Source organism: Phragmites australis, chromosome 22 (assembly GCF_958298935.1).
Source record: "Phragmites australis chromosome 22, lpPhrAust1.1, whole genome shotgun sequence".
In the NCBI taxonomy this organism is placed as follows: domain Eukaryota; kingdom Viridiplantae; phylum Streptophyta; class Magnoliopsida; order Poales; family Poaceae; genus Phragmites; species Phragmites australis.
Window position 1 is genome coordinate 20,400,393 of NC_084942.1, and position 69,200 is coordinate 20,469,592.

Sequence of the window (69,200 nt, forward strand, 5' to 3'; positions counted from 1 at the left end):
GAGTAAAAGGGTTAAGGTGGAGGCGAGATGTATGGATCATGAGTCTTTGTATGCTAGTACAACCCAACTTTAAACGCCCAGTCTGGGACTATCCTAGTGCCACAACACACCACTTGGGCGACATGCGCCAACTCCAAACAGGCCACGTATTACATATAACTACTGTACACATTAAACTGTCACTACTTCCTACAAACTGAGAGGAAAAAAAACACAAAGATCCAACAATTTCCTACTCTAGCTGCATTCGTTCAAAACAGTCTAACTATTTTATCCATACTGTTTTACATAGCATTTTTTCACTCAAATGCATTAGTTTCTAACTAGAAGAACCGTCCAATAATCCCAACCTCAGAAGATTTTCGACATTTTCCACGCTAAAATTAACATTCACCATGTTTCCACCCCACCTCTCTATTTGTCACCATGTTGCATCGGAAATTTGTTTGTGTGGTTCTTGTTGGGGTTCATCTCCTTTTCTATAAGGCCAACTCCAACGGAATCCTCAAATTTGCAGATTCCAGTGCTACAGTACTTTGCGGTCTACTGTAACATCTCCAACAAATCCCCTATACAGTGATAGGGAATGCTGTCGGGTCCAGTCACAGAGGCTGACAGTGGGTCCGGAGGCAGGAAAACACTGTCAGGTTACTGTAACAGTACTGTAGACAGAGGCTGACAGTGTATCCGAAGGGAAGAAAAGAGTAGTAGAAGGTAAAAATAAGATAGCTGTTGGAGATGAAAAAATAAGGAATACTATAATAGTGATATAGAATACTGTAATAATATTTTTTAGGATGAAAATTTGAGGTTACTGTTGAAGATGGCCTAAACAGCATTTCGTTCTTAGTCCCATTTAGCCAAGAGTAGCCATCTTTCTACTACCCAAGAACAGTTCAATAGCTCATAGGAGTAACCTGCAGGTAGGAGATGTCAAGGCTGCGGAGCTCGCGGCACTTCTTGGCGAGCAGATCGACGCCAATGTCGGAGATCTCACGGCACCACTTGACGCTCAGCTTCTCCAGCCTGGGGCACCCAACAGCTACCTTGGCGAGCCCCATGTCCGTGACGCCGAGGCACTTGTCCAACCTCAACTCCCTCAGCCCAGCCGCTGCCGCCAGCGCCGCTGCCTCGCGGTCCCCAGCGCCCACGCAGTGCGAAAGGTCGACCGCCTCCAGCCTGGGGCATGCGGCCACGAGCGCCTCCAGCCCGCGCCACCCCACGCCGCTGGCGCGCGCCAGGCACACGCGCCGGATGCCGAGGTCCGCGCCGGCCACGGCCGCCGCAAGGGAGGCGTCGTCGAGTGAGGCGCAGGCGGAGAGGTCGAGCTGCTCTAGCGCCGGGAACGCGCGGAGCAGGCGAGGGAGCGGCTCCCTGCGGAGCGCCCGCAGCGCGCGGCGGTGCGCGGCCTCAGCGCGCTCTAAGGCGTGGCTGACGAGGCGGCACGCCTTGTGGTCCCGCGGCTCCCGCAGGCGATCGAGCACCTGGCCCAGCATGTCCAGCGACAGCACACCAATTCCGATACCTCCGGCGCCGCCACAGCCAAGCCTCTGCCCCTCCCGGCTCATCCCGTCGGTCGAACAAGCGGCGATCCGTTCAGCTCAGCGCCAAGAAAGCCCCAGAAAACCGTGGCAAAGAACTCAATCTAGGTGGGGATGAAGAGGAAGGAGAAGACGGCGACGAGGGGGTGGTCCTCAGGGAGAGGGAGGCGCGGTGCGGCGGGCCGGCGCGGTCGGGCGAGGCCGCAGCGCCGCAGCATGTTAGGAGCAGGATCCCGCGAGGTCGGAGGCGGCGGCGGTTGCGCAGCACGATCCCGACCGATCCGGCCCGGCGGCGGAGGTGGTGGATAAGCCGTGGTGGGAGAGGGGGAGGCGGGCGGGTTGGGACTGGGGGGAGGTGGGTACGGGCGGTGTGTAGCTCGACAGGTGATGAGAGAGAAGAGAGACCTGGAGCTGTGGAGCAGAGAGAGGGAGAGAGAGAGAGATGTGGATAGGTGATGCCGGTCGGAATACCGCCTGCCTCAGGTGAGGGACGAAGATAGCACCTCATCAGGGACGCGCATCTCTAACATTGCTTCAAAGGCACCGAAATGCACAGTAAATGAGTCTGAGTAAACAGTATCCTAATATTATTCTACTGTAGCAATTTACTGTAGCTAAATACGGTAGCAACTCTGCTGTTCAGGGTTACTTACCTCCATTCCAGATCTAACAGTTAAAAAAACCAATGTCACGGTACTGTTCATTCTCTGACTTTGCAGAAACAAAATCAGAGGATACGATTCCCCTCATCAGATCGGGAGTGCGATGGAGAAGATGACCAAAATACCCCGGATCATATAGTTGTGCATTATGGATAATGTAATTCTCTCTTTGTTAAATAGAATTTCATAAATTATTTTTTCCAAAAGGCAATGCAGAACCACAAAATAAAAGAGTAGTTTATAAAATTTGAACAACACATAAAAGAGCAGTAATGTGTCTGCACAGGGAAAATTGCAATGATTGAGTAGAAATTTGACAATGCATAGAAAAACCTTGTGCTATTTTTGTTAATTTTGACATTTTACTAGCTATAGTAATTGACCGGCTGGTATTGATCGTGTGGCCCGAGCATGCTCGTAGTCACATGTTCATAAGAAGCTTTTCGTCGAGAATAGGAATAGCTTAGATAGTTAGTGGAGATGGTTATAGTTTCTATTCATTAATGCTCAAATGTTAGATTTCCTCTTATGTGTTTTATTAAGGTAAAAAAAAATTAATGATAAATGATGTATTTTTCAAGTTCTATATCTCTAAGTCTTCGTGTGAGTATATTTGTATGGTGATACGAGTGTGTGCGCGCGTGTTTACTTGTTGTAATTGTGTTGTGATGATCAATGAATGAACCACATTCCGGTTCCAAATGGAATTCATTTTAGTTTTTTCAGATTTTTCTTAAGATATACTATTGTTCTACACATTAACAAACTTTTTCCTTTTCTTTCTTCATGTTATATGATTGCTTAATGAATTCACATATTAATTTTATTAGGTGGGGAGTTGAGAAGTAAGTAACATGTAAGGACGAAGCTCAAGCTGAAATGATACCGATGCTACTTCATTACACATCTAATAGAGGAGCAATATGCAAGGGCGAAGCTCAAGCCGAAATGCCCTTGATGCTACTTTACTATACATCTAACAACAACACAAATTCATATGATCATATGATCAGAATATTAGTAAAGTTTTTCTTCATCCTAATGCCAATGCACCACCCTATAATCCTATATCAACATAGCTTCACCCATGGCAATATGGTCCCTTGGTCTATTACGATAAATCATGAGTGCTCGTCTGGAACAACTTATATTCGGAATAGATATACCCTAGTACATTCTCGTGATACCATATATTTATTGAATATCACTCAAGTTTGTTAGCATCTGAGCCCCCAAAAAATTGGTGACCAAGGCAAGATTTGCCGTAAGAATCGTCACTAACCAAACAGTCCCCCCATGCTTTGGACCAAGGTAAGGTTCTTCGAAGATAAGAATCATCGCTGCTTGCATGTGCCGACTTCCTATTTACGTAATCCAAATAAAACAAATATATTAGAAATCAGTATTGACAAAATGGGGTAGAACGCATCTTTCTAAGAAAGAAATCAACAACGAGCAACAACCGAGTAGCAGCACACGTGCTGTTTTAATCAGAAATAATCAAAGATGACGAGCGAGATAGACAATCAGCGGCGAGCGGACGTCACATGTGTAGTTGCAGTAAAAAACAATGAAAGAAAACGAGGCGAGACAGATGAGAAAAATGCGCAAAGAGCCACCACTCCCTCATGTTAGCATAGCAATTTACACTAAATTTTAGCTCAGTTTTGACGTGAATGTCTCCAAACTAAATGATTGTCACGGTCCGACGGCCGGAGAGAACCCGGAGGTGATCGGAATCGGAGAAGAAATACAGAGCAGAGGAGCAACGGCTAATTGCTGTGAGGAGGAAGAAAAATCTACAGGTCATAACAGCCTGTTCAAACCAAGATGTTGGGATGATCTCTGCCCCCCTCGGAGGATAGCTCGAAGTTTGCTAGAGGCTTCGTACTCTTGTCACTGTATGTTTGTTTCAAGGACTGTAGGTGAATATAGCGAAGATCGTGAAGTACTCTCGGTCGAAGATTGTAGCCGTGCCCGTAGTCCCGGCTTCCCGCGTCGGCGAAGGCGGTGGCTACATCAACGGTTTTGTTGACTGGAGTGGGCGAAGATAGCAGTGTGCCTTCGACCTGAAGCCGAAGACCAGCTCGTGGCGCCGGAGTGGAGAACCCTTCGGCGGATTTCGGGGGACCGAAGACCATGACTGGATAGCGGGGCCTGCTTTAACTGCCCGGGGCAGAGTTGTGATTATGTAAATATGCTTGATTGTACCATAATGCTCTCGAATATTCCAAAAATGTAATAGGTAAGGGGATAGAAACTGTCAACCACGCGTTGAAAGGTTAAGTACGGACTATAAATAGGGTCATATTGTATCCAAACGAGGGATCGAAGAATAGTTTTACCTCAAGTACATGTCACCCCAAGAACCCTTTGACATTCTTCATAAGCGAAGGTCCACCTTGTCTGGAACTTCGGTCCTAACAGTTGGCGCCGTCCGGGGGATCGAACCCATCGAAGCCATGCCACCTAAGAAGAAGACGAAGCCAACTGGTGCAGTAGAGGCGTTACCGGAACCTTCGGCTGCGGTCGGGGCTTCGGTCGAAAGACCCCCTTCGGTGCTGCCAGGGTCGAGCAATGCTTCGGCCGAAGGAGCTTCGGGCGGGCGCGAGCAATGCTACGGCGTTGAAGTAGCACCACTAGGAAGCAATGATGACAGACACAGAGAGGTCGTCTAGATAAATGTGGCACTGGTGCGGGTCACAGAAACAAGCGATCGCGCACGCTTCGAGCCTTCGGCACAAGAAGGATGGAAGGTGCGAGACGAAGAGTGGGAAGATCTGGATGACTTTGCAGAATATGAAAACGAAGATGAAACACAGGAGGAAAGGACAGCCAGGCTAGAGGCCGAAGAGCTGGAAAGGCAGATTGCGCAGAAGAAGCGCACGTTAGATAGCCTGGCAGCGAGCCGAAAAGCTGCAGAATATCGCAGACGAGTAGAGGAAGCTAGAAAAACATTGGAAAAAAATGCAAGAGGAAATTGATATGCTACATCGTACGGAGGAAACAACTCGCCAAGTGATGTCATCCGAAGACACGACACGACCTTCGCAGGACCTTCGGCGGCGATCATTCGCGGGAGACCCAGAATCTCCTCTATCCATGGGTCTGCAGAACCAACCATGGCCAGCGGGCTTCAAGATGCCCAGAGTAGTAATGTTTGACGGAGAGTCAGACCCAAGGAAATTCGTAATGAGCTTCGAAGCGGCAGTCGAGTCTGTGGGAGGAGACGGTGTAACACTGGCGAAGGCCTTCGTTTAGCTGTAAAAGGGATAGCAAGATCTTGGTACTCTGTGTTACCCCTGGGATCCATATACTCATGGGAGCAATTGCGTAATGCCCTATACAGCAACTTTCAGGGAAATCGGGCAGACAAGATCACCACGAGTGACCTCTTCGCACTGAAGTAACAGCCAACAGAAACATTGCAGAGCTATATGCGCCGCTTCGTGCACATACGTTGCCAAGCGAAGGGGCTGAACGAAGACACAATCATTGATGCGGCAATACAAGGCATCAGAGGGGGACTCTTAGCAGGAAAGCTTACAAGAAAAAGACCCGGGAGTGTACAAGAGCTGCTCAATAAGATGGAAGAATATACGAGATCTGAGCTTGATCATCTTCGAAGGAAAAATGAAATGATAGCATCAAAAATAGTAAAAATAAATACACTAGCTAGGGAGGCAGGCGCTGGCCACCCAAGAGATAGATTGCGGCACGCGAGGAAAGCTGTAGCATCCGACTATACAACAAGGCAAAAAGAGGTCAATCAGATAAACTCTGGCCCATTTGAAGTTGCTCAAGTGGCAGGCGAAGCTCAGAGTGCGGCTACTCGAGGAGGCCAAACCAGTAGAGGAGGGGTCGTGGGGGCGAGGTGGACGAGTCTCGCAGGACCCGGCCACGTTTTACTGTGAGCTACATGGCGAAGGAGCTGGCCATAGGACCAAGCAGTGTCCGCAGGTCATGACCATGAAAGAGAGCTTGGCAAAGCAATCCTTCGATCAAGCAAGAACCATACACCACGTAGCAAATTTCAGGAGAAGCGAAGCGTAGGAAAACCCCAACCCGGGCACGACGTTTGCCAACCAGTGGCTTACTCTATGGATAAATGGCATGGTAGCCTATGTGACACTAGGTAGTTTATGAGAGGTTGGTATAGGCAGAGGATCGGTTAATGGAGCAAACACAAGCATGACTTGTTGGCTCAGCTGGCTACCATCGATGACAAGCAGAATCAGAAGGGTTATCTATGGTGGATTGGAAGAATAGATGCAAGCTTGAAGAAAGTTTTGAGAAAATTATCTCCATGGAGGAGATCTTCTGAAAACAGAAATGTGGAAAAACTCTAGTGAAGGAGGGTGACAACAGCACTAGATTCTTCCACATGTTGGCCAATGGGAGAACGAGAAAGAACCTCATCCTGTCTATGGAGACTGATCATGGTCAGATCACCTCTCAAGACCAACTTAGGGATCACATATACAACTTCTACAAAAACTTCTTTGGAGCTTACTTAAGAGATGGCTTGATGTTAGCTGTCTTTCTGGGACAACCATAGCAGGTTGCCAGCTAAGGCCATTGACACTCTGATCCAACCCATCTCTGCCCAGTAGATTGAAAATGCCTTCAAGGACATGAAAGAAGACTCTGCTCCTGGGTCCAATGGTTTCGCTGCTACATTCTTTAAAGCTTTCTGGAACTGTGTTAAGGAGGACATCTTTGACATGTTCAATGACCTACATGCTGGGAGGCTAGATCTCAAAAGGCTCAATTATGGGGTAATAACTTAGGTGCCTAAAATTAAAGAGGCCAACACCATTAAGCAGTTCAGACCTATCTACCTCCTCAATGTGGATTTCAAAGTTTTCACCAAGGTTCTTAATAATTGGCTCATCCCAGTAGGCAAGGAGGTTATTAGCCTAAGCCAAACTTCTTTCATCAAGGGCAGAAACATCCTGGAGGGTGTGGTGACTCTCCATGAGGTGATCCATGAGTTAAGAAGAACAATAAAGCAAGGGTTGCTGGTGAAGATAGATTTTGAAAAAGCCTATAATAAGGTAAAATAGAGTTACCTTGAAGAAGTCATGAAAGGGAAAGGGTTCTCCCCATATGGATTGATTGGATTATACAATCTGTCAAGGGAGGCAGAGTCTGCATTAATATTAATGGTCAAAGAGGGCCGTTTTTCAACACCTACCAGGGGTTAAGGTAGGGCGATCCTCTCTCCCCTTTGCTCTTTAACATTGTAGCAGATGTTCTGAATGTTATGATGGATAAAGCTTCCTCCAAGGGTCTGCTTGAAGGAGTGGTTGAACATCTGATCCTAGGAGGGATTACCCATGTCCAATATGTTGATGACACAGTCCTGATGATTGATAGCTCTAACAGTTCCATCCTCAATCTTAAGATCATTTTTTACTGTTTTGAATGTTATCTGGACTCAAGATAAACTTTCGTAAAAGTGATGCCTTTTCCTTTGGAATGGAGCAGGAGGATCAGCAAAAAGTGGCTAATATGCTTAACTGCAAACTGGGGGTGCTTCCTATGAAATATCTGGGTATCCCTGTCTCTGGTCATCACTTAGGTATTGCTGCATCCTCTGAGGTTCTATCAAACATGGTTAAAAGGTTAGACCCATGGAGGGAAAAAAAACCTAACCTATGGGGGCAAGTTGCCCCTGACAAATTCATGTCTAACCAGTCTACCCATGTACACCATAGGGTTTTACCTCCTTCCTAGGAGGGTACACAAGAAAATGGACACTATTAGATCTCAGTTCTTTTGGAGGGAGGCTGAGGATGTGAACAAATATCACTTGGCTAAATGAGAAGCTATTTGTAGGCCTAAAGACTATGGTGATCTTGGTATTCTAAACACAATGGTTATGAATGAATGTATGCTTGTTAAATGGATTGGGAAGATGTCCTCTGGGTGTGAGGAAACCTGGCTCAAACTCCTTAATGCCAAATACATGCCAGATGGAAACTTCTTCACCTTCTGATAAAGAGGCACTTCTCAGTTTTGGTAGGGATTACACAAGGTTAAACACCTTTTCAATGGAGAGCTGTCTATAAAGTAAATAAAGGTAACAAGGTACTCTTCTGAAAAGATGTGTAGTTGGGAGAGACTCCTCTAAAAATCTAATTCCCTGGCCTTTTTGGCTTGTGTTCTAACCCAGATTCACTAGTCTCTAATTGTTGGGATAATAATGAGTGGAGGTTCATTTTAACAGAAGTTTAACAACAAATGATTTGCTCCAATGGGAAGAGCTGATGCACAAACTGCGTAATGTGCACCTATATAACTCAGAAGATGAAGTGGCTTGGGCTCTAAATAAATCAAGGAGATTTATTGCTAAATCCCTATATAGATCCAGCAAGTGGGCTAAGAAAATCTAGTCAACCAAACTACCCCTCATAATCAAGATCTTCTTGTGGCAGCTTCTACATAATAAGCTATCAGTGGCCTCCTCCATTAAGAAGAGGGGTTGTCAAGGGAACATACATTATTTTCTGTGTGGTAAACTTGAGGATGTCAACCATATATTTTTTGGGTGTGTGCTAGCACAGTTTTCATGGGGTGTCATGAGAGATGTCTTTGGCTAGAATGGGTTCCCTACCTCGGTAGCTGAATTATGGGCAAGCTAGCTCCTGAAGGTTTTTAACATCTCTCAAAACCTAGGGCTTTTCCTTTTTGCAGGTATTTCTTGGGCTCTCTGGAGGACAAGGAACACTATGGTGATGGAAAGAAGTTCCCCAAAAGGCTTGCTGAAGTTCTGTCTCTCGCTATATCGTTCGTGTAGAAATGGGACATCCTTCTCCATGATAACGATAAGCTAATGGTGGACAGTGTCTCTTCTCAAGTCCGGGAGTGGCTGCAGGGCTTCAATCCGTATCCCGGCTCAATCACTGATATTTGCGACATTTGATTTGGTGCCTCTTGGCCTCTTATGTAATAGGATAGCATTTTACTGTCTTGTATTTCTTAATATTACTGTATCTAGTGCGCTAGTAACCCTAGTCCTTTTTTGGTTTTGCTCTAGTGTCTGTTCTTTTTTTCCTGGATGATTGAACTCTATTTAATTGGCTTTCAATATAAGCCAAGATAATGTCTGATATTTTTTTTTATGGATATATGAAGCTGCCTATCCAAAGTATCTCCTGGGCGGATTTGCCATCGTAAATCCATTTCAAGTCAAAACATCCAAATGATTTGTATCCATCACATTTCAAGTCAAAACATCCAAATGATTTGTATCCATTCGCCTATCCATCTCATTAAAAGCTCAAATCAGATATACAGTAGGGGTGTGTATCAAGGCAAACCCTTATTGCAAATTTCCAGTGCTAACATAGTGACAATTTCCTGACATTTGAACCCTGGATGAACCACTTTCATCGACGTACATTGTGGGTCATTACTTTTTAGCTGCTCCCTTGTGATTGAAAGGATATATGATTAGAGAACCTAGGCATAAGTTATGCAGAACTTATGTAAAACTCTGTCGGTATATATGTGTGTGAGTGAGAGAGAGATAAATATTGATAATAAGTATGCTGAAAGTTGATTTCATAACTTCCACGCTATGAAAAAGTGTGTTTTGCATCAAAAGATGGAAAATCCGCATAGAAACACAGGAAAAGGCGAGGAGCAGCGCCACGGCCCAGGCCCGTCTATGCTCTGCTTCTGCGGGTTGGGCTGGGTCGGCTCCAGTGTGTTGCTAATTTGGTCGCAAGACGCCGCATCGCTTGCCTTACGTCTAACAAACTAAGTACTACTTCACAAACGAGCTTTTAGTTTGGTGGTTCGCTCGCTAGTTGCGAGCGGCTGGGTCAGACGTTCAACGTCGGACTCTTGCATGCCTCTATACAGGATAGGAATTTATTTTCAGATGGATTTCTTTCAGAGAGCTTCAAGCGCATGTGGATTATAATGGGAACGTGATGTACTCGTTGCTTGTGTAGCTTAAGGCTTTGTGAATTTCTTCACTAAACATATATATAGGTTGTAGGTCTTGAATCTCTTCACTAAGGCATATATATATATATATGGGTTAAAAATGATGTGAGTTCGATACTATAACTTATTCTCAGGCTGTAAAAAAACTAGTACTGCTCCACTAGTTTCACTGGGACTGGGAGCGACTGATTTGAGTCCCGAAACCCCAATACGGCACGGCAAATCATCATCTCGACCAGGACGAGGACCAGTCACGAGCCAGGTGAGGAAACCGTGGGCGGATCTAGGCAGCGTGTGGACTCTTCCCAGCCGGCCTGATCCTATCGTCTTGCCCGGCTCCACCGGTGAAGGCTTTACTTCACCTGTCCATCGTGCTCCGACTGTCTGAATCTGACAGGTGGCCCCACCAGTCAGAGGACAAGGCGACAGTTTCCTACTAATAATCAGCGCGCGTCGAGTGTCAGCCAGGTGCAGTGTTTCGTGCTAGCTTCCTCTCCTCTGGGTGGGATCCAGCAGGAGGCATGGCGGAGGAAGCGTCTGCGCCCGCAGCGGCGGCGGGGGAGGGGAAGATGACCATGGTGGTGGGGGTCGACGAGAGCGACCACAGCTACTACGCGCTGCAGTGGGCGCTCCAGCACTTCTTCCCGCCGGCCCCGCCGCAGCGGTACCGCCTCGTCGTCGTCGCCGCCAAGCCCAGCGCCGCGTCCGCCGTCGGCTTCGCCGGGCCAGGTACCCACCCCACCCGTCTTCTTCGCTCCGTGCCTCTCCATCTCGACGAGGTGGGGATCTGTGTTGGTTGAATCGGAATACGGAATCAAATGGTCCGCTCGATTAATCCATGCTAATTAGGTGCGGCGAATGTGCTGCCGTTCGTGGAGGCGGACCTGAAGCGCAGCTCCCTCCGCGTCATCGACAAGGCCAAGGAGCTCTGCGCACAGGTAAAAGTAAAACCAACCAAATTTACAGCAACCACTCTCCTACAATCTGTATGTTCTTACTGCTTTAGGCTTCCAACCAGCTATCCCACAAATCGAAACCAAATTCCTATCAGGCTAGCTATCAGCTACAGTCAGGGGCTCAGGGCTTATCCCTGGCTGGACCAATTCCAAAACGCATGATCTTGACTCTAATCAATGTATGTGCTCATCAAATTCTTACGACGAATCGAAGTGAAAAAAAAGAATGTTTTCTTTCCTTTGCTGATTCCACCTGGTTGTGTATCCTTTCTAACTTCCTAATTGCGTGTTCCATGGCTGATGAACTCAGCCGTCAGCGTCTGGCGTTTGTATGCTAATTGGGATCGTGATGGGTGATAAGTCTGCTGCAGGTGAGCGACGCCGTGTTTGAGGTGGTCGAAGGTGACGCGAGGAACGTGCTCTGCGAGGCGGTGGAGAGGCACCACGCCGAGATGCTGGTCGTCGGCAGCCATGGCTACGGAGCAATTAAAAGGTCTGTGCCATCTATTTCCTCTATTCTCTCAACTCCTGTTTTCTATCTATCGAGACAACTGGTAACTTCACGTTGTGATGGATAAGGAGCACACGCACATAAACACTTTCATGCCTCCACTTTGTGAGAAACAAACCCATGAATTCGTATCTTCCTCTCCCTGAATTTACTTTGATCGTCTAACATTTGCTAATGTGGTACGTGCCATGCCCAACAAAAAATAGGCATATGTATACATGTAGCAAAGGGATCTTAAGCCATAGATCCCGAGGTTCAGATTCTCAATTAACGTATTTTCCTTAGACAATGTGATGCTCGCAAGGTCATTTGGAGTAGCTTCATTGTCGACTCCGACAGTGTTCCGGTAGTTCTCTTCGGGAACTCATGCCTCTTGGTTTACGGTTATCTACCGCGATGAAGTTCCGATTCTCTTTGCCTTTCATGATTTGCAGCTTTGCACCTATTTGGCAAAATAGAACACTAAAAGTAGCACCAACATTGACAAAACACCAAAATTTCAGATTAACAAAACTTTTTAAGGGTGATGATCAATGAACTAGGCTAGACTAGAATTAATTGGTGTGTATCATTGTATAACCATACAATCGCCAAACCTGCTGCTTGGAATGTAATTCAATCTAAAAACTTGGTGGTTGACAAAGTCATGCTTCTAGAATTGAGAAAAATATGTAGCTATTTTGAAGGATTTATAAACTTGATTGAACCTATCTTCTACGGATTTTTTTTTTCACTCTCTATCTGTATACAGGGAAACAAGTTACTGTAATGGCCATTACTTTACACTTCAACACTACATTTTTTTCATCTCTAGCTCATGCTTCTTCTTGTTCTCACTTCATTTCTGTATTATTGACTTGTCTGAGCCTTCCCTCAGGGCTGTTCTCGGAAGCGTGAGTGATTATTGTGCCCATCATGCGCACTGCACAGTGATGATAGTAAAGAAGCCAAAGAACAAGCATTGAGACATGCTACAGACTGACGAGTATTCTTGTATATGTATTGCCAAATTGTGTATGTGTATGTTTGTGAATAAATGGATCATCGACATCACATCTCCGGTAACTTGTTCAGGTACCAGGCCCGACGTGGTCCTTCCACATCTGGATTGAGAAGTACAAATAATTGTTGTCTAGAACTTCAAAACAACGTGTTTATGATTCATGCAATTCAATATTTTTATGTATATGTGATTGCAAATTCTTTGCAGTGAGCGTGCGTGTACTTCTTTTATAATTATGCTATTGTACCTTTTATGTTAAGAAAACAGTGTATCTACCATCAGCAGATAGGGTGATGTGATGAAGAATTCATGGTCGATATCTTATCACTCTAGCGTTATATCTAAAAACACAAGAAATGTGCGGCCCACTGGAAGCAAAGTTACATAACTGTGTTGTAGTAATTTTTTTGTTGCGACTTCTGACTTTCAAACACGAAAGGCTCGAACTATATGAGAAATATTTGATATATAAAAGGACTTTTGTTCTTCTAATCTTCCCTATTACTTTCCATATATTAATGGTTTAATTAACTCAAATTTGAACCGCCCAAGTGATTCTCCTCGTACCCCTTCAATTACCCTTACTAAGGGGTAAACCTCCCCGCTACCCATGCCCTATCCCTCACATGTCAGTTAATTGACGAAGATGAAATCCACGACACCATCTTCTCCATACACTCAGAGAAGGCATCAGAGCATAATGGCTATATAGGGCTCTTTTACAAGCACTGCTGACACATGATCAAGACTGATTTAGCAAGTGCCATTAACAAGCTCTCGCGCCTAGGGTCAAACAAGCTACACTTGATTAATGATGAACACATCATGCTTCTGCCGAAGAAAGAAGACACTTGCACTATATCGGATTTTAGACACATTAGCTTAATAAGTAGCTTAATCAAGATCATCACCAGGCTACTTGCCAACCGGCTAGCCCCACGCCTCAATGACCTAGTTCCAAAGAGCCAAAGTGCCTTCATTACAAAATGGTGCATCCATGATAATTTCTTATACGTCCAAAATGTAGTAGAGGCGCTGCATAGATCAAAGCAGCCATCACTCTTCATCAAACTTGACATATCAAAAGCTTTTGACTGTGTAAATTGGTCGTACCTTCTAGAGGTCTTGCAAATCTTGGGATTTGGCCATAAATGGCATGATTGGATCGTTGCACTGCTCACCACATCGTCGTCACGAGTGATCCTTAATGGTAACCCCGGTCCAGCTTTTCGCCATGCCAGAGGCCTGAGACATATCTCTGATGTTGTTTATCCTAGCAATTGATCCATTGCAAAGACGGATCTCGTTGATTGCAAGCCAGAACATACTTAAGCCTGATGTTGTTTCTCCTAGCAATTGATCCATTGCAAAGACGGATCTCGTTGATTGCAAGCCAGAACATACTTAAGCCGACTCTTCCTAGGGCTGCTAACCTACGATGCTCGTTGTACGCTGATGATGTGGCCATATTTGCAAGCTCAGACAGAGATGAACTATATGCGCTATACTGGATACTCGATGCATTCGGACAATGTTTCGGCTTGGAGACTAACCTAGCGAAGACAGAAATTTATCTGATATATTGCTAGGAACTCAACATATACAACATCCTATCGGACTTCCCAAGAAAGATTGGACACTTCCTCTGTAAGTATCTAAGCCTTCCGCTGCATACTAGAAAGCTGCGCAGAGTTGATTACCAACCATTGATTGTTAAAATTGGTGCAAAATTGCCTGGTTGGTAAGGCAGGCAGTTCTCTTTAGCGGGAAGAAACACAATGGTCAAGTCAATACTCTCATCATAACCGATCTATCACCTCACGGTCTTCCTGTTGCAAAAATGGCTGAGGAGGAAAATCGATCGCATTCTCTGTAGTTTTCTATGGAGAGGTGATGAGCTGGACAAAGTTTGTGGAGGACACTGTTTAGTAAACTGGCTAACAGTAAGTAAACCAAAAGAGTTTGGCAGCTTAGGTATTCTGGACTTGGAGAGGTTTGCACGAGCCCAGGCATGTCAACGGGGAAAATTCCCGCGGGGAATGGGTAACCATCCCCATCCCCGTTTGAGGGAAATTTTCCTGTCCCCGTCCCCGTCCCCGCCCGCAGGGGGAAAAATTGTCCCATCCCCGCCCCCGCGCGGGGAATGGGTACCTGACGGGGTCCCCGTCCCCGCTACCCAGAAATAAATATCATCAATTGATCTTGCAAGTAGGTGATCAAAACAAGACCTCAACATCCAAAATTCACACAAGAAAAAAAAACAAGATAACAATTAACAAGAGCATCAGTTCATCATAAGTTCATAACATCATAATAACATCACAATTCACACATATAGTTCTAGAGAGATTGAGAGAGCTACACCAACAAAGCAACAAGGCAATTGTTCAGGTAGGAAGCAACAAGGCAACAAAAGCACATGCATTCTTGAGTCATGACTTCTTGTCCTCAGAACAGCTAGGAAGCAACAAGGCAACAAAAGCACAAAATCACATGCATTCTTGAGTCTTGACTTCTTGTCCTCAGAACAGCTAGGAAGCAACAAGGCAACAAAAGCACAAAAGCACGTGCATTCTTGACTTCTTATCCTCCTGAGGCTCTCAACAAAGTGCAAGTCCATGCATGCAACAGAGTAGTTAAATATATAACAAGAAAATGAGTAAACATACATTTTGCTACTATAACAAAACATGAACATCACCTCCATCTTTTCTGGGATCTCTTGAAGGCAACTCCAAAAGGTTTCAGGCTTATCATTATTATCATCATCTACAAAACACAATCACAAGATGACAATAATTACATTGCAACCATGACATTGAAAATTGAATGAATATGAATTGTACAACATATATACCTCTGTACTTGTTGCGTATCCAATCTTGTGAACACATTAGCGCCTCCAAGATCTCTGGCGTGAGGCGGCTACGGTGCTCACTAAGAACCCTCCCACTAGTGCTAAATGCAGATTTGGATGCAACAGTGCTGACTGGAATAGCAAATATGTCACGTGCTATCTTCCTTAATGTAGGATAACGTGTCCCAGCCACCTTCCACCAATCTAGAATCTGAAAGTTCTCTGTTGCAATTGGAACCAACTCATCCTCCAAGTACCTATCTAGTTCAGATTTGACTCTTGTGATTGTTGGTCTTCTACTTGCAACACGTGCACTGATTGTAGATAATAAACTCGAATTGTCAAGTGGAGGAGCTGATGATTCTGTGTTATCCTCATCCTCTTCTACTTGGTACTCCTTCATCAAATTACATAGAGAGTCTCTAACTTCATTAACTTTCTCAATACACACTTCATTGGTCTGAACTAATAGGGTCTCAAAAAACCCAAGGAGATAGTCAGTCTTAAATCGAGGATCAAGAATAGTGGCTATTCCCCTTGGTCCTTTAATGTCCTTCCAATATTTATCAAATTTATCAATCATCTTACTTGACATTTTTTCTATAATAGGATTTGCACAAGCAGCCCATTGCCTAATTTGCATTTTGGCCTCACAAATTTTAAGGAGCTGATTATTGGCAGTGACATAATTAGTTCCAAAAAACACAGCAGTTATGTCATTGAACATCTTGAGCCTCTCAACCACCTCTCTAGCAAAAGTCCATTCTTCCTTACTTGGAGCACAATCATATAGTTTCTCAACACGTGTTACATGGTTAAAAACCACCACATAAGGTAAAGCAATACTAAGCATCTTGTATGTAGAATTCCACCGAGTTTTGCAATCAAGACCTAACTTGTGTTCAATTGGGACTTTGACATACTTAGCAATTTCTTCAAATTTTTCTACTCTTTTAGGTGTGGCTGTCCAAAAGGCTACACTTTCATGAACTTTTGCAATTGCAGGTTGTATCACCTCTAAACCATCCTTCACAATCAAGTTAAGAATGTGGGCCGCACAACGCATATGTAATAGTTTCCCCTCCAACATGAGTTTTGTTTTACCAATCTTCTTGACAAGTTCAGGAATTACCGCATCATTTGTGGTGCAATTATCAAGAGTCACCGTCGAGATCTTCTCATCAATATTCCATTCAACCAAAGCTTCATACAACTCCTCACAAATAACTTCAGTTGTATGTGGAGCAGGAACATATATGAACCTACATGATGATAGCAAGAAATGCAATCAAATTTATGAATTAAAGTTGATAGTAGCAAAGAATTCAATCAAGAATCTAAATTACAATTCAATGAAGGTAATGGCAATAAGAAATTACCTCATGATAATGTTTCTAAGCATCCAAGAGTCATCAATAAAATGAGCTGTAATAGCCATGTACCCTCTTCTTTGGTTTTCAGAGGTCCACATGTCTGTAGTAATAGACGCTCTTGACTTAGCTCCTGCCATGTACTATAGGGCCTTTTTCTTTTCTTCGTTATATGCATCGATAATGTCCTTCCTAAAATTATATCATAGAAACTTAGACAATATCCTTATATATTGTCATAGATACATAAAAGTACTACTCTTACCTAATAGTGTTCCTAGTCACCATCTTGAATAATGGCTGAAGTGCACTCACAAACCTCCAAAAGCCGGTATGGTCAACAATACATAAAGGATACTCATGTAGTATAATCATGGCAGCAAGCTCTTTTCTAGCTAGTTCTGGATTAAATGTGTAATTTTCCACAGATATTTTCCCTCCCTCTTGAGAATTAAACCGCAAAGCTGACTGTGCTAGTGTCTTGTTCTCTCCCTTCAGTTTGATTCTTCTCAATGTACATATCTTCAAATGATCATGAAGATGCTTCGTTCCATTCCTGCTTTTTCCTCCAAGCTGCTTGTGGCAATGAAGGCATTGAGCTTTAATTTCACCCAAGACTTTCACCTTCTTGAACTCCTTCCAAACAACAGAAGTAAGCTTTCTCTTTGTGCCAAAGTTCACATCTTCAGCCACATTCTCATTATCATCATCATCAATTTGTATTGGCTCTGAGTCATTAACAGAATGTGATTCTTGTTGGCTGCTACTCTCAGTACATGGACTTGACATGGTGAATCTGACAAATAAAAGAAATAAGCATCAGGAATCAAATTGCAATACAGATCGACATAGCATCCATTCAGATTGACCATACAACAATACAGAAATAAGCTACAAGATTAACAATAGCATCCATACAGATTAACCATACATACATATTGCAATACAGAAATAAGCTACAAAACATCAATACAAATTGCAATACAGATCGACCATAGAATCCAAGAATCAATAACAACCATATGCTAATTTGTTACTGAAAAGAGGGTTAGCGAGCTTCGAAATCGAACCCCATGGATTTCAACAAATGCACGTCGGAGGAGGTAGCTTCTGGGGAACTTGGGGCTCCTGCAATCGCAAGGCGGCTTTTCTTCCTCACGATGGCACCTTTCCCAGCCGGATTTCGAAGCACCTTGCGCATGATGACAGGTGCAGGTGCAGCACCTTGCGCATCGAGGGGTACAACAGCGGTCGCCTCGTCGAGTGTTGTGTCGGTTGGAGCAGGTGGTGGCAGGTCCTTGCTAGCGTTCCTTCGCGTGGACCGCCCGACGTTGGTTAGTTACACAACAGCGCAGCGACACGACTCGAACTCGAATACAAAGGTAGGAGGAGGACTGGGAAGGGGAGCTCGCTTCTCACCTTGCGTCGTCGCCGTCGGAGCTCAACGGCGAGGAGGGCGAAGCCATGACGGAGTCGATCTGCTCCATCTGCAGCGGAACAGGTCGGACGGCGGCCAGGTGTGCCTCGATCTGCTTGGTGTCGTGCGTGTGCCGTGCGGGAGCTTGACGGCGGGATGGGTCGGACGACGGCCAGCTATGCCTCGATCTGCTTGCTGCCGTGCGCGAGCTTGACGGCGGGATGGCTAGCAGCGAGCGCGACGCTGGCCGGCTGGGGCCGTGGGGCGCAGGCCGTGCGTGGCATGCCGCTGCCAGCTGGGGCGTAGCCGCGCCAGGCCGGGGCGCTGGGCGCTGCCTCCGCGGTCCGCGCTGGTGCCGCTCAGCCGCTGCGCTGCCTGCTGGAGTGCTGGGGGCCTGGGGCAGTGGGGCGCTCGGGGCTCGGGCCGTCGGCCGCAAGCGTGCCGCTATGCGGCTGGGGGCTAGCGGCGGCTGGCGGCTGGGAGTGGGTGAGAGGATAAGGATTGACCGATTGAGTGAGGAGAGAACTGCAGTGTCTCATGTCTGCTGTCTGGTGAGCACTGAGCCGTGAGCCCGTGAGCGCTGAGCGGCGTGGCGTGAGGCCGTGAGCCGGTGCCCGGACAGCCCGGTCAGTGGCCAGAAGCCGGAAGCCCAGAGGCTTGGTCCGTCGCGGTGGCTTAAACGTGCGGCCAGCGGCCCAAGTGGCGACTGGAGTGGGTCGGTTGACAGGAGTGGAGGATCAATATTCAGTAGGCCTAAAGATCAGCTACAGCTCAGATTAGGATTATATAAGCCCAGATAAATACGGGGGCCCGCGGGGAAATGGGGACGGGGGCTGGGTAACCATCCCCGCCCCGCCATACCCGACAGGGGTGATTTTTTCCCCGTTACACTCCCCGTGGGGAAAAAAAATGCTCCCATCCACGTCCCCTAATAGGGGAATTCCCCGTCGGGGAACGGCGATCGGGGCCCCATTGACATCCTTACTCGAGCCATGCGGTTACAATGGCTATGGTTCCAATGGCAAGATCAATACCGGCCATGGAAAGGATTACTTTTGTCGTGTGACCAAACGGACAATGACATCTTCAACGTATCCACAATCATCAACATAGGCAACGATGAGAAAGCATCCTTCTAGCATTCTAGATGGGTGAACAAAAGAGCATCGAAAAACATCGCCCCACTCATATTTCACAAATCCACTCGCAAGAATTTCCTAGTGAAGCAAGGGCTCCTAGAGCACCAATGGTTTTCATATGTTGGACACCTAGAGTCGGAGTTAGAACTGCAACAAGTAACTAATTTGTGGGAAGTGCTAGAAAATCTATCTATTGACTCGAATAGGGAAGACATGATCACCTGGCGTTGGACATCGAATGGGCAGTACACGACAAAGAGCGCTTATAAAATTCAGTTGTTGGATCAACAAAACATTTTAACATGGCCAGAATTTGGAAAGCTAAGGCTAAACCGAAGTGCAAGGGGTGCTTATGCAAGGCAAAATTCTAACTGCGGATAACCTCGTCAAAAGGGGCCGGTCCCAAGACACAACTTGCTGCCTATGTCAACATGACGATGAAACATCTACACATCTGTGCAAAGATTGAGTGTTCTCACATGAAGTGTGGATGATCCTATCATAGTGGCTCCAATTACAAGACCTATAGGGCTTTGATCAGTACAGTATGCTAAAGGGATGGTTCAAGGCTATAGCGAGAAGAGTGCATATCCAGCTCCATGCCGACTTCCAAGGCGCAATGCTCTTCTTCTAGTGGAATATTTTGAAGGAACATAACGCCATGACTTTCCAACACGCAAGCCAGAGCACGATGGAGGTGGCTTGTGCGACTAGGGAGCAGATTTATGAACGCCTAGTAGTCCACATGGTAACTTAGAGTGGTATTTTCTCCTGTCTTCTTGACTACTATGCTCCTAGAGTTTCTCTGGTGCCATGTGCGCCTTTTGGCCTTCATAGGCTATGTAACGTAAACGTTTTTGTACCTTACTCTTAACCTATTCTCTAGTCTAATAAAATTGACAGATCTCGTGCCGTCCTCTTCGAAAAAAATTGAGGGCAACAAGTACCAGAATCACTACTTGCGCAAGGTATTTAACATCAACATTGGTAGGGAAGACAGCAGAGGGCCCCCACTGTAGGGCTGCGGCAAGGGACATGACCTCGAGGGTGGCGGCGACCGATGCTGCGATAAGGGATGAGGTGCTAGGGACAAGTCCTTGTGTAGTTTGCACGGCATTGGCCATAGCTTCGAGGATTGCCACACCTTGGTGGTTTTCCAGGAAAGCTAAAATCCCCAAATGCCATGCGGCAGGCCCGAGCACCAGCACTAGGGCCCCTAGAGGGCTCTGGAGCACCTCGTGCTCCCTCCTTCACCCCTGATCTAGCACATCAAAGAGCATGATGATCGCGCAAAGATGGTGGTCCACATGGTCACAGGCAGAGGCTCCGTGGTTGGCTTGTTTAAGAGGCAATGGCGCGAATACGCACATCGTGTCAACCACATGGGTATCTCCTCGCCATCTTGATGTGGTGGTTAGAGATCCCCATCTCTTTCAGCTCCGAGGATGCAATGGGGGTTGACTTCCCAGACTCCGACACCCTAATAATCTCAACGGACATCATGGGATACAAAATTCAGCGAGTGTTGGTTGACAGGGTCAGTTCCACCAACCTCATCTTCGTAGAAGCCTTCAATCAGTTGCATATCCTGCAAACCCTTTTGGGGCCACCAGAAGGCCACTTCAAGGGTTCGGAGGTAGCTTGATCATGGCCCTCTGACAGATCGATCTAGAATTGATCTTCGATTAAGGATTAGGGGCTCAATTGGAAGTCATCACCTTCGATGTGGTTGACATGCCCTACGAATACAACGCCATATATGGAAGGACAACTTTGAACAAGGGTCCATAATTACCTGTGCATGAAGGTCCCGGGGCCCAAGGGCCTCATCACCGTTCAAGGGGATTAGAACCTGGCATGTCGCCTCGAGTTCGGCCCCCTCTAAGTCAATGCAATGTCCACACCCTCAAAGAAGGAGGCACGACGGAGTACATCCCTGCCTTGCTGAAGTGGGTCCCGAAGACAAAGCTCGACAATAAAGCTTAGAGGGTCCCCCTTGTGACATCGCCCTAAATAAATACGTGCAAAGCCGAGGCCCACCTCCTCGACCTCCTAAAGACCCACAAAGACGTCTTTGCCTGGCCCCTAGGACCTCCTCTTGAAGCATATATATCCATGCACATTACACGAGTCAATTGCTAGAATTCCACACTGTCACCTCAGTAGGGAAATAATCTTCACTTGCCAACAGAGGATATGCGATGATTTTTTAGGTGTACTTACTAACTACAGTTTTGGTCATTCCTTCAAAAGGAGGAGGATCGCGATATTCTCACGCTAGCTAACCGTACATTGGAGGTCACAATCATGGAGATCTTCGCCGGGCACGTCAATGGCGCTATATCCTATCCATGGTGTGCAGCTATGACCTATTTTATGTAATAAGTAAGAGCATCTCCAGCAGACCCCCTAACCTATCCCCTATAGCTAAATATAGGGAATTTGACCTAAACACCCTTTCCAGTAGCTCCCGTAACCCATGCCCTATTTCTAAGGATCCTCTAAACCAGTCTCCTTATCCCCAAATATAGGGAACATCTTCTATCCCCTATCTGGCCACACCTCCCACTGACACAAGGACCATCTTTTTACAGGATATCAATAAAATAAAGTAGAGTGAGATATAAGAGGTGAGATTTAGGAAGACTGCTAGAGAGTGAAGAGATATAGAGGATGAATCTTTTAAGATAATTTCTATATGAGAGATATAAGGGATGAGTTTTAGAAGAGCTGCTGATGCTTTAAATGCTTTTTACTGTTCAAAGGCCGGGAGGTTATTTATATCGCTACATACACAAACTCAAAGCAGAGGTCAAAACTGATGGAATAAAGCTTTTTTTTATCTTAAAAACTCGCTAGCAGAGAGAACAAGAGGCCACGTGCCTACGTGGGCGCTTCCCGCGCTCCTTGTCCTCCTCCCAGCCGCTGGTCCCACTCCGGAGGCAGTTAAGTTCGTTACAGAAATAGCCACCCTCTCTGGCTACTAATTCTCCCCCCTTTTGTTCCACCAAGACTCACTCCCCAGGTTGGCATGCACCAATCCAGGCTAGGCTCGCCCGGACATGGATCTTGGTAGCATCGAGGAACGGGACATGGCGGCGGAGGCGACGGCAGAAGGAGGAGGAGGATCGGGGAAGGGGGTGATGGTGGTGGGGATCGACGACAGCGACCACAGCTACTACGCGCTGCAGTGGACGCTGCAGCACTTCTTCGGCCCCGGGCAGCCGCAGCAGTACCACCTCGTCGTGCTCACCGCCAAGCCCCCCGCGTCCTCCGTCATCGGCATCGCCGGCGTCGGCTCGGCGGAGCTGCTGCCGACGGTGGAGGTGGACCTCAAGCGCACCTCCGCCAGGGTCATCGAGAAGGCCAAGCAGCTTTGCACCCAGGTAATAATTATGCAGTTATCTAAGAAGAACACGGGGCATGCATTAGTTGTGCACCACCACATGCGTCGACGCGCCCTAGCTGACGACCTCGAGCTCCTCCTCGTCGTCGCAGGTGATCGACGTCAGCTACGAAGTGTTCGAAGGGGACGCGAGGAGCGTGATCTGCGAGGCGGTCGACCGGCATCACGCCGAGATGCTGGTCGTGGGCTGCCATGGTTATGGAGCATGGAAGAGGTCCTTTGCTGTTCATAAGTTTGAGGACTCTGTTGCTCTAAAAATGAGCGTGACATGATTGTAGATCATCGAGTTGTTGATCACCCATGAGTTTTTTTTCATTATTAATTGACTTTACCTGAAAAATCATTCATCAATTCCGTGCAGGGCTGTTCTTGGGAGCGTGAGCGACTACTGCACCCACCACGCGCACTGCACCGTGATGATAGTGAAGAGGCCAAAGCACAAGAAATCTGAACATGTGTCTTAAGTTTAGTTCTATATGTGTCTTAATTTGTGTGTGTCTGGGTAAGAATAAAATACAGCATGTAGATTGACAAGAGATGATATGTCCTTCTGCTTCTGTAGTTAGCCTTTTACAGCGTTTTTGTGGTGAAATTTTCTAGAATCTCGATCAAATTTGGCTAGTCTTTGTGATGAGAAACATGCATTGGCTGGTCGATCTGTAGTTCTGCATGCGTGCATCTTGATTTGTACATCTAGTTTCTATGTAATGTACTAACTTGTGCGAGTTCTATTTGCTTTTGAAACTCACAAGAAGTGCTGCTTGTACTTGTGTTTTGAGATACGGAATTGTCCTTCCTTCTGTTTCCGAGTGTACATTGAATCCATTCGCTTCATATTATTAGACATCTCCTAATGCTTTAATATGGATGGTTTCTTAGACATTAATTAGGTATCTACGTAAGTAAAAAGCTGATGTGGCAAGATATTTAAAGAGAGAAATATAGCTTGTTTCTTACTGAAAAAACTAGTATTTTAGCAATTCTAAATGATTGTGAGACAATAAATTACTTTGAAAGATCTCAAGAAATAAGTACCACATATACGGCATGTATTGAAAGCTTATTTTTTAACCTCAATTTTTTACTCTATTTCTCCTTTAAGATATTACTTAAAAAACAAAGCATTGGAAGTGGTCTTTAGCATGGAGAAAATGCCTTGATAAGCATAAAAAATGGGTGGGCCCAAGAGGAGCCTAGCGAGGTCCTACGCTCAAAATTTGGAAAAATATAGCTAATTCGTAATTTTCCATCATGGGTGCCCCTTCTCAAACGAATTACGAGGCTCTTGCTAAGGAACAAACACATGCTAATTTCTCTTGCCCTTGATGTGTGCCCCTCTCAGTTTTTGTCTTGGGTCGGACCCTGGTACCAAGAGCTCCAACATCTAGGTATGAGTCTCGTGGACTAGCTATTGCTCCACAGCGATGCTCGTACTAGACGGGAGAGTTCAGCGGAAGCAAATGCAAAAGCGTGGGTCAAGTGCAAAAATTGAAACTTGTTTTTCTTCAACCCTGAAGGGCAGGCCTCACGGTTGTTGTGCACAATATTGGGTTTTTTTTTTGGCTTTTAAAAGGGTGATCTGATTCTACATTTCTACGGCCATACAGATAATCTTCTGAGTAACATATAAAACTGTTGGATGATTTACTGATGTATCTATCATTGCATGCTAGACAATTCCTGACAAACATGTATGCTTTTCTTATATGAATTATACCGTGCTTCTTATAAAAAGATCATTGATATTCTTGCATTTCAATCCCTACAAAAGGCCAGTTTGGGATGCGGATTTTTTTTTTCAAATTCTATTAGAATTGAACTGTTTCTATGAAATTCCTATATAATTCGTATGAAATTGATGTGTTTCAATTTTCAAATGCATAAAACAGGACTCATGCGTGCAGCAGCCTGCAAGCGAATACAGTTAAAACAGAACTATAGGAACCTCAGCCGTTGGATGATCTAAAGATCATAGATGGTAGCCGTTGGATTTTTTTTCTGGGGAATTTTTTTTTTCAAACAAGTAAATGGTCTGTCTGTTCCCTATTCGAAGGCTACAGTTAATCCCACTATCCCTATCAGTGGAGGGGTGATTTGCTGAAAACCCTCCATACAACAATAAAATACTACTCACTCCGTCCAAAAATATAGAGCGTATTAGAATTTGTAAAAGTCAAATTTCGTAAATTTTGACCAATAATTAGTCAAATTATACGCATGTTTTAATGTACAAAAGTTATATCAACATATTTGTATTTCATATATCTTTTAATACAATATTGATTTTGCAGCAATCGATAATATATTACAAAATAAATTAATGGTTAAAGTCTATTTTTAAAGATTTTTTTAAATCTTAATACGTCTAATATTTTAAGAGGGAGGGAGTATGAAATAACCCTTTTCATTGATTAGATGACGAGATTGACAGTTGTCTATAAATGAGAATTGGACGGACATGATTCGCTGTTTACACCCTTTTTATTCCCTGTCGTCTTGGTTCGCCCCAGCAGCTAAATGCTATTTCTGCAATCTCCTCCCGACGCCTACCCGCTGCCGCCGCTGCCCGGCGCACGCCGCTGGCATCGCCTCCGCCACCGCCACCTGCGACCTCGCCGCATCGCCCCTACTCCCGCGCTCACTAACGCCGCGACCCTCGCTAGGAAACTGTGGATGATGACCTCCACCGCGCCGCGCCTAGGGTGCTTGACGAAATGACGCGCCGGGGAGCGGCGGCCTCACTGCACCGGTCCCTCGCGGGGTTCCTCGCGCATGACGATCCGGAGAAATTCCTGTTGCTCGTCGCGGCCAAGGCCAGGCAGCATGGGGGCCTCGGCTCCGCTGACCTCGCGTGTGCCCTGCGGGCGTGCAGGGGGAGCGCAAACCGCTGGTCGCTGGTCCCGGAGATCCACGCGACGGCGGCCGTGCGTGGTCTCGGAGGCGACCGGATCGTCGGCAACCTTCTGATTGATTTGTATGCGAAGGACGGACTTGTGCGGCGGGCGAGGCGGGTGTTCGAGGCGCTTTGTGCCAGGGACAATGTCTCGTGGGTTGCAATGCTGTCAGGGTATGCACAGAATGGTCTTGGAGAGGAAGCTGTTGGGCTGTACCGCCAGATGCATCGGTCCGGGGTTGGTCCTACGCCATATGTTCTGACTAGTGCGCTGAGTGCTTGCACTAAAGGGGGTCTTTTTGCGCAAGGACGGCTGATCCATGCGCACGTTTACAAGCAAGGATTCTGCTCTGAAACCTTTGTGGGGAATGCGCTTATCGCGTTGTACTTAAGGTGTGGATCCTTTAGGCTAGCAGAAAGGGTATTCTGTGACATGCTGTTCTGTGATAGAGTAACGTTCAATACATTGATCTCAGGGCATGCTCAGTGTGGACATGGTGGCCGTGCTTTGGAGATATTTGATGAGATGCGACTGGCAGGGTTGAGGCCTGATTGTGTGACCATTGCTAGCCTGCTTGCAGCCTGTGCCTCTTCTGGGCATCTTCAAAACGGGAAGCAGCTTCATTCGTATTTGTTGAAAGCAGGTATGTCTTCAGATTACATATTGGAAGGCTCTCTCCTTGACCTGTACGTGAAATGTGGTGATATTGAAACTGCCCTCGAAATCTTCAATTTGGGCGATAGAAAGAACGTAGTGCTGTGGAATTTGATGCTTGTGGCATATGGGCAGATTAGTGATCTAGCAAAATCTTTAGACATCTTTTGTCAGATGCAAGCTGCAGGTATACGACCTAACCAATTCACATACCCATGCATTTTAAGGACTTGCACTTGCATTGGAGCAATTGAACTTGGAGAGCAGATTCATTCATTAAGCATAAAAACTGGCTTTGAGTCTGATATGTATGTCAGTGGTGTATTGATAGATATGTATTGTAAATGTGGGTGGCTTGACAAAGCTCGAAGAATTCTTGAAATGCTTGAAGAAAAAGATGTGGTTTCCTGGACTTCAATGATTGCTGGATATGTGCAGCATGAGTTTTGTAAAGAGGCTCTTGAAACATTCAAAGAAATGCAGGATTGTGGAATTTGGCCAGATAACATAGGGCTGGCAAGTGCTATAAGTGCTTGTGCTGGAATCAAAGCAATGAGTCAGGGTTCACAGATTCATGCTCGGGTTTATGTGTCCGGTTATTCAGCAGATATTTCAATTTGGAATGCGTTGGTAAACCTCTATGCAAGATGTGGAAGAAGTAAAGAAGCTTTCTCTTTGTTTAAGGCGGTGGAACATAAGGATGAGATTACATGGAATGGATTGGTATCCGGTTTTGCACAAAGTGGTCTCTATGAAGAAGCTCTCAAAGTATTTATGCAGATGGGTCAAGCAGGTGGCAAGTATAATGTGTTCACATTTGTATCCTCTATTAGTGCTTCAGCTAACCTTGCAGATATAAAACAAGGAACACAAATACATGGTAGAGTTATTAAAACAGGTCACGCATCTGAAATTGAAGTTGCGAATGCTTTGATTTCACTCTATGGAAAGTGTGGCAGCATTGAAGATGCCAACATGGAGTTTTCTGAAATGCCTGAGAGGAACGAGGTGTCATGGAATACTATTATTACAAGTTGCTCACAGCATGGACGTGCACTAGAGGCATTGGATCTATTTGATCAAATGAAGCAAGAAGGTCTGAAACCTAATGATGTTACCTTCATAGGAGTGTTAGCTGCTTGCAGTCATGTTGGTTTGGTAGAGGAAGGCCTTAGTTACTTCAAATCCATGTCTAATGAGTATGGAATTCATCCAAGACCTGACCATTATGCTTGTGTCGTGGATATTCTTGGACGGTCTGGGCAACTTGACCGTGCATTGAGATTTGTTGAGGAAATGGCAATCTCTGCTGATGCAATGGTTTGGAGAACCCTTCTCAGTGCTTGTAAAAAACACAAGAACATAGAAATCGGGGAGCTTGCAGCGAAGCATCTCCTAGAGTTAGAGCCTCATGATTCGGCATCTTATGTTCTCCTTTCAAATGCATATGCTGTTACTGGAAAGTGGGCCGGTAGGGATCAGGTCAGAAAGATGATGAAAGACAGAGGAGTCAGGAAGGAACCAGGTCGTAGCTGGATTGAAGTAAAGAATGCAGTTCATGCGTTCTTTGTTGGTGATCGGTCACACCCCTTGGCTGATCAGATATACAGTTTTTTGGTTGATCTAAATGATAGGATAGCCAAAATAGGGTACATGCAAGAAAATTATCATCTCTTTCATGAAAAAGAGCAAGAACGAAAAGACCCCACTGCTTTTGTTCATAGTGAGAAGTTAGCTGTGGCTTTTGGGTTAATGAGTTTGCCTCCTTGTGTGCCCCTTCGAGTGATTAAGAACCTTCGCGTTTGTAACGACTGCCACAATTGGATGAAATTTACCTCTCAAGTCATGGGACGAGAAATTGTGTTACGTGACGTGTACAGATTTCACCATTTTATCAATGGCAGCTGTTCATGTGGAGACTACTGGTGAATTGTGCTGAAGTGAAGTCCCTTCAGTACTAACTCCCACTGTGTTAATTTGGTCTTATTAAGATGTTACCTCAAGCAGTTTGAGACCTTTCTAGAGCTGTGACATGCAGATATCTAAAATTGAAATTCATCATGGCAAGGGCAGCACGTCCAAATCAGTTATTCATGTTTTTGGCATGTAGGTGAGTTTTCATCTTTGTGGGTATCATTTTATCATCTGATGTCTTTTGTCTGAATCTCTATAATCTGTTATCTTTTGTCTGAACCTCTATAACTCTTGCTTGCAATACTTTCACTTGTTTCAGGTATCATTTGGTCAAGTTAAAGTGTACACTACATGCGAACTGAGCATAGCTCAGTTGGTTAGGGTTCTTGTGGTGGAACCTGCCCACCCGGATTCAAGTCCTAGACTCGGCACGAGCGCTCGCATTTTCTTGGGATTAAATTCTGAGAGGAATAGTACATGCACATGTAGATGCGTTCAGTGGTCAAATCACGTGCCCACGCTACGTGAGGTTATGTACCCAATCTTGTTTAGACATACGCTAGGATGCACCCATGTGGGTGTGTGGGCGTGAGTGTGGTGTACGTGCATGAGTGCGTGTGTGCGTCCTACTTGTACTTAAAAGTGCACGCTACATTACTAGTGATCCAAAAGAAATGTGTATTAGCAGTCAGCGGTAGGGTCTTTGAAGAATCAAAGGGCAAGAAGTTATATATGAATGATAAGCTGCATCACGAAGCCTCCAAGTCTCAAGATTGTTACATGGCATCCTCAGGAGTCATGACAGACAATTTTTTCAACGAGGGTATGGATTAGTGTACATGGTATACTTCAGCAGTGCAGATCAATATGCAGTTTACAAACTCAATTAGAATTTCCATGAAGAGCTGGCAGGTACAATCGCTGATTCTTGTTCCTTCTTGTCCCGAAGTTCCTGTGCTTCTTTCAGGAGTGATGTAAAACTCCTGACAGATTTCCCTTGTTCCAAATAGATCTCGCTGGCAATCTCGTTGAACTGAGGAGACAAATCTGGATATGCACAGATCAACTTGACGCATACTGCTGCTTACAAAGGTACCATGGCTGGCTGCAGCTTGCTGTCCTATAGCTCAGCGTTTTGCTGATGGGAAGAACAGGTATTTTTTCTGGCCATTATCTTGTGAAACACCACCTTTTTCAATGTGGATACCTTGTGCCGAAAACCGGATGTTGTCTGCTTCTGTTACCGCTTGTGTTGATCAACAACCAAATTATTTCTCTGGGCACCTGCAACATCAACTTTATTTTCAATTTGACAGGGTAATAATGCAAGACCCCACAAATGATGCTGATAAAAGTTACATCAAGGACAGACGAATGAAGACATAGTACAAGCGGCAGCAAAAATATGGCCTCCTACATCCAGTAAGACTCGGACGAAATGTACCATAATAGATGCGGCTCATAGTCAGACATTCTTAGACATTTCCACCAGAAATGTTGTGTTAAGAGGTACATGATATATTGATATAATATAGTTTTGTTCCATTATTCGTGCCAATACAATACAACATATACCGAGCATCCACATGGCACAGTTTTGCAATGAGGATATAGATTAACATCTAGGGTACACTACAGATGAATATTCAGCCTACCCAATTTAATTCCATCTAATTTCCCTTGAAGAGGTAGCTGATACAATTGCTAATTCTTGTGCCTTCTTCTTGTCCAGAAGTTCCCGTGCTTCTTTTATGAGTGAAGAAAAAGTCTTGTCAGGATTCCTTTGTTCTGAATAGATGTGAGCAGCAATCTCGTCGAACTGACCAGCCAGATCTGTATCTGCACTGATCAATTTGTTGCACACCGTCTCACAGAGGCACACCAAGGCTTCCTTCAGTTTGATTTCCTGTAGTTGATCACAATTTTGCTGATGAGATGCAGTGGTGTTTCTCTGGCCATTATCATCATCTTCTACAGCATGATCTTTCTCTAAGTCAGCACCTGGTGCCGAATACATGGCGTTATTTGCTTCTGATACATCTTGTATGTCTGATTCAGTCGGCTTAGCAAGTATTTCTCTGAGCACCTGCAACATGGATGGTATTTCAGTTTGACAAGGGAGATGATTCAACCTCACCCCAAACACGATGTGGCCAAGGGCATTTGAATTTGTAAAGTTGACAACACAGATTGTTCTTACCTTTGTCATGACGCCGGTCATGGATTTCTTGAGTTCCTTGAGATATTCATCATCCTTGGTGTAATGACTGCATAGGCGCTCAAGGATTTCTGCTGCCCTCATTCTGTTTGTTTTGCTTTTGGCATCTACAGTTGCTCTAGTGAGACAGCCAACAACATCACCACCTGCTTGTAAGATAATCGTGGCATTTGTTTCACTCTGTGAAGATAGCATGGACTGCAGCTTTTCACCTGCCAAATCTTGGATGTAACTGCGCTTCTTCAGCCAATGAATTGGGGAAGCATTGTAATAGCTACAGATCCGTCTGCTCTGCACTTCCTCCCACAAAGGTGAGGATTTTGACGGTGGTTTGACTGAAACTCTTCTCATGCCCCAAAGAAACAAGTCTAGCAGTGTCCTAATGAATATCGTGCTGCTGCTTCCACTGGCCACAATGGAAGATGTATCCACAGACAGATCTAATAGCATCTCCACTACTTGTCCCTGCAGCTTGGGTTCACAGTTGTCACACCCGAGAATACCTTCCAGGGTGCTAGTAATTGCTTTGCTGTTGCTTGAGATCTCATGTTGGAGCTTCGTCGTTCCGGTCTCCCCAGGATCAGCCATGAGCCGGCTCATGAGTTCCAGTGACTCCTCAGCCATGCTGCACCATTCATCATGACGGTCTCTGTGGATTTTGCTGGAGATTAGAGGTGCCATGATCTTTGATAGTAGACCTTTGGTGTTGGTCATGACTCTGCAGTTCTCCTGGTCGACGGTGAGCTTCTGAAGGATACGCAGGCCTTGCACCACCAACTCTTGATAGCCATGGAACCGGTCATTGTCACCTTCCATTGGCACACTTTCTTGCCTCTCGTGACCAGATGTTCTGATTAGGTAGCACCACTCATATTTCTCTAGAAACCAGTCCGGCTCATATGTCTTGGGCAGCCGATGGTGTCGCTCGTATGACATGGGTAGCCAACTGTATTCCTCAAACGTGTTGAGCAGGGAAGAGATGCATTGGATCCCTCGCGGGAACTGCTCCAAATAGATAGCGCCTGCGACGTGCGCCACTACCCTTGCGGCCTGCGCCCTAATCTCTCTGCTATACGGGCTCCTGGGACCCAGCGTCTCAAGTAGCCTCTGGATCATGTGGTTGAAGTATGTCGATCCAGTCAGCAACTGTTTTACCAGCACCTCTTGCCCTTCGTCTGACGTAGTACATGTGCCAAGAATCCTTAACCCAGAAAGATAGCCTTCATTTGACTCTGATTCCGTCATTAGGTCCAGAGCATATGTGACGAGGTTCCTTCCTTTGGCGAATGAGAGGTCCTTCTTGCACCCCGTTACAGTTTCATCTAGGTAGTCACAAACTATGTTTAGGTCAAGTGAATAGTCTTTGGCGACTACTTTGGCTAGTAGCACGATTCGCGACCCACAACCATAGACGGCCATGTAACCGAAGAGCAGACCTTGTGCCACGGCTAAGGAGTACAAGACGTTCAGTGCCGGCTTCAGGTTTGCACCTCCGTTGTCATTGCCATAATAATTCTCTATCAGACGCCAAAGCGAGACACCGGTAGAGATATATATGCCAAGCACATAGAGAACTGCTAGTGGGCACAATACAACGGAAAACACCACTACTTGAACCAACCATAGAAGTAGTGTTAGCAATAGTGCTAGCAATAATGCAATTGACGATTTGTTGTCTGTTACTCCAGTCATGGTAAATGATATAGCAACAAATATAGCCCATACTGAACTTAGAACTTCTCTTAACTTTTCCTTCAGAAGAAAATCAAACACCCTGTTGTGCGTTGCAAATTGGATCAGAACAATGACAAGTGGTTTACCTCATCAAGAAAAAAAAAGAATAATATATTTAGTTATTTTGCCATTGTGGAGTTATTTTGCCATTCGAAATTCCCTGGAATATCCACTATAAAAATGCAAAAACATATTCGTGACAGCCCAACTCCAATTTAAGTATAATCCAGCCCATGTAACCCCCTCTCTCTCTCTCTCTCTCTCTCTCTGAGTCTTAATTAGTCGAATGTGTCAAGTTCGCCGCCAACATGACAAGTTACATAGGATGTAATCCTCGTGATTCATGACATTCTGAGGATACTACTACTTCATCTAATTAATAGCTAGCCATTCCCCTGGCTAAATTCTCCATGGATCCATCTGCCAACATTAAACTAGATATAATCCTTAAACTGAGCTAGAGTTAGATTTAAACAATCTTCATGCATCTACCAAGGACTTACAATTCATTATTTCTTAAATTAGAGCTCTAGCTACATCCATATGCACCTCCTTGAAATTAACCACCTAAGCTAAATCCTCCATGGATCCATCCACCAAAAGTTAACTAGATCTAAACCTAAAATTGGAGCTAGAGTTAAATCTAAACATTCTTCATGCATCTACCAAGGACTTACAATCCATTATTTATTAAATTAGAGCTCTAGCTACATCCATATGCATCTCCCTGAACTGAACCACCTAAGGTAAATTCTCCATGGATCCATCCACCAAAATTTAACTAGATCTAAACCTAAAATTGGAGCTACAGTTAGATCTAAACATTCCTCATGCATCTACTGAGGACTTACAATTCATTATTTCTTAAACTAGAGCTCTAGCTACATCCATATACATATCCATGAAACCAACCACCTAAACCCTACATAATTATCAAATTAAGCTAACTAGATCAAAAATAGAAAAAAAAATACTCACCTTAGGACACCAAGAGGAAGTGGATCTACAAGATCTTGTTTAATTTAGGCAGGCTATTGGGATGGGGATAAACATCCATTGAGGATATCTGTGTCGGTTCTATATAGTCCCCAATCGATCAATGATGGTTATGTATACCAATCATCAATAGGATTTCACTTACGGTTCGTATAGACCTGTCAGTGATAACTCCATGATCATTGACGATTCCAACGCAAGCTGTCATCATTGACAGATGCAAAATAGAACCATATGTGATAATGAAGTATCACTAATGGTTCTTAGCTCCTTAGTCATAATGGACTATTGAATTAAAAAAAAAGTCAGTGATAATGTTATCACGTACGTTTTTTTTTAAACCAATAGTGACCGATGAGTTGTCAAGGATCTGAATTTTTGTAGTAGTGATTGTTCGGTCCAAGGGACTACTGGCTTGGAGAAGATAATCAAGGCATGATTTCTTAAAAAAAAGTTTAAGATGTTGGACTAACAAGTTGGTGCAAAAGGGTGACAACGATGATTGAGAAAAGTGCCTTATATGGAATATTAAGTAGATAAGATCAAAGATTCCTAGTAAGAAGATGGCCACATATTTGACCATATTTGATCGAGCGGGCACGCCGGGCTGCTTGGTGGCTGCCCGGTGGGCCCTCCCCTCGGCGCCCGTTGAAGAACGGCATGATGACGAATAAGATCGGACGGGAGCGCGTTTTCAACCCTCCTCGTCACTTCGCGTAGCAGCCCATGATGGTTGCTTTTCATTTATGACGCCTCGGAATTCACGTCCTCCCTTTTTGGACACGCTACCGCTCCAGCGGGTATTTAAGGCGGGGCGGGCTCCCCGGAGAAGGGACGGTTTTTCGGAGGATAGAGGGCAAGTCGAAGACAGTAGCAAGTACAAGCACAGAAGCTCGGATCACCGAAGAACAAGGAGCCCGAAACTCTAGACTAGACAAATATTCTTGTAACCCAGCAGAACCTCTGAGAGACATTCTCAGAGCATTTATAGCATACACACAGGAGTAGGGTATTACGCTCAGTGCGGCCCGAACCTGTCTAAAATTCTCCTGTGCATTTACTACTTCTGTATCCGATCATTCCATTCCACCTGCATCGCATTTACGCCCATTTATTTTACCCGCAAAACAGATTCAGAATCATCCCCCCGGCCGAATCTCAAAGGGGTCCCTCCGAATCCCTACTTGAGGAGTTCACCCTCCGACAATTACTCTCTCTCCCTCTACATCTATAGATATAGATCTAGATAGATCCAAAAAATCTCCATTCTTGATAAAAAACATCCTAGAGGTTAAAAAACATCAAATTGAAGCTATATTTTTTAAAATATAATGCTAGAATCATGTGAATCTACACAATTGAATCAACATTGGCCACAAATTTTAGATAATTCGAGAATCTATGTGGCTAGAACCATGTGCATCTCTAGATCACATCTAAACCCTAATTAAGCCTTAAATATATATCTAAACTTCAAAAGGATGCTAGCTAGAGATAGGATACTCTTACCTTAGAGAGCCAGATCCTCCAAGAAATTCAAAAACAAAACCTCTCCCCTTTATTTTAAAATCTCCGGGCCGCCTTTGAGCTGCTCTGTTCTGACAGAGCAAGCTCGGTCTGAATGGAGCTCCCCGCGAACAGGTATTGTTTGAAGAGAGATTACCAGAGGCGGGTCATATAAGGAGCCGCCTTCGAAAATACGTTTTGACAAGCGGCTAATTATGTGGCCCGCCTGCGGTAATCATCTCATTACCAGAGGTGGTTCACATAAGAAACCGTCTTGGAAATTACCTTTTACACAGCTTCTTATGTCGCCCGTCTCTGAAAATCGTACCATTACCACATGCGACTATCGTAAGCAGCCGCTTGTGAAAATTTGTTAAAAAAAATTGAAACAATTTTTTTTCCGCTTTTTAATATCATTTCGGGTGAATTTTCTGGAAAATGGCAACACTACCGGCTGAAGCCACCAGCCGGCAGTTTATTGTCGGTTCCGGGATCGGCAGTGATAATTGAGGACTGTCATTGCCTGTTGCCAACTACCGGCTCCAAAACCGACAGTGAAACATTTTTCTATAGTAGTGAACATGCCCTTATAATTATTTCATCAGTTTCAATGATAAGTACAACTATTTCAATTCGAGGAGCGCGCTGCCCTTCACTTGCTTTATTTGAATGGCTACCAATCACGATGGAAAGAAGCGCCAAAATAGAAATTGCTCGCTAGTTAGTACTAAAAGCGGATCGAGTTTCCTTTACTTATACGAAGTTACCATATAGCTAGGAACACTCAGAAAACAGGAGCTAATGAAAGAACTACTGTATCATTCATTCATAAGTTTAGGTGGAAATATGAACATTAAATTAACCAGTAAAGATGCATGCATTAAACGGTAATGAGACTCACCCGACAGTTTGAATGAGTGTGATAACTCTGAGAGACCAGAAATCCTTGTTAGGCAGATTGTACGACTTGCAAGGTGGAGATGAATCATATGTCAGCTGAAAGCCTTAAAGTATGACCCAGGCACGGTTGAAAGGAAACAAAGACTAAAGCGTCTGCTTAATTTATTTGCGTATTGTGGAGGGAAGGAATAAATTATAGCAAAAAAAGCATGTTCATAGGGCCGCTGGTCACCTTTTCCCGGCATTCCATGCTGCAGGTTGTCCCTTTGCTTCTTTCCTTTCTTCCTTGTGATTCTCAAGAATCGGTTCCTTATATAGCCCTCATGCGCGCCAGAAAGTGGTGACTTCAATCTTTCATAGTATAATAGCATTACTTAGAGCAGTGAGCTTGCATGCTACAAATGCACTTGCATTGCTGAGATACAAACCACATTTCTGGGAAGAATGGCCAAGAGAGCGGAGCTACCAGAGCCCACAAAGGGTGCAGATGTTGATGTCCCCCGGAGCTACCAATCGCTGGAAGATGTTTATATCAACAGCCATGCCGTGTTTATGGGTTACATGTGGATGGCCGGGAGGGGACTGGGTTTTCTCGTGTTTGTCTGGATCACCGTCGTCCTCCTCGGAGGCTTTGTCTCCATGCTGGCGAAGAAGGATTTTTGGTGTCTGACGGTGATTAGTCTTCTCCAGACAAGGTGAGTTAGCATCCTCACCTTTTAATTCTATCCTGCATCTTTACTGCGGCCGTTCTTTTTTAATTTATTGTTTTATGTGAGAAAAATAGACACAGAGGTATATGTCTGTCAATTGAAGTGTTTGATTTACAGTTTTAGCTAACAACCCTAGAAGTTTATTGTTTCGAAGACTTCAAATAGATCCAATAAACTACTCGGAGTAGAATGACAACGGAGCAATTTAGGGAATAATATATATTACTGTTGTGAACCAAAAAGAAATGCAATTCTAATTCCAGACTTTATGTAACTCAAACGATTAAAATAAGGTTTGTAAATTGAAGACGGATGCAACTGATTTAGTCTTAGATCTACTACAAGGGAAGACTAGACATAGTTGGGATTCCAGAATGGGAGGGCACAAGACGTGGGGTGGTGACTGTCTAGAGGAATGTTCGCATGGGTGAGGATTAGGACGAGTTCTCTCGAAATACGAAAGAAAAATGTAGTAATTTCCGTGTTATCCGAACGGGTTAGGGCTCGCCCCTGCCTGGCCAAAGAACAATAGAAGGACTGGGGCAGGGCCGTGGGACTAGCCATCTTGACAGCAGATGCCATTCAGAAGTCCAAGAATTTGTAAGTTAAAACTATTTTGGCCCCGTTTAACATTACAGCGCAATTAAAAAAAATAGCCGACACCAATTTCTGAGTCCGATGAGCTCACTTGAGAAAGTGTTAAAATATAAGTGAATTATCGGTCTTTCTTTATCAGTCTAAATTTTTAAGTCAATTGGTTGGTGAAAAAACTTAATAGCTAGGAATGTCATCTGATGTGGTTCCCAAGGCTGCAAAAATTCATTCAAGATCTATTCCTTTCGACAGTCTTGCCTTTAGCGTCGTCAGATCTCTTTGTCTGCTACGCCTTTGTCTTGTATGATGGTGTGATTAGACTTGCTGTTGGTCGTATCCATGACTTCAGCAGAATGGCCGGCCACCGAACCGCTACATTACAGCCTTGTCCATGCCTATGGCTGGCTGGTCGCAACCTGCTGGCTGGTCGCTACATCCACACCTAGTGTGGGACGTGCACTGTGCATCGCGCCTGTCTCGCATTACGATTGGGCGAAGGACAAGTTATTAGACCACCATCATACAAGACACGGGTCATTGGAATATATTCTCTCCGTTTAAAAATACAAGATATATTTTATTTTAAAAAAAAATCGAGTTTTATATATTTTGACTAACAATCAGCTAAATTAAAAATATATTTAGTGTATAAAAATTATACCACTAAATTCATATTTTAAAATACTTTCACGCTATATTGGTTTAACTATAGCTATAAATAATACATTTTGTGAGAAAAATAATAATCAATGTCTTGTTTTAAAGATCAGGCCATAATAAAATACGTCTTATATTCTTGAATGGAGGGAGTAATAAAAGAAATCCTTAGTTACCTTTAGGGTATAGTTGATTTTGGACTGAGGGCCGATATACCAAATTGACAATCACATCAATGCTAAGACTTGTCTGATCCCAGAATGCCGTATCGTATACTACTAGATGTGTGTTTTTAAGTAGAAATGCCACTATTTCATGGAGATCTATAAACTAGATGACTGTTGCTAAGTTAATCATTTCAATTTCATAACACTCTTGAAGCGCAAAGGACTGTGTATGTCTTAGAAGGCTGATTAAGCGTACCAACTACTTAGTGGTGCATAGGTTGATAAATCCTCCACATTCCTCTTTGCGCATAGTGGAGCTAGCTTGCATTGCGAATTCCTCATGAACTAATGCCCAATTCCTTCCATTTATTAATTGCTATAATGAGCATATGAAGGGTATATTTATTTCAAAACGGATATGAACAAACACATACTCAGAAGAATGGGCAATAGAAATAGAAAAGATCAAAATAAGTGAGAATCTTGTAGATCTTTTCACCAAGACCTTCCATGCTTCCACTTTAGAGAACCATATCTGAGTTATTTGCACAAGGGCTTGTAGTCCTCATGGGGAGGTATATAATCTTCATAAGCTACATCTGTGGGATGAATTTGGGATATTGCACTCTTTTTTTATTTGGTTGAGTTTTTAACCCATTTGGGATATAAGCAGAGGCAGTGAGGCCCCATTGTATCAAGACAACAAAGAGATCAATAAGGATCGGTCTAGACAAAATGTTTCGAACATTATATTTTGCTAGAAAATAGCATTGCTCTGTCTTGTCGCAGCCTACTAAATATATTAACTGAGAACATATAACAGGGCGCTCAGTACCTTTGCGGATAAAAAGATCGGCAATATTACGGATCCGTACATCGGCTTATGCAGAGCTGCAGCTAACGCTTGGAAAAGTGCTCATGGGTCGTCCCCTAAACGACGCTTCGTAGCTGTGAAAGTGGCAGTTCAAGTAGTGGCGTCCACCGTTATACTGATTCCCCTAAGCACTCTCCATTTGTCTGGGCCGTATATCTGTAGCCTTATTTCGCTGTGGCGTCTAATCAAGCGCGATTACGGCAAGGCAGATGGAGAGGCAGCAAACCTGAAGATGGCACTGGTCGTCCTGTACTCCCTAGTTCTGCTCCAGGGCGTCGTCTTTACCTACAGTTCGATCAGCAACTCTACGGGATATGAGCTAGCGAGAATGGTGGCCAAAAAATATGGGTTCAGGGGTCGGGCGCGCAAATCAGTTTTTAGCTACTATCGAGAAACCACATACATGTGCCAGAAGGACCCATCGTTGGCCTCAGGAAGGAACCTGGTTACATATGCTGTGGACATGATCAGATCCGAGTCACCTGTCCGCTACCTTTCAGGTGCAAGGATTCTGGACACACTTACCGGGCCCAGGATTACAAACGTGAAAGAGGCGCAGCAGATGCTGATAAAACAACTGATTGGGTCGGCATCATCTGTTGACATACTTAAGAAACTGCTACTGAAACTGGACTGGAGAAACCGGTACCACGGCGAGATCAGGGAGCGCACCGCAAGGATAGTGGCACAACTTGCTGGCGAGATCCGTCTCGTGCAGCTCCCCCGAGGGATTCAGTGCATAGCGTCCTTGCTCGAGACTTCTTCGCAGGAAGAAGATGAGTGTACCCCACCCCAGGAGGAGGAGGAGGACGACGACGACACTAGGACCCCGCCACAGGAGAGCGATGATCTTAGCCCACTAGAGAACATTAATTACAAAGAGCTGGTACTGCAAGGCCTGTGTATCCTTGAGAAACTCGCCGCTGCCGACGAGGACAACTGCAAAGTCATTTGCAAAACCAGTGGTCTTCTATCGAAGATCATGGCGCCTGTAACCAACGACCTAGTACACTCCATCGACCACGAGTCATGGTCTAGCATCGTAGGCGCATCACTTAATGTGATGTACCAGGTCGTGACTGCTCCTGGAGAGACGGGCAGCAAGGCGGGCTGTGGAATCTCAAGCAACAAGGAAGCAATTGGTGCCATGCAGCGTATTGTCAGGTGTAAAGACTGTAAAGCAGAGCTGGCTATACCAGCCGTTAAGATCCTCACACATCTACCCACGGATACAGCTTGCGGTGGTGTGCCTACCGAAAGCAGAGAAGAATTAATTAAGTTTCTGGTAGACATATTCACCGATAATAAAGAGGATACCAAAATCAGAGGACTGGCTGGTCAAAAGCTCGCGGTGCTATCTGGAGAAAGCAATGATGGCACAATTATTTTGCGAGCAAGAGACGACGTTGTCATCAATCTCGCAAAAATACTTATAGAAGACAGAAGCAACGAATGCAGGATAAGTGCAGCCGGAATTCTTGAGGGTTTCTGTATTCATTACACCAATGATAATAATGATGATGCATGTCTCAGGAAATCGAAGGAAATACTGCCCGGTGTGATGACAAAGGTAACATTTTGTTTCGTTTTGATCAACATAGTATATGGCCGGGGCGACATGATCCTGTCTTGAGCCATTACGCTTCTCGTTGCCGAACTAAAAATATCTTTCATGTTGCAGGTGCTCTCAGAAATACTGTATTGTGCATCCACAAAAGCTGGAAAGGACGCGTTCTCTGCACCAAGTACTGACATAGAAGGGCAGCACGGTGGTATTTTACAAGAAAATAGCCATGACAACAGCTCTTCCTCTCATCAGAACGATGGGCAGCACGGTGACATGAAATTGCATGCTTCTTTGTTGTCCTTCTCTGTGACGGTATTTGACAAAATGATCAGTGCAGATCAATATTTGGATGTGATTGGGCCTAGTGATGCTGCGATTAGCTTCGCGAGGAAGCTCGAGGAACTGGTACAAAGAAACAAGAGACCCACACCCAACTGCCTGAGAATGCTGAAGCTTACCAGCAAGATGGTCATATCAATGATGAAACATGAAGACAGCTACATCCGAAAGAGAGATGACCTGTGGAGATTGATGGATTCTCTGTCCATTGCTTCGAAGAAAATGTCAGACCTGGACGGTCTCGTGCTTTTATCTTGCGGCGATGGTGGCTCGACCAAGACTGAGAAGTCTCTGGCTTCCCTCGTGAAAGATGCACAAGAACTTGTCAACAGGAAGGCGCCAAAAGAATTGGCAATTGTGCTCGCTACGTCTGTCAATCGAAGCCTAGTTCAGTAGAATAACTACTATCTGCATTTCTTTTTTCCGAAAGGACGGCAAGAGCTACTATCTGCATTTTCCAGACTCTATTTTGTAATAAGTGGTCTGCGCATTTGTGCAGCTACATTTTATTATCACGTGGTTCAATTTTATTATCGTTATCCTTTCATCGAAGCATGGAATAAAGACTCTTTAGACATAGTTAACGAAGTAGAAGAACAATTTGTTAGCCGAGCAGTACCATGCACGGTAAGTGCATGGCTTGGACGCCCAAGCGCCGAGCACGCCAACAGGCTGAGAAGATCATGGTGGCAGCCTGAGGAGATCATGGCGACAGGAAGATTTGTTTCTGTCTCCAGGAACCAGTTTTCCTTATTGTTAGGGATTTATTTTGGCATGTAATCAACTCTTGTACTCTTTATATGCCCACCTGCTCCTAATGAGAATTCAAGTGCGATTTTCCAATATGCCTTCATGGTATCAGTTAAGGTCTGGTCCTAGCCTCTGCAATCCGTCTCGTCCTTCTTCGCCTCCAGCTTCTCACCGCGACGTCTCGCAATGACTGCACCATGAGATACAGACAAGGCTCGAGCTGATGATGAGGCCGCTCGCCTTGCCACCCTGGCCAAGGCCGACCTCGATGCCAAGACCACGCTGTGGGCACAGACCGTCACCGTCTCAAGCGTCAAACTCCTCATCTCCATCACCCTCGACCTCCAAGCCGGCAACTACACCCAGTGGCGTGGCTTCTTCAAGGTCGCTCTCGAGAAACATGCTCTCGATGATCATCTGCACACTGCCACCTCCTCGTCTCTGAACGCACAATGGCTCCACCTTGACCCCCTCATCCGCTTATGCCTATACGCAGCCATCATGCCCGAGCTGCTCCCCATGATCATGGACTCTGCGGCATCAGCACACACGATCTGAATGCACATCGAGGGCCTCTACCGCGACAATACCGAGACGTGTGCCAGCTACCTCGAGCAGGAGTACTACGGCCTCATGCAGGGCTCTATGACCGTCACCGACTACTGCCATAAGCAAAAGACTCTCGCCGACGAGCTGATTGTGGTTGGTACTCTGATGATCGACAAGAGCCTCGTACTCAATACCTTGCGCGGATTGAGCCCGCGGCTTGCGCACATGCACACACTTATCGCCATGCAGCGCCCCCATTTCGTCCTTCCTGGGACTCGCTCAACTCTCCTCCTCGAAGAACTGACTGCGCCGTCTAACTCCTCAGGCAGCAACTTGACTCCTTCGGTCTACATCACCACCTCCGGCGCCACCTCCTCCAAGGGCTCCTCCGGTTGGTCTTCCTCTAACATTGCCGGTCCTGGCCAAAACCGCACCACTACCACCAACTCCGGCTCCTCTCATCGCAACAACAATTGCCGCCAAAACAATGGGCACGGAAACAGCAGCATTGGCAACCATGGTGGCTATGGCAGCAAGGGCGTCAACAGGGGTGGCGCTCAGCCTAGCGCCCAGGGCTCAGCCCCCTGGCCTCGCTGTAGACTCCCTGGGCCGGGTCCATTCAGATGTGTCCTGGTCAGGGTGTCTTGGGTCCACAGCTGGGTGTGTTCACCACTGTCCCAACTCCGGCTCTGTCCCCTGGTGTCCAGTGGCCGATCGCACTAGGCACGCAGTGGTCTGGCATGGCGGCACCCTCCGTGCAATACAGCTTCATGCCACCTGCCTCCTGAGATCAACAACAAGTCATGCATGCGTTCAACACAATGCAACTGAATCCTCTCTCTTCAAATTGGTTAATGGATTATGGGGCATCTGCGCATATGATCTTGGATTAGGGTAACCTCTCGACCTTCCACTGCATTCCTTCCACTGCTTCCTCATATGCCATTGTTGGAAATGGGTCCCATATTCCTATTACCCACACTAGCACAACTTCTCTTGCTTTTCCTTCACGTTCTTTTCAGCTAAACAATGTTATTGTCACTCCTTCTCTCATTAAGAACTTGATTTATGTTCGTCGTTTCACTTGACAATCATTGTTCTGTCGAATTTGACCTTTTTGGCCTTTCCATGAAGGATCTTCAAACCAAGAACATGATCATCCAATGCAATAGCTGTGGTGACCTATATCCTCTTCATTGGCCACACCTGCTCCACATGCACTTACTATCATGCGTCCCTCCTCCACCTTGTGGCACTGACGCCTCGGTCACCACGGCATCCAAGCTCTATCACACCTTGCCAATGCTTCTCGTATCTCTTGTAATAAAATTTCGGAAGAATCCTTGTGCCATGCATGCCAACTTGGCCGACATGTTCATCTTCCATTTTATCCTTCATCCTCTCGTACTACTACAGCTTTCGAGTTAATACACTATGATCTTTGGACATCGCTAGTCCCCAGTTTTTCTGGTTACAAATATTATCTCACTGTGTTAGATGATTTCTGTCGGTGTATTCAGAACCAGGGGTCCCTAAGTCCCGAAACCCGGCCGGCCATCCGCCACATGTCACCACCCTGCAAGGTAAGAAGAAGCTAAGTTCCGGGAGAAGGTGCTCGGGGCCGCCGCCTCTGGTTCCCGAGCACCCTAGTTTCCCGATGATCCGCAGAGCCCAAATACCGGGAAGGAAGTGCTCGGGAGAGAGTGCTCGGGGCTGCACGTGGCAGCCCCCGAGGACTCGGTACCCCGAAGGTCCCACCAAGTGCTCGGGAGAGAGTGCTCGGGGCTGCACGTGGCAGCCCCCGAGGACTCGGTTCCCCAAAGGTCCCACCAAGTGCTCGGGAGAGAGTGCTCGGGGCTGCACGTGGCAGCCCCTGAGGACTCGGTGCCCCGAAGGTCCCACCGAAGTGCTCGGGAGAGAGTGCTCGGGGCTGCACGTGGCAGCCCCCGAGGACTCGGTTCCCCGAAGGTCCCACCAAGTGCTCGGGAGAGAGTGCTCGGGGCTGCACGTGGCAGCCCCCGAGGACTCGGTGCCCCGAAGGTCCCACCGAAGTGCTCGGGAGAGAGTGCTCGGGGCTGCACATGGCAGCCCCCGAGGACTCGGTTCCCCGAAGGTTCGCGTAAGATCATTCGACGACCCGAAGGGTCCCGTCGTCAGGGTGTCATCCAGTCAAAGGCCCAATGCCGCATTTAATAGGCACGCGCGACCTGACATCCTGACATCCTGACATTCTCAGCTGCCCACGCCCCAGTGTTAGACCCTGCCATGCACTGGCAGGGGGGCGTGGGTCCATTAAATGCACGGGTCCCGTCCCGTTTCATCCGGGTGCCTCGGGATAACGTTGCCAGAATCGAAGCGCTCCGCCTGCCACCCTGCCCTGGCAGAAGAACAAGACAGGGTGGGCGCACCGGGCACCTCTGAGGCTGCCCGGTGGGCCCCCTTTATGGCGCCCGAGGGCTTCCACAGTGGCGGGTGGTCGGATGCGCGCCGCATTTCTCCACCGCCCCTGTCACTTCGCCAAGACGAAATGATTACGCCTTTCTCCGTGGCACCTTGGTATTCGCATCCCCTCTTTCCCATTCAGGATATGTTGAGGTCGGCGCGCCTATAAAAGGAAAGGATGGAGAACACGTAAAAAAAAAAGGAAAAAGCCAAAAGGTGTGGTGTGTGAAGAAGAGGACGCAGACGCTCAAACCCGCTCAAGCCAAGCTAGAACACGAGAGCCTCAAGCTCTCAGTAGGTGTCTCTCTCTTGTAATCAGATACATCCTTGAAGAATTCCCTTCAAGGGCAGATATAACACTCACACAGGAGTAGGGTGTTACGCCTCCGTGCGGCCCGAACCTGCCTAAACCCCAGTGCACCCATTTTTTCTCGCATCAGGGCGATCATCTCCCACCAGCCATTGCATTTGTTTCCGTTCCCGCTTATTTCCCAACAAGCTTATCCAGGATCATCCCCCCGACCGAATCTCTAAAAAGGGGTCTCTCGGGATCCCTGCGACAGGAGTTCATCCTCCGACAGCTGGCGCGCCTGGTAGGGGGGAATATCCCTGGATTGTTTGTTTCGCTTTTTTCCCACAGGAAAAGATGGCCGGTGGGCACCGTCTCCAGCGTTCCGGCTCCACTTCCAGTGACGGAGCGCTGCCCGACGTCCGAAGGAACCCCGTCGCTGCTGCATGCCAGCAGCAGCCGCCATCCACGTGCGCGGTTTTTCCCGCTCAAGGGGATCAAGGCGCTGGGCCCATCAGGGCCGCCGCCGCCGCTGCCGACGCACTTTCCGACCCCCAGCAGGTGGTCGGGACCCCGGCCGCCCGGTCCGCCTTTGGACCGCGTCGGGTGCCACCACGACGCGGGCTCGCTTTCAGCGAGGCTAGCCCAGGGAGCGCGCTGCTTGCAGCACATGCTCTCCTTAGGCACCCGCCCGTTCAGGCCACGCCGAACACTCCGGAAGGTCGGTGGATCCAAGATGTCGTTGCTTTGGTCGGCACTGCTCGTCGCCAGGTGCAGGCCGGGATTCCTCGCACCACGTCTCAGCATGGTGCCGCCAGAGCCGGCTCCTCAACGGGCAACACCCGCACGGGCCGAGGGGTCTCCAGGCGGAGTGCCGTCCCCCTGGCCGTGTCTGAAGCCCGAGACCTCCGCTTGCGCCTTGACGAGCGGAGGGGCCACGAGGATGCCCGAGTTACTCTCGAGCGTCAGCGGGAGACCCGGCAGGGGGTCGGGGCAGAGGACCAGGCTTCCTCTCTCCCGGCCCAAGGCCACCGGGGATCCCCGGTTCACTGCCACTCGTCACCAAGGACCACCGCTCGCGCTGCAGGATACGGCACCGGCTGTCGTGCCTTCACCACCGAGCTCCGTCGGGTCAGGTGGCCTTCCAAGTTCCGCCCCGAGCTGCCGGAGAAGTACGACGGGTCCATCGACCCCGTCGAGTTCCTCCAAATCTACACGACGGCCGTCCAAGCGGCTGGAGGCAGCGAAAAGGTGATGGTAAACTACTTTCATGTTGCCCTGAGGGGGTCCGCCCGCTCTTGGCTTATGAACTTACCCCCAGGGTCTATCGGCTCCTGGGATGACCTGTGCCACCAGTCGTGGCCAACTTTCAGGGCACGTTTACGCGCCCCGGTTTGGAGTGCGACCTTCATGCCGTCCAACAGTAGGAGGGGGAAACGCTACGGCGCTTTATACAGCGCTTCAGCCAGGTTCGCAACACCATTCCTCGAGTGGCCCCCCATGCTGTTATTGTTGCTTTCCGGTAGGGCGTCCGCGATGAGCGGATGCTCGAAAAGCTAGGTACGCACGAGATCGAGACCCCTGCGGAACTCTTCGCACTGGCCGATAAGTGCGCCAAGGCTGCGGAGGCCAGGGCGTGGCATGCTCCTCGCCCCACCTCCGACCAGCCAAGTTCTTCCCGCTCCGACAAGCGGGAAAAGAAGAAGAGGAGGAAGCGTGAGGCCGCTCCCATTGAGCCAGCCCAGGTCCCTGCTCATAGGGTGCCGCAAGAGCCCGACCACCGGCAAGAGCGCCGGCCGAGTGTCGATCGACGCCCCGCCAGGGCCCCTGCTCGGGCTCCTCCTCGGGCCCCCATACCCACCAGAGCCTCGGCTCCAGCAAGGGCCCCAGCTCCAGCAAGAGCCCCGGCCCCCGGCCGAGTTCCTGTTCCAGCGAGGGCCCCCGTTCCCGCGGGGCCCGAGCCAGGTAAATGGTGTCCTATACACCAGACCAGATGGCACGACCTCACGGAGTGTCGTACGGTCAAAGGACTCATGGAGCAGCGCCAGAGGGAGCGCGACGAGTCCCGCGGAGGAGGCGATATTGAGGTCGCCCCCAACAACGCCGAGCTCGGCTTCCAGGAGCCCGAGCATGCCGTTGCCTTCATCGACGGGGGCGCTTACACACCCTGCTCGCGTCGTGGCATCAAGATCATGCGACGCGAGGTGTGCTCGGCAACCCCGAGCGAGGAGGCCACAAGACCCCTGAGGTGGTCGGATGCTCCGATCACGTTCAGCATGGCTGATCACCCCGCCAGTACTGCAGCCGTGGGACAGCTACCTCTGGTAGTGTCTCCCACTATCTGCAATGTTAAGGTCGGCAGAGTGCTGATCGACGGTGGTGCCGGCCTCAACCTCCTTTCCAAAGAGGCTTTTGAGAAGCTGCAGGTGTCCTCCCGACGCCTAAAGCCGTCGCTCCCCTTCTGTGGAGTGACCCCTGGGCACTCCCTGCCCCTCGGGCAGGTTGAGTTGCCTGTCACGTTCGGGAGCCGGGACAACTTCCGCACGGAATGCATCCTCTTCGATGTCGCGGAACTCCCTCTCCCCTACAACGCCATCCTCGGGCGTCCGGCGCTTGCAAAGTTTATGATGGCCGTGCATTATGCATACCTTACGGTTAAGATGCCCGGCCCCGCAGGCTCTATCTCTGTGACCGCCGACTCCGGCGGCGCCGTCTCCTGCGCTGAACAATCATACATGGCTCTGGTCTCAGCACAGGCCGAGGTCGATGGCTCTACAGGGGGCCCGGGACCCTCTTCATCCAAACCCCGACTCGCCGCCGACACCTCTGTTCCAACGAAGGAGGTCGTGGTGGGCGAAGACGCTACCCAGGTTGTCCGTATCGGCAGCGACCTGGGCAGCAAATAGGAAAGCGCGCTCGTCGCCTTCCTCCGGGCCAGCATAGACGTGTTTGCCTGGCAACCGTCCGACATGCCCGGGATCCCTAGAGAGGTGATCGAGCATCACTTGGCCGTGCGTTCGGACGCCCGCCCGGTGAAGCAGAAGGTCCGGCGGCAGGCGCCAGAGCGCCAGGAGTTTATCCGCGAGCAGGTCAGCAGGCTCCTCGACGCCGGATTCATCCGAGAAGTCCTCCACCCCGACTGGCTAGCAAACCCAGTCATCGTCCCAAAGGCCAACGGCAAGCTTCGCATGTGCGTGGACTACACCGACCTTAACAAGGCTTGCCCTAAAGATCCCTTCCCCTTACCTCGCATTGATCAAATTATAGATTCAACTGCGGGATGTGATCTTTTATGCTTCCTAGATGCAAACTCTGGGTATCACCAGATTCGCATGGCCATAGGGGACGAGGAAAAAACTGCTTTTACCACCCCGGTGGGGACTTATTGCTACATGTCAATGCCTTTCGGCCTGCGCAACGCTAGATCCTCTTTCCAGCGCGCTATTCGTATCACTCTTAACTCGCAGGTTGGCCGCAACGTCGAGGCTTACATCGACGATCTCGTGGTCAAAACCCGAGACCGCGCCACCCTGCTCGAGGACCTTGCCGAGACTTTCAACAGTCTCCGCTCTACCCGCCTCAAGCTCAACCCGGAGAAATGTGTCTTCGGGGTGCCGGCGGGCAAGCTCCTTGGTTTCTTGGTCTCTGGCCGAGGGATCGAGGTCAATCCAGAGAAGATCCAGGCCATCGAGCAGATGCGACCCCTGGTTCGACTCAAGGAGGTCCAGCGCCTCGCCGGCTGCATGGCAGCCCTCGGGCGCTTCATCTCCAAGCTCGGGGAGCGAGGGCTCCCCCTCTTCAAGCTTCTGAAGAAATCCGGACGTTTTGACTGGACGCCGGAGGCCGAGCAGGCCTTCCGCGACTTAAAGAAGTACCTTACTTCGCCACCCGTGTTGGTGGCTCCCTCCCAAGGTGAGCCCCTACTACTTTATGTTTCGGCCACTCCACAGGTCGTGAGCATAGTGCTGGTGGTGGAGCGCGACGAATGTTCGGGGTCGGGTGCTGGGTCCCAGCTCCCAGAGGCCCCCGACCACTCACTTGTCCTCGTGGCTCCCCCTGGGCAAGGGGTCGAACCCGAGCACACTGCTCTTCCCAGCCAAGGAATCGAGCCCGAGTACCCGGCCAGCCCCGACCATGCCGCCGACCTTGGGGGCTGCGGCAGCCCCCCGAGTAGGGCCACCGTCCGGGTCTGCCGGATGCAGCGACCGGTATACTTCGTCAGCGAAGTCCTCCGGGAAGCCAAGACAAGGTATCCCCAGGCGCAGAAGCTACTCTATGCCGTGCTCATCGCCTCCCGGAAGCTGCGCCACTACTTTCAGGCGCACAAGGTCTCGGTGGTTACCACTTATCCACTGGGACCCATTCTCCGGAACCGGGAGGGCACCGGGCGCGTTGTCAAATGGGCGGTCGAGCTGGCGGAGTTCGACCTACACTTCGTCTGTCGCCAGGCAATCAAAAGCCAGGCACTCTCCGACTTCTTGGCAGAATGGACGCCCGTCCCCTGCGTTGTCCCAGAAGAGATCTCCACCTATCCCGGGCGCGACGCGCCCAGGTACTGGGTCATGCACTTCGACGGTTCCCTCTCGCTTAAAGGCGCAGGGGCCGGAGTGGTTCTCACCTCCCCAACAGGTGAAGAGCTCCGGTACGTCGTACAGCTGCAGTTCCGCGCATCCAACAACATGGCGGAGTATGAAGGTCTCATCGCCGGCCTCCGGGCTGCGGTGGGGCTCGGGATTCGTCGCCTCCTGGTCAAGGGGGACTCCCAACTGGTCGTCAACCAGGTATCCAAGGAGTACCAGTGCACGGATCCTCAAATGGCGGCGTACGTGGCTGCGGTCAGGAAGCTCGAAAGACGCTTCGATGGCCTCGAGTTGCGGTACATCCCTCGCCGTGACAACGCTCTGGCCGACGAGCTCTCTCGCCTGGCCTCCTCACGTGCGCGCGTCCCTGCCGGAGTCTTTGAAGAAAGACTCGCACGGCCTTCCGTCCTGCCTGCCGAACAGGATGAAGGGGAAACCTCGAACTCAATTCAGGGGACCCCGGCGGTGCCCTCAGTGGGAAGCCCCGTCAGGGCGCTGCCGTCCGGCGAGTGCGCTGTGCTCGCCGAATGTTCTCAAGATACCTCGTGGATGTCTGACATCCGAGGGTACTTGAAAGAAAAGTTCCTACCCGAGGATGAGGCGTCTGCCGAAAGAGTTGCTCGGCAGTCCAGGCGCTATGCCATAGTAGATGGGGATCTCTACCGGCGTAGCGCAGGAGGTGTCCTCCTGAAATGCATCTCTCGGGCAGAAGGCGGCGATCTTCTCGCTGAGGTCCACGAGGGCGAGTGCGGTGGCCATTCATCGTTCCGCACGCTGGTCGGGAAGGCCTTCCGGCAAGGTTTCTACTGGCCTACAGCTCTCCAGGATGCTTCCGAGCTGGTTCGGCGCTGCAGGGCGTGCCAGTTCCATGCAAAGCAGATTCACCAGCCAGCTCAGGCTCTCCATACCATTCCCCTGTCATGGCCTTTCGCGGTCTGGGGTTTGGACATTCTGGGTCCATTCCCCCGAGCAGTCGGAGGCTATGCATACCTATATGTCACTATCGACAAATTCACCAAGTGGCCGGAGGCGGTCCCAGTCGTCAAGGTGACCAAAAACACGGCGCTCCAGTTTATCCGCGGCATCACCAGCCGCTTCGGCGTCCCGAACCGGATCATCACCGACAACGGCACCCAGTTCACTAGTGCCTTGTTCGGGGACTATTGCGAAGATCTCGGCATCAAGCTTTGCTTCGCTTCCGTCGCTCATCCTCGGAGTAACGGGCAGGTCGAGCGCGCCAACGCGGAGATACTGAAGGGCCTCAAAACTCGGACCTATAACGTGCTCGCTAAGCACGGGAAGGGATGGGTAGACGAGCTGCCAGCCGTGCTGTGGGCCAATCGGACTACGCCAAGCCGCGCCACCGGGGAGACTCCTTTCTTCCTCGTCTATGGCGCCGAAGTAGTCCTCCCCTCCGAGCTCACTCTGGGCTCCCCTCGAGTGCATGCATACTCTGAGGGTGATCAGGAGCGGCAAAGACGCGACGACGTGGATTACCTGGAAGAGCGCCGGCGGCGTGCCGCTGTCCGGGCGGCTCGGTACCAGCAGAGTCTGCGGCGTTATCATCTGCGCCATGTCCGGGCCCGGTCTCTCGAGGTGGGGGACCTAGTTCTCCGACGCGTCCAGTCGCGCGAAGGAATGAATAAGCTGTCCCCTGTGTGGGAAGGTCCCTTCACCGTGATCGCGGTCCCCCGGGCAGGTTCTTTCAGGTTGGCGACGGAGGAAGGACAGCCACTCCCGAATCCGTGGAACATTGAGCATCTCCGACGCTTCTACCCGTAGATGGTCGTGCTCGCGGCTCAGGTCAGCAAGGCCGGGGGCTTCTCCCCGCCCGAGCAATCTAAAGGCTTCGCCCCGTGGGGTAAGTCGCTGTCGCCCAACCTTGTGAATATTGCACATTCAGTATTTCAATAAGCAATCGCTATGTCAAATTATTTTTCTGGATTCCCAATGTTTAATCTGTTTGGTGAGGTGCTCGGTTGTGCGAGAAAAAGTTCGCTCTCTCATTTTTCCCCGTTGATAAAAGAATCCCAATCGGTATACATGCGAGCAGTCGCCGCTGACTTACGTCCGACATGGTAGGCTGTGGTATTCGGTGTCGTGGCAGGCTCCCGGGCACTAACCGAGTTTCGGGGTGCTCTGGGTAATCCCATCACTCGAGCTGCTCGAGTAGGCCGGAGCTCAGGCCCCCGGAGCGGGCTGTCGGTGCTCGGTCTGGTCTGTCATACCCGGGCACCACCGAACCGTAGGACCTCTGGGTTACGCCTTTGCCCGCTCTTGTCCGCCGGTTCGGGTATTCGAGAGGTCTCGGGTCAAAAACGAGAGCAGTCTATAGCAAGTACCGCACTGACAGAGCGCACCAGACAAAGAAATCCTATTTTTTTCTCTTAAGTCACAGGCTGGCGATCACGAGCAGCTCGGCCGCGAGGGCTTCAATGCCCCGGTCTCTGGTCGGCCCCAAGGGTCCTCGGGTGGTCCTACCACTTAGGCATGGGTGGTCGAGATCACCCGACCCTAGGAGCCTCGTACGCCTTCCGGGCGCTCGGGCGCCCCGTTGAAAGAATTAAGTTCCCGGGCACCCGAGCTCGGAAGCACATCCCTCCTGGATCGGTGGGCCGGAAGGCCGACAGCTGTCCAGTGAGTGGTTATATTCAGACAAATCTACTTTCAGTAAATTTATGTTCCCGAGTCATTCTCGGGGGCTCTCGCGCCTTAATCTATTCGGTGAGGTGTTTTCCTCGCACGCAAAAACCCTGCCGCGTGTCTACTTTTTCCCAGAACGACAGAGCGGTTTGCAGAAAAGAGTAGCGCGCGTGCGATAATGTCTGACCGAAGCCCTTCGTGGTGGTTGTGGTGTTCGGTCCGCTTTTAAGGACCCCGAGCACTACCGAGTCCTCGGGTACCCTGGGTAATCCTATCGCTCGAGCTACTCGGGTAGTCCGGAGCTCAGGTCTCGGGGGCGGGCTGTCAGTGCTCGGTCTGGCCCGTTTTAAGCCCGGGCACCACCGGACCGCGAGGACTCTTGGTCACATTCTCGCCCGCACGCGTCTCCCTTCTACTAACTGAGTGGTCGCAAAGTGAAAAAGTGTTCATTAGGCACGGCGTGTTCCGAGCGGGATCAATCTATCTTCCGGACAAGGGAGTCTGTGTTTTCATTTCTTAACCTAGGCAATGCGGACTCGCGAGAGCTCGAGGGCTGGCTGCGCCAACGTCAGCGATCGGAACAACTTCGTTTCTCGGGGATGGGAAGGTCGGGAACGGCCCGACTGAGTACTCCCCGGGACTTCCAGGCAGAACACCAGAAGAAACATCAAACACACAGAGAAATTGGAGTCGCAAGCCCAAGGAGAAGCTGCCATTATATCCACAAGACATCTACAAGGCGTTTTCTAAGGGTTCACTCCTAATATTTACATCCATTGAGACGGCAAAAGAAAGACAAAGGCTACAAAAGATCTAGTCGGCGGCGGAGGCGTCGGCTGAATCCTCTGAGTCGTCCCCGGGGGCTGGCGAAGGCGGCACCTCTCGCCTGAAGCCGGCTGCCACCACGGAGGCGGTACTCCGGACCGCTGCCCGGGCGGCCTCTCCCTCAGCCTCGACCACTCCCTCCCGCGCCGGCTCCAGTGGGAAGTTCGGGTCCCTGCTTCGGTAGCAGGCCAGGACGTGCTCGGCCACTACACGTGCCAAGCCACGTCCCTCCCGGGTGGCAAGTTCCTGGACTGCCCAAGGCAGGGCCTCGAGGCGCTCGCAGACCTGCTGCAGCCCCAACACTTGTCGTGCGGGGCCGTCGCCCTTCTTGTCATCGACAAGCCGTCCGAGACCACCCTTCTCCACGGCCCGTCGCATCCGCCGGAGTATGTCGTCCAGCATATACTCGAGGTTGACCCGCGAGACAAAGGCGGTCTCGAGCTTCTCCTTGGCAGCCCGCAGCTGTGCCTCGAGTCCCTGGTTCCCGACCGAACCGGAAGAACCGCCAGCTGCGGCGGGGGCGGCAGCCTGCTTCATCTTGGCCACCATTTCGGACAAGGCGCGTTCACGGGCGGCCAGTTCCGCCTCATGCTTCGCATTCTCCTCCGCCCTGGTAGCCGCGGCGGCCGCCGCAGCAGCAGCCTCGCCCTCTCGACGACTCAGTTCGTCTTCTCGGCACCTCATCTCGCCCTCCCGCCGGGCCAGCACGTCCTCCTGCTGAGTCACCGAATCCTCCCGAACATCGAGCTCCGACGCTAATAGCTCGTTGTTTACCTCACGCAAGGAAACGTCCTCCTCCCAACAGTGAATCTCTTCCCTGGTCTTCCGAAGGTCGTCTTCCCTGCGCTGGAGGTCGGTGCCCGTCTTCTCGGCCGCGCCCTCCCGGTGGGCCAGCTCGGCTTGCCGCTCCTCCGCCGCCTGCTCCCGGGCTGCGACTGCCACCTCCCTCTCCTGCGCCTGCCCCATCCTGGCAAGGGCCTCGGCAGCTTGCTGCCTCGACGCCTCAGCCAAGCGGGCGGCGTCTTCTCGTTCCCGCGCGGCTTCTGCCCGCGCGGTCTTCAAAGTTTCTCGTTCCCGCGCGGCTTCCGCGCGGATGTCTTCTAGGAGCTTCTGCTCCCGCGTGGCCGCCGCGCGGGCCTCCTCCTGGGCGCCCGCCAGCCGCGCCTTCTCCGATGCCAGGCGAGCGCGCTCGGCCTCGAGCTCCCCCTCCTTGGCGTTCACCGCTGCACCCAGCCGCCCAACCGCTACTTGGACGCCTTCAATGGCGGCCAGGAAAGGATTGGCGGGCTGGCCGGGCACCGGTGGGGCCCAGGCTTCTCCGCAGAGTGTCTCCAGGGGGGCCGAGCTCTCCGCAGAGCCTTGCACCGCCATCCGCCCCGGGCTCTGCCTGCCCGGGGTAGGCTCCGCCGGCGCCGAAGACTCGGGCGGCGGCCGCATTCCCGCATCGGCTGCCCTGTCCACCGGCCCCGGCAGAACATCCACCTCCACCGTTATCCGCCCCGGGCTCTCCGCGCCCGGGGTAGGTTCCGCCGGCGCCCTCCTCTCGGCCGCCGCCTCCGCCTCTCTCCCAGTGGCCGCCACGTCAATTGGCGCCTCCGCCGTTCCTGTGCCGGTCTCTGTCGGCGCAGCCGGCAGGCTCGGCTCTGGCCTTGGCGCCCGCGCTTTCCCCGGTGCAGTGGCACCCGCGGTCGGCCTACGGGAGACAGATGAAAAATGTCAAAAGCTTAGTTCGGGCCAGAAATGCCCAGGAAAAAGCAAGAAAGGAGGCTCACCGATACTGCCACTTGGCCGCTGGGAGCCTAATGTCCGGGTCCGGTGCCGTCGATCCAGACTCCTCCCGCCGCCTCTTCCGCTGGGGGTTCGGCGTGGCCGCTGCGCGGGCCTCGGGTGCCACCGCGCGGGGCTCCGGATCAGCCGCGCGGGACTCTGGCGCCGGCGCAGCCCCCATCCGCACCAGCCGCGGCGCCAGCACCGGGAACGCCGCCGCCGCCGTCGGCGACGGCGGAGAGTCCGGTACTAGAATTAGGGCCCTGGGACGCTTTCCCCGGTCTCCCGGCGCCACCTCCTCTACGACTTCAGTGGCGCCCTCCTCTCTGGCACGGCGGCTGCCGCCTGCGGCGACCCCTTCGCCAGCCTGCGCCGAACTGCCAGCGACCTCCTCGCCAAGTAGTTCCTCCAGCCCAGGGAGTTCGGAGGCCTCAGGACTCCGGCTTCTTGGCCGGTCCACGGGCCCCTGGGCGTCGAATTTCGGCAGCCGCCTCATGATGGCCACCCGGTTGGGGTTGGCACAGAGTGCCATCTCCGGCCACGAGAGTTCCGCCCGGCCCATGTCCTCCGTTCCGGTGATTACCCTTGTCATCCCCCGCAGTTCCGCCGACCCCAGATCCCAGCTCGCGCCAATCTGGGTCCTGGTGATGTCCTCCGGCCCGGTGTAGAACCAGCTCGGCCGGGCCCGTTCTCGCAGAGGCGCCAACCGACGGCGCAGAAAATCCGCCACCACCATGACGGAGGTCAGCCCGGACTCGCGCAGCTCCAAGATGCGCTCCAGCACCGGCTTCAGCCTCGCGTCTTCTGGCGGCGGCGCCTCCCACGTCGATCGCCGAGGTTCCGCCGCCTTCTCTGGCAATTCGAGGCGCTCGTGGGGATCGATGTCGACGAAGAACCAGTCCCGTCGCCATTCCTCCCACTTGCTGCGCAGCACCTGGGGAATGTAATGGTCCCCCAGGCCTTCCCGGAGCCGAAGGTTGCAGCACCCCGCGACGTCCGCCGTGGAGTGCCCCCTCTTCTTCCCCACCGGCCGAAGGACGAAGAAATGGCGAAGCAGCGTCGCCGACGGCATCACCCCCACGAACATTTCGCAGAGATGCGCGAAGACCGCCAACGCCACGACGGAATTGGGGCTTAGGTGCACCATTTGAATGCCGTACGTCTCCAGCACTTGCTGGAAGAAGGCGGAGAACGGCGGCACCAACCCCGCCGCCACAAAGGAAGTGAAGAGGACGGTCCGCCCTGGGACGGTCGTCGCTGGCGTCAGGCTCGCCGGCGTCACCACCACAGCACCTGCTTGCCCCTCCGGCACCAGCAGTTTCCTGATCTTGTCCGCCGCCTCCTCGTTTCTCAGACGAGACTCCGGCAAGATGCTATCCGAAGCCTTGTCACGGCGTCCTCCTCCAACCCTCGTCATCTCGGCAAGAATGAAAGGTATTTTGGTGGTGAAAAGAGAGAGAGAAGGAAGAATGCTCCGGTCGCCTGAAAATTCCCTAAAGGCTTCGGAGCACAAAGAAGGCAGGAGCACAAGTGCAAGAGAGCGTAAAGAGGGGAACGGACCGATCCATTCCCCCTTCTATATCTCAAAGTTCAAAAACTGCCGCCCAAAACGGTTCGCTCGGCGAAGCGTCGCCTCGATCGACGCAACCGCCAAGCGAATCTCCCGCCGATCGCGCGATGTCAGCGGTTGCCAGGCGTATTTTCCTCGATCTGCGCAGCGACCGCGCGTGCCGCCCGTATGGTCATCATACCCTACGGAAGTTGTGTGGACACGCGTCCACTCATTTTCCCGTTGGGGCGTACTTGAGGTCTAGGTCCGCAAGGGCCACCTCTCGAAAGCTTGCCACATGGCGTCCGCGCCAGCCTCGGCCTCGGTCGCGACGAAGGGCCCATTCGCAGTCTCCATCCCGTCGGCTACCAACGGGCCCGGGGGCTACTGTCGGTGTATTCAGAACCAGGGGTCCCTAAGTCCCGAGACCCGGCCGGCCATCCGCCACATGTCACCACCCTGCAAGGTAAGAAGAAGCTAAGTCCCGGGAGAAGGTGCTCGGGGCCGCCGCCTCTGGTTCCCGAGCACCCTAGTTCCCCGATGATCCGCAGAGCCCAAATACCGGGAAGGAAGTGCTCGGGAGAGAGTGCTCGGGGCTGCACGTGGCAGCCCCCGAGGACTCGGTGCCCCGAAGGTCCCACCAAGTGCTCGGGAGAGAGTGCTCGGGGCTGCACGTGGCAGCCCCCGAGGACTCGGTTCCCCGAAGGTCCCACCAAGTGCTCGGGAGAGAGTGCTCGGGGCTGCACGTGGCAGCCCCCGAGGACTCGGTGCCCCGAAGGTCCCACCAAAGTGCTCGGGAGAGAGTGCTCGGGGCTGCACGTGGCAGCCCCCGAGGACTCGGTTCCCCGAAGGTCCCACCAAGTGCTCGGGAGAGAGTGCTCGGGGCTGCACGTGGCAGCCCCCGAGGACTCGGTGCCCCGAAGGTCCCACCGAAGTGCTCGGGAGAGAGTGCTCGGGGCTGCACGTGGCAGCCCCCGAGGACTCGGTTCCCCGAAGGTTCGCGCAAGATCATTCGACGACCCGAAGGGTCCCGTCGTCAGGGTGTCATCCAGTCAAAGGCCCAATGCCGCATTTAATAGGCACGCGCGGCCTGACATCCTGACATCCTGACATTCTCAACTGCCCACGCCCCAGTGTTAGACCCTGCCATGCACTGGCAGGGGGGCGTGGGTCCATTAAATGCACGGGTCCCGTCCCGTTTCATCCGGGTGCCTCGGGATAACGTTGCCAGAATCGAAGCGCTCCGCCTGCCACCCTGCCCTGGCAGAAGAACAAGATAGGGTGGGCGCACCGGGCACCTCTGAGGCTGCCCGGTGGGCCCCCTTTATGGCGCCCGAGGGCTTCCACAGTGGCGGGTGGTCGGATGCGCTCCGCATTTCTCCACCGCCCCTGTCACTTCGCCAAGACGAAATGATTACGCCTTTCTCCGTGGCACCTTGGCATTCGCATCCCCTCTTTCCCATTCAGGATATGTTGAGGTCGGCGCGCCTATAAAAGGAAAGGATGGAGAACACGTAAAAAAAAAAGGAAAAAGCCAAAAGGTGTGGTGTGTGAAGAAGAGGACGCAGACGCTCAAACCCGCTCAAGCCAAGCTAGAACACGAGAGCCTCAAGCTCTCAGTAGGTGTCTCTCTCTTGTAATCAGATACATCCTTGAAGAATTCCCTTCAAGGGCAGATATAACACTCACACAGGAGTAGGGTGTTACGCCTCCGTGCGGCCCGAACCTGCCTAAACCCCAGTGCACCCATTTTTTCTCGCATCAGGGCGATCATCTCCCACCAGCCATTGCATTTGTTTCCGTTCCCGCTTATTTCCCAACAAGCTTATCCAGGATCATCCCCCCGGCCGAATCTCTAAAAAGGGGTCTCTCGGGATCCCTGCGACAGGAGTTCATCCTCCGACAATTTCACTCACTACTTATGGACATTCCCACTCCGCTTGAAATCTGAGGTGTTCGACATTCTTCTCAATTTCTTTGCCTATGTCTGCACCCAATTCTCTTCTGGTGTTCGCGGTGTCTGGTGTGACAATGGAGGAGAATTTGACAATCAAACCATGCGTCTTCATCTTCTTTCACATGACGTTGCACTCCGCATGTCATGTCCACATACATCTCAACAGAATGGTAAAGCGGCATGTATCATCCGTTCTATCAATAACATTCTTCGGACCCTCCTTTTTCAGGCCAGCATGCCTCCTCCCTACTGGGTTGAGGCCCTCCACACCACTACTTATCTTCTTAATCTCCACCCCCACCAAATCTCTCAATTTCGGTATTCCTCATCATGCTCTTTTTGGGTCACCTCCCGATTACTCTCATCTATGAGTTTTCAGTTATATGTGCTATCCGAACCTGTCCGCCACAACTCCTCACAAGCTTGCACCATGCTTCGTGCCTTGTGTATTTCTCGGCTACCACACAAACCACAAGGGATACTGCTGCCTTGATCTTTCCATGAACCCTGTCATCATCTCTCATCATGCCATCTTTTATGAGTTTGCCTTTTCGTTCGCAGAACAGCCACAACCGCCAGTTCCCTCCAACTTTGATTTTTTTGTCAGTCGCTACTCATACTTCTCCTGCTGCACCTCTCCCAATTGCGCATCCTGCGCCCACGCTGCCGGCTCCACCTACCACGCGCGCCATCCCAGCTACGCCTATGCCGCTCGAGCCGCTCTCACCTGCCGTGACAGTTCATCCCACTTCGCATACCCTCTCGCCTGATGTGTCGCCCAACCAGCCTGCCACGCCGCTTCCACCTGTCGTGCCGTACATTTCAGCTATTGCTGCCGTACCTCCACCACCTACAACACAACAAGTTACCCCACTTGTCAATGATCACATCATGACCACTCGTGGTAAATGCGAATTTCGTCTCTTAGTGGATTGGCTTAACCTCCATGTGGCTGTTCCATCACCAATTCCACACTCTTACTGCACCGCTCTTAATGATGGTAATTGGCGTCTGGCTATGCAGCAAGAATTTGATGCTTTATGTGCTAACCACACATGGGATCTTGTTCCCCATCCTGCTGGTGCTAATGTTGTTACAAGGAAGTGGATTTATCGCACAAGTTTAAGCATGATGGCTCCTTGGACCAATATAAGGCACGTTGGGTTCTTCGGGGTTTCTCCCAGCGATCTGGTGTTCGCTTCGACAAGACTTTCAGTCCGGTCATCAAACCGGCCACTGTACGCACCATCCTCACCGTCGCCTTGGCTAATAACTAGCATGCCCATCAGCTCGACGTCAACAACGTCTTCGTCAATGACCTACTCACTGAAACGGTCTATTGTCAACAACCCTCCGGTTTCATCGACCTGACTTGCAGCACGTACATTTTCCGCCTCAACTGGTCCCTGTACGGTCTCAAGCAAGCCCCGAGTGCCTGGTTTAGATGCTTCACGATGTACCTTGTGTCTTTGGGATTATTGGCGTCCAAGGTGGATCCTTCATTGTTCATCTATCGCCATGGTAGCAACATCGTCTACCTCCTAATTTACGTCGATGACATCGTCCTCATGGCCTCATCACCAACCTTGCGCCGTGAACTGATTGATTTGCTTCACCGTGAATTTTCACTCAAGGACCTCGGTGACCTGCACTTCTTCCTCAGCATTTTTGTGCAGCGTATTGCTATTGGCTTCTTCCTATCACAGTGCTAGTACACAGAGGATATTTTGGTGTGCGCTGGCATGCCCAACTGCAATCCTTGCAGCATGCCTGTTGACACCAGCTCTAAGCTTCCCCTTGGTGGTGCACCCATGGCCAATGCAACTGACTACAGGAGCATCACCGACGCTCTCCAGTACTTGACGTCCTGACATCGCCTACGCAGTCCAACAAGCTTGTCTCCACATGCATGATCCACGTGAGCTGCGTGTCAATCTTCTGAAGCGGATTCTCCACTATCTCAGGGGGACCAACGACCATGGCCTGCAGCTCCATCGGACTTCACCAACATCCTTGACCGCCTACATCGATGTAGACTAGGCCGATTGCCCCAACACCCGCAAGTCGACTTCAAACTATTTCATCTTCCTCGTGACAACCTCATCTCATTGTCCTCCAAGCGCCAACAGACAATCTCTTGCTCTAGCGCTGAAGCAGAGTACCGTGCTACTGCAAATGCTATCGTTGTATCCTGCTGACTTCGTCAACTTGACGCTGAACTACATCGTCCTCTCCAACGTGCTACCATTGTCCTTTGTGACAACAGTAGCTCTGTCTATCTCTCGACTAACCCCGTCCAACATTAGCGGATGAAACATGTTGAGATTGATCACCACTTCATTCGGGAATGGGTGGCCCTCGGTGAGGTTCACATGCTTCATGTTCCGACGACATCGCAGTATGTTGATGTGTTCACCAAGGACTTGCCTACCGCAGTCTTCCGGGATATCTGTTCCAGCTTGAATGTCTGTTATGCTCCCGTTCCAACTGTGGGGTGTGTTAGCCGAGTAGTACCATGCACGGTACGTGTATGGCCTGAACGCCCAAACAACAAGCACACCAACAACCTGAGAAGATCACAGCGGCAACCTAAGGAGATTACGGTGGCAGGAAGATTTTTTCCTATCTCCAGGAGCTAGCTTTCCTTATTGTTAGGGATTTTTTTTGGCATGTAATCAACTCTTGTACTCTTTATATGGCCACCGGGATATATGTATCTCCACATTAGACAACACATGCAGTTAGTACAACTCAAAATCCCTGTCAAAATCCAAATTTCAACAAAAATGTGAACGCCAGATGGTTCGGTGTTCACTCCTCCTGAGCGCCGGACCATCCGATGAGTTCAATCCATCATACCAAGCCGTCTGGAATCCTCTCCGCAAGAAAAGCTCTAGCGTGTCCATCATCTCATCGTCGGACCATCCGGTGTGTACTTCTTCTTTGGACCAGCCATCTTGCAACCTTTCTGCAAGAAATGCTCCAGCGAAGCATCCGATGTTCATCCCTTTGATCACCGAGCCATTCGGCGAATACAAGTCAACCAAAGCCTGTTTGCAACCTCTCTGCAAGAAAAGCTCTGGCGTTCACTCACTCCATCGCCGGGCCTTCCGGTGTACACTTCAATCTTACCTCTGGGATGAAATACTTCAGTGTGTGAACTCTTATAGGAAGTTGACAGAGCACTGGAAGCTTGAGAACCAGGAGTGAGTTCGTCCCAAGGGTGGGTTCGTCTCTGTCTGAATGCCGAATCATCCAGCGTGTTCAAAATGCCAGGCGCCGGACCATCCAACGTGTACAATTTTTTCGAACTCAAAGACAAACATGCCAACTCTATTTTCTCTGCAACTTAGGTTAGTCATGATTATCATTGCAGTGAATAGACAAGCTCCTGCAATCCGACAAGTCATCAAACCATATTAACACACTTATCAATCACTCATCATATATAAACCAAGATATATTTTAACTTAGTTTTTCATATGTCATCAACATAGATGAGTAGAACTATAGTTACTTCCTTTGTGTAATAGATAAATAATGACGTGTGTGCTTTTGATGTAAGAAAACCAAGTTGTAAGGACCACGTCCTCCACGTGACGCAAGATTTGCTGTTATCTGGTACTGAGAATTCTGCGCTTCCAAGCATGCTTTGGTGGACAAAAGCTTCCACCAGAAATGTTGTGTTAAGAGATACACGATACATTCATATAATATAGTTTTGCTCCATTATTCATACCAATACAATACAATATATACCGAGCATCCACATGACACAGTTTTTCAATGAGGATATAGATTAACATCTAGGGTACACTACAGAGGTAGCTGATACAATCGCTAATTGTTGTGCCTTCTTCTTGTCCAGAAGTTCCCGTGCTTCTTTTATGTGTGAAGAGAAAGTCTTGTCAAGATTCCTTTGTTCTGAATAGATGTGAGCAGCAATCTCGTCGAACTGACCAGCCAGATCTGTATCTGCACTGATCAATTTGTTGCACACCGTCTCACAGAGGCACATCAAGGCTTCCTTCAGTTTGATTTCCTGTAGTTGACCACCATTTTGCTGATGAGAAGCAGTGGTTTTTCTCTGGCCATTATCATCATCTTCTACAGCACAACCTTTTGCTAAGTCGGCACCTGATGATGAATATATCACTACATAAAAAACAGATAAAAAAGACACAAAATTAATGACGGATCGTCCACATTACGACTCGTCACTAATGTACTATTTGATCGGGACCCAATATAGACCTGTCACTAATGACCACTTATTAGTGACAGGTTGTAACATGATTCATCACTGATGATAACAGTGATAAGTCAAGTTATGACTCATCACTAATGATCAACTCATCAGTGACGGATTGTTCTAGATCAGTTATTAGTGATGGATCAATTTATGGTCTATCACTAATAACCAACTCATCAGTGACAGATTGTTCTAGACCAGTCATTATTGACATGTTAAGTTGTAACCCATCACTAATAATTTTTTTACAAATATTTTTTTATTTTTATCTTATTTTTTCTCACCTTAGCAGCACTACTTAGTGTATAAAAGATGTTATCAATAGACTCGTGCTTCACATATCTTTTAGTAATATATTGATTTCTAATTAATATTATATTGTAAGAGAATTTAATGGTCAAACTGTCAAAATATTCAAAGGTACTTGGCCGGATACTGACTTATAGGATGAGTTGAAGAGCATGTAGGTATTTTTTTTCTTGCCGGTCCAACTTAGATACCGAAATCTTAATATCAATACCAAGTTGAATATGCAGCTGAGAAGAGGGAACCAAAACAGATTTTTTTTCCTCTTATTTTTTCTTACCTCAGCGGCATTAGAATAGCAACTATTGTATATTTATGCTCAAGTTTGAGATAAGGGGTGATAGCTATTGACACAAACGCGTGTTCCAAAAATATTGCAGAAACTTCAGGGGGTGAAAACTCAATCTTTCAGACCAAATTTAGCCTAAAAAAATTGCCGAACATGATAAAGTGGAGGGAAAACGGATGTAATTTTTCTGTATATGTCCATAGAATAAAAAAACGTCGAAATTGGAGTCCGTATACAAAAGTTATGCTCATTTTAGTGAAGGCACTCCAGATCATCTATCAAATTGCGATCATTTGTATGAGATATTCATAAACTTATAAAATATTTGTACAAATTTGGATAAAGAAAAAATTTATATGTAAATTATAGCCCTCAACGAAATTTAGCAAAATCAGTCATTTAAGATTAAGACTCGTCACTAATATTCAGTCAATAGTGACGGATCAAAGTTACGATCCGTGACTAATGACTGAACATTAATAACGGATCACGGTTATAACTCGTCACAAATGAGATTATTAGTGATGTGTCTTTACCCATCACTAATAACCTCTCATTAGTGACGCGTTCAGAGTTATAGGTGCGACACTAATGATCTCACTAATAGTAGCTATCATCCGTCACTATTGATCTTTTTTTCACGTAGTGCATGGCGTTATTTGTTTATGATACATCTTTTATGTCTGATTCAGTCGGCTCATTAGCGAGTATTTCTCCGAGCACCTGCAACATGGACGGTATTTCAGTTTGACAAGGGAGATGATTCAACCTCACCCCAAACACTATGTGATAAAATAAAGGGCCAAGGGCATTTGAATTTGTAAAGTTGACAGCACAGATTGTTCTTACCTTTGTCATGACACCGGTCATGGATTTCTTGAGTTCCTTGAGATATTCATCATCCTTGGTGTAATGACTGCATAGGCGCTCAAGGATTTCTGCTGCCCTCGTTCTGTTTGTTTTGCTTTTGGCATCTACAGTTGCTCTATTGAGACGGCCAACAACGTCAACACTTGCTTGTAAGATAATCGTGGCATTTGTTTCACTCTGTGAAGATAGCATGGACTGCAGCTTTTCACCTGCCAAATCTTGGATGTAACTGCGTTTCTTCATCCAATGAATTGGGGAAGTATTGTGATAGCTACTGGTCCGTCTGCTCTGCACTATTCCTCCCACAAAGGTGAGGATTTTGACGGTGGTTTGACTGAAACTCTTCTCATGCCCCAAAGAAACAAGTCTTGCAGTGTCCTGATGAATATTGTGCTGCTGCTTCCACTGGCCGCAATAGAAGACTAATTTGATTGGTGCGTCTACGCCGTATCCGTTTTTATTTTGCTGTATGGTGCACGATAATAGAAGAAAAAAATTAGATTCATAAATTTTGTACATTTCAATATTTATTTATAAAATTATTAATGTTAAACACATTCAATTAATTATAGAGAAAACAATAGTACTTTTATGCATGCACATAGTTTTAATATGTAGGTGAAAGTAATACTAACAAAAAAAAATTTGTTTCATATTTTTTGAGTTTTAGATTTTTTTTTTGCATTTTAGATATTTTTTCAGCTAACTTATTAATGTAACTAATATTCATTTCGACATTCTTCTAGAATATCTGAAAAAGAAAATTACATATGTATATATACGTATATGTATAGACACATATGTATATCTATACTTATAAATATATATATGCATATACATATATACGTACCCATAGCCTACTGCTACAGTAGCTACAGTACAGAGGCCGTGAGGGCTCCAGGATTCTACCACCGTTAGTAGATAGTATTGATGTATCCACAGACTGGTCTAATAGCATCTCTACTGCTTGTTCCTGCAGCTTGGTTCACATTTGTTTACAGGGTGCTAGTAATTACTTTGCTGTTGCTTGAGATCTCATGTTGGAGCTTGGTCGTTCCGGTCTCCCCAGGACCAGCCATGAGCCGGCTCATGAGTTCCAGTGATTCCTCAGCCATGCTGCACCATTCATCATGACGGTCTCTGTGGATTTTGCTGGAGATTAGAGGTGCCATGATCTTTGATAGTAGACCTTGGGTGTTGGTCCTGACTCTGCAGTTCTCCTCGTCGACGGTGAGCTTCTGAAGGATACGCAGGCTTTGCACCACCAAGTGTTGATAGCCATGGAACCCGTCATTGTCACTTTCCATTGGCACACTTTCTTGCCTTTTACGCCAAGATAATGTGCTGATTAGGTAGTCCCGCTCATATTTTTCTAGAAACCAGTCCCGCTCGTGTGTCTTGCACTACTACACAGCCCTACTATACAAGCGAGTGGAAATATTTTTTCACAAACGTTTAACACACCCACCTGCAATTAAAGGTCTATGAAAATGAACGATTTTCACAGACGCAAAATAAACCGCCTGTGGAAATGGATTTTCACAGGCGGTTGGTTTAATGAATTGCCTGTGAAAATGGATTTCCACAGGCAGTTGATTTAAGAAACCGCCTGTGAAAATTTATTTTCACAGGCGGTTCCTTAAGCCAACCACCTGTGAAAATCTATTTTCACAGGCGGTCCACTTTATGTACTACCTATAGATATGAAGATTTTCACAGGCAATTCTCTTACGGAACCGCCTATGGTATATATTTCTTTCAAAAAAAATAATAAGCATACAAATTTCACACAGATTTCAACAAATTTCAATACAGATTTCAATATCACAGATTTCAATAGCATCATATATTTTATAGATTTCAATATTTAACACAAGTATAATAATATTCATAACATCACAAGTCTTTCCTCTTCCATTCACAAAGTCTCGGATGGCTAGCTAATTCACCTCCCGGATCAAAGAATATGCCACTCTTGTGGATGACTTCATGCAAAATAAACCGGCACATGTAAATCAAACACTTCAATTGACAGATTGGTCGGTACATTGGATCATCCGTACCTGGATTGAAAACACAACTAAAAGAGTTAAAACACTCCTGACAACGGAAACATAAACAAATAAGAATGTACAGCGCAATTATGACTTACGTCCTCAGGGTTTGTTGTGTACCTTCCGTTTACCCAAAGAAACTCACAAACATAATATCCACAAAGAACGCTATTGAAATCTTATTTGTGGCACTTCAAATAAAAATGCAATGTATTCGTTAGTTCAATAAGACTCTTCGTCATAAATAGCGAGATGCAAGTATTACAAGTGTGTTATTACCGGAAAGTGTGTACGGACCGTCATCGCATCCGGTTTGGTCATATCGTGTATCTCACCTTTTGTTATGTACCACTTGTAGGCCCTATTCGAATGCTAATAATTAATTATCAATTCATAAATGATTTATAAGAATTTTATGTATGGGGATTTCTTTTACCTCTGTATAACGTAAATGCAATCTTGATAGGATTTTTGTTGGAAATAGGCTGAGTCAAGGACTACGAGTCTGCTCGACTTCGGCATCAGTATTATACAAATATAGTGGTTGCTACATGAATACTTATGTTAGATTCTTGATCGATCAACTAAGTTGAATACTTATGTTAGGTTCATGACGTATCACACTTACTTAAAGTTGTAGGGAGCCAAGATGCAGTACTTGTCCTGCATTTCTAGCATAGCCTTTCCTATGTAGGCTGATATTTCGAGCCTTTTTGATTTGATCAAGTCTTTTAGGACCCTTGCTTTATCCATTTTACTCTTCCTCTTAATCTAGGGGTCATCATTCCTCAAGTTCACGACCATGTTAGGCTGAGAAATTCATTGCGGATTAATAAATCCAACGGGCCTCTTCAACTTTTCCGCATCATTAAATTGCATCATACAGAACAAGTCACTAGTCATTAACTTCTATAGCATACATTGGTAGATATATGAACGTAGGGGTAGATTATAGGCACTTACAAGCACCACACACTTATGAGATTAATGTCGAGCTTTTCGCGGCGGAACAAACCTTGCATGTACTTAAAATCCAACATGAGAAAGGAGTCTCTGCTTAGATAAACGTTAGCGGGGACAGAAGCAGTGATTACGGAGAACCCCACGCGACATGCCCGCATGTACCATTCGTGAAATTTCCTCATCTCCCATAGACTTTCTTGGAGTTGAAAGGATGGCAGAAATGGCTTGCCATGCTCATATTTCTCAGAAACATCCGGTGTAGGCAAGTAATCCATCTGAGGGGTACTTAATGTTTTGCCAGTCTCTTTTATCAGATACCTTTTCTTTTGAGGACAGAAGCCACCTCTTCACTGGATCAGGTAGAGTCTTCTCGTATGGGGTAATCATTTTGGGGACTCTTTGATGCTCAGGTGATGAATATGCCGGAGTCACAGACGCTGCAGTCGGAGGTGTCAGAGCCGCAGACGGTGAAGCATGATGCAAAGATGCCTGAGGCGGAGATATTGGGCACGAGGGTGAAGCTGCCTGAGGATGAGAGGCTTGGCTCTGGGGCGGAGTAGCCTGAGGCGTAGAGGCTCGGCTCTGGGGCGTAGGTGCCTAAGGCAGAGATGCTGGGCACGGGGGCGGCCGTGACGCTGGCTATTGTGACTTCTGACGGCTGAAGATGATATCCCGTCTGGGCCACAGAATGAAGTTGCCAGTAGCCTCATCGGGAAGCTTGATACCCTCAGGTGTGCTGATGTCTAGCTTGTACTTCATGAACAGTGGTTGTACCGAGTCCACTTGTACCTTGGCGTAACCGGTCGGAATGTCTTGATTGTGAAACAAACGGTCTGGAATGGCCTGGCTCGTGGCCGCCTCGACAGTGAAGTCTCCCTTGCCTACTGGAACATGTAGCATGCAAGGGGTAGCCTATGTGATGTCATCCACAGGATATCTTTAGTTATCGGCCTGCGTGGATCCGACGCTGCTCCGAAAGTCTGGGCTGGTTGGTTGCTCTATCAGCATTAATGCCGTCTTTTCCTTCTCCTTTTCATTCCATATTTTCATGAATTGGACCTTAACCTGTTCTTGTATCTGTTCCTCTAGGGTCTTCTTATATCTATTACGGGTCTTGTACTGGCCCGCGACGTCTGGAAACCCATGCTTCCAGCCCACTTTTGATCTGATGCCTCGAGTGCGACCCAAGTGTTCCTTGTTCCCCACGGCCTTGGTAAGTAGGTCATTCTCCCTGTCGGGCTCTAAAGACCCTTCCTTAGCAAGCCCTTGAATAGTCTGGGTCACCTCCATAGTCTCAGGGCTATTGAAGGCTAAGTCCCCAGACTCAGTTCGCTGTGACCGAGCGTAGATCCAGTTCCTACTTCGCTCGTCACAATTTTCCAAAGGGTTGGGTTTCCCAGCCCAGGCAGCCTCTTCTTCTTGCCTCCTCCACTCAGAAATTTTGGGGGCGTACCCAGACGAGCTCAGGTGATGGTGGTGTTTGTTCTTCTTCGCATTGCTTGAACAATTCACCCAGTTTGATGGCCTCAGGTGTGATCTTCTGCCTAACAAACTCTGCCCATTGGTCTAGCATAATCTTTCCGTATTTATTGTAGGGTACCGGGTTCTTCTTCACGAATTTCTTATTCAGCTCACTCTTCCAGCCCCGAAAGCTCTTTCCCATAGTTTTCAATGCATTATGTTTAGCGGCTTTCTCTGTTCCCGCGGGGAATCGGATGGTTCTTTGCAATGTTGCCCACAGAAAATCCTTCATCTCATCCGGCAGCAACCGCCAATTAGTTATAGTGATTGGGATGTACTTCTTGACAAGAAATCCACAACTGTTGCAGAATTTAGCGCAGGCCTCACGAGGTGCAACAGGCTCTCCTTCAACACCGACCCGTGTTATTGTATAAATACCGGACGGCAACTTGTTTTTGCTACGCTCGCCCCTTCTTCATTTCAGCGTACCCCCAGAGGGACCCAAAGTTTCGGGTACAGAGGTAGCGGTGGGTTGTGGCGCAAATGATCGACGTGAAGATCTTTGCACCCTGACCCTGTAGAGAGAAAAAAAAGGAGAGTTGAAATAAACAAAAGATATTCCTCTATTTAAGAAGTATAAAATGCATTGACTCAACTAAATACCTCTTCGATAGGATCGTAGTCGTTGTCATTTTCGCGACGTCGGATCTCCCGATCGCACGGAACAGGGCTTAGGCTAGTAAATAACAGGAAATCTACGACAACCCATAGCCTTTTCCTCACTGTTCTGCATCTCTGGTCGACCTCCTGCTCTCTAACGATGGATACTCTATCGTTAGAGAGAAGGAGGTCGACCAGAGATGCAGAACAACTTGTGCGGACTTGGTCCTTGTTGTCAACTTGTTGTGCAGATCACACCCCTGTGTGTGATCCAATCTTGAGCATGCTGGTTATTTTTAGCCAAGAAAAAATAATCCTCTAGAGACTAAAGATGGTCCAGTTTTAATAAACTTGCAAAGAAACATACATCTTTCACAAATGCTACAGAAGATTTTTACCTCTCAGCCAAATAATGATATGTTCATTTCATTAAACATATACAAATGTAT

The 69,200-nt window shown here is 48.5% G+C and overlaps 8 protein-coding genes across 13 annotated transcripts in view; 5 read left to right on the plus strand and 3 right to left on the minus strand.

Annotated features, from left to right (window-relative positions):
* Nucleotides 1–2,017, minus strand: part of LOC133904788 (F-box/LRR-repeat protein 3-like) — a 4,664-nt gene extending 2,647 nt beyond the window's left edge. Inside the window, exon 1 of one of the 2 annotated variants that reach the window (XM_062346339.1) lies at nt 918–2,017. In XM_062346339.1, the coding sequence (XP_062202323.1) occupies nt 918–1,568 (651 nt within the window). In that variant the 5' untranslated portion in view covers nt 1,569–2,017. The remainder of the gene's footprint in view (nt 1–917) is intronic. The other variant, XM_062346340.1, reaches the window with a different exon arrangement.
* An 8,610-nt stretch (nt 2,018–10,627) lies between these two features.
* Nucleotides 10,628–12,815, plus strand: LOC133905098 (universal stress protein PHOS34-like). The gene is made up of 4 exons (XM_062346807.1): nt 10,628–10,891; nt 11,012–11,100; nt 11,490–11,611; nt 12,507–12,815. The coding sequence occupies exons 1-4, from the start codon at nt 10,684–10,686 to the stop codon at nt 12,592–12,594; spliced, it is 507 nt and encodes a 168-aa protein (XP_062202791.1). The 5' UTR covers nt 10,628–10,683; the 3' UTR covers nt 12,595–12,815.
* A 2,249-nt stretch (nt 12,816–15,064) lies between these two features.
* On the minus strand, nt 15,065–18,346 carry LOC133904590 (zinc finger BED domain-containing protein RICESLEEPER 3-like). The gene is made up of 6 exons (XM_062346071.1): nt 18,279–18,346; nt 17,930–18,169; nt 17,179–17,655; nt 15,490–16,751; nt 15,302–15,401; nt 15,065–15,089 (listed from the first exon to the last, which is right to left on the minus strand). Exons 1-6 carry the CDS (start codon nt 18,344–18,346, stop codon nt 15,065–15,067), a joined length of 2,172 nt encoding a protein of 723 aa, XP_062202055.1.
* Nucleotides 18,347–22,455: 4,109 nt separating this feature from the next.
* LOC133905459 (universal stress protein PHOS32-like) lies at nt 22,456–23,318 on the plus strand. Its single transcript, XM_062347245.1, has 3 exons — nt 22,456–22,801; nt 22,914–23,035; nt 23,183–23,318. Exons 1-3 carry the CDS (start codon nt 22,478–22,480, stop codon nt 23,283–23,285), a joined length of 549 nt encoding a protein of 182 aa, XP_062203229.1. The 5' UTR covers nt 22,456–22,477; the 3' UTR covers nt 23,286–23,318.
* A 1,999-nt stretch (nt 23,319–25,317) lies between these two features.
* LOC133904782 (pentatricopeptide repeat-containing protein At4g13650) lies at nt 25,318–31,515 on the plus strand. 5 transcript variants are annotated; one of them, XM_062346330.1, is made up of 5 exons: nt 25,318–28,479; nt 28,603–29,195; nt 29,274–29,437; nt 29,600–29,792; nt 30,016–31,515. In XM_062346330.1, exon 1 carries the CDS (start codon nt 25,536–25,538, stop codon nt 28,296–28,298), a length of 2,763 nt encoding a protein of 920 aa, XP_062202314.1. In that variant the 5' UTR covers nt 25,318–25,535; the 3' UTR covers nt 28,299–28,479; nt 28,603–29,195; nt 29,274–29,437; nt 29,600–29,792; nt 30,016–31,515. The 5 variants fall into 5 exon arrangements, with proteins under 5 accessions (XP_062202314.1, XP_062202312.1, XP_062202315.1 ...); XM_062346328.1 differs by having other exon boundaries at nt 29,294–29,437; XM_062346331.1 differs by having other exon boundaries at nt 29,294–29,437; nt 30,019–31,515.
* On the minus strand, nt 29,432–32,270 carry LOC133904783 (uncharacterized). The gene is made up of 3 exons (XM_062346333.1): nt 30,484–32,270; nt 29,939–30,369; nt 29,432–29,567 (listed from the first exon to the last, which is right to left on the minus strand). Exons 1-2 carry the CDS (start codon nt 32,191–32,193, stop codon nt 29,944–29,946), a joined length of 2,136 nt encoding a protein of 711 aa, XP_062202317.1. The 5' UTR covers nt 32,194–32,270; the 3' UTR covers nt 29,432–29,567; nt 29,939–29,943.
* Nucleotides 32,271–35,942: 3,672 nt separating this feature from the next.
* LOC133904592 (uncharacterized) lies at nt 35,943–41,853 on the plus strand. Its single transcript, XM_062346072.1, has 4 exons — nt 35,943–36,332; nt 38,589–40,209; nt 40,321–40,896; nt 41,509–41,853. The coding sequence occupies exons 1-4, from the start codon at nt 36,082–36,084 to the stop codon at nt 41,851–41,853; spliced, it is 2,793 nt and encodes a 930-aa protein (XP_062202056.1). The 5' UTR covers nt 35,943–36,081.
* Nucleotides 41,854–42,632, plus strand: LOC133904593 (uncharacterized). The gene is made up of 2 exons (XM_062346073.1): nt 41,854–42,384; nt 42,501–42,632. The coding sequence occupies exons 1-2, from the start codon at nt 41,854–41,856 to the stop codon at nt 42,630–42,632; spliced, it is 663 nt and encodes a 220-aa protein (XP_062202057.1).
* The last annotated feature ends 26,568 nt before the right edge of the window (nt 42,633–69,200 follow it).

Coding starts and splice junctions, on each gene's coding strand:
- LOC133905098 (XM_062346807.1), top strand. CDS start 10,684: ATGGCGGAGGAAGCGTCTGCGCCCGCAGCGGCGGCGGGGGAGGGGAAG. Junction 10,892..11,011: donor CGTCGGCTTCGCCGGGCCAG/GTACCCACCCCA, acceptor CATGCTAATTAG/GTGCGGCGAATGTGCTGCCG. Junction 11,101..11,489: donor CCAAGGAGCTCTGCGCACAG/GTAAAAGTAAAA, acceptor AGTCTGCTGCAG/GTGAGCGACGCCGTGTTTGA.
- LOC133904590 (XM_062346071.1), bottom strand. CDS start 18,346: ATGGAGCAGATCGACTCCGTCATGGCTTCGCCCTCCTCGCCGTTGAGC. Junction 16,752..17,178: donor GACCATACCGGCTTTTGGAG/GTTTGTGAGTGC, acceptor ATCATCATGTAG/GTTCATATATGTTCCTGCTC. Junction 15,090..15,301: donor TTTTGTTATAGTAGCAAAAT/GTATGTTTACTC, acceptor GTTGCTTCCTAG/CTGTTCTGAGGACAAGAAGT.
- LOC133905459 (XM_062347245.1), top strand. CDS start 22,478: ATGGATCTTGGTAGCATCGAGGAACGGGACATGGCGGCGGAGGCGACG. Junction 22,802..22,913: donor CCAAGCAGCTTTGCACCCAG/GTAATAATTATG, acceptor TCGTCGTCGCAG/GTGATCGACGTCAGCTACGA. Junction 23,036..23,182: donor GGTTATGGAGCATGGAAGAG/GTCCTTTGCTGT, acceptor AATTCCGTGCAG/GGCTGTTCTTGGGAGCGTGA.
- LOC133904782 (XM_062346330.1), top strand. CDS start 25,536: ATGACGCGCCGGGGAGCGGCGGCCTCACTGCACCGGTCCCTCGCGGGG.
- LOC133904783 (XM_062346333.1), bottom strand. CDS start 32,193: ATGACTGGAGTAACAGACAACAAATCGTCAATTGCATTATTGCTAGCA. Junction 30,370..30,483: donor TGACCGGCGTCATGACAAAG/GTAAGAACAATC, acceptor TCCATGTTGCAG/GTGCTCAGAGAAATACTTGC.
- LOC133904592 (XM_062346072.1), top strand. CDS start 36,082: ATGGCCAAGAGAGCGGAGCTACCAGAGCCCACAAAGGGTGCAGATGTT. Junction 36,333..38,588: donor ATTAGTCTTCTCCAGACAAG/GTGAGTTAGCAT, acceptor AACATATAACAG/GGCGCTCAGTACCTTTGCGG. Junction 40,210..40,320: donor TGCCCGGTGTGATGACAAAG/GTAACATTTTGT, acceptor TTCATGTTGCAG/GTGCTCTCAGAAATACTGTA.
- LOC133904593 (XM_062346073.1), top strand. CDS start 41,854: ATGCACATCGAGGGCCTCTACCGCGACAATACCGAGACGTGTGCCAGC. Junction 42,385..42,500: donor GTGGCTATGGCAGCAAGGGC/GTCAACAGGGGT, acceptor TTGGGTCCACAG/CTGGGTGTGTTCACCACTGT.